The sequence below is a fragment of the Lithobates pipiens genome, unplaced genomic scaffold, assembly GCF_037356315.1.
Source record: "Lithobates pipiens isolate NorthernLeopardFrog02 unplaced genomic scaffold, aLitPip1_a1.2 Scaffold_8, whole genome shotgun sequence".
In the NCBI taxonomy this organism is placed as follows: Eukaryota; Metazoa; Chordata; class Amphibia; order Anura; family Ranidae; genus Lithobates; species Lithobates pipiens.
Genome location: NW_027507903.1, coordinates 555,480,328 through 555,552,416, shown reverse-complemented (window position 1 = coordinate 555,552,416; position 72,089 = coordinate 555,480,328). Strand labels below are relative to the sequence as shown.

At 47.4% G+C, this 72,089-nt stretch overlaps 1 protein-coding gene across 1 annotated transcript; it reads left to right on the top strand.

Annotated features, from left to right (window-relative positions):
- The first annotated feature begins 40,757 nt into the window (after window positions 1–40,757).
- Window positions 40,758–71,159, top strand: LOC143960923 (endonuclease domain-containing 1 protein-like). Its single transcript, XM_077469954.1, has 2 exons — window positions 40,758–41,149; window positions 68,637–71,159. The coding sequence occupies exons 1-2, from the start codon at window positions 40,796–40,798 to the stop codon at window positions 69,303–69,305; spliced, it is 1,023 nt and encodes a 340-aa protein (XP_077326080.1). The 5' UTR covers window positions 40,758–40,795; the 3' UTR covers window positions 69,306–71,159.
- Window positions 71,160–72,089: the final 930 nt, after the last annotated feature.

Sequence of the window (72,089 nt, the reverse complement as noted above, 5' to 3'; positions counted from 1 at the left end):
TTGCCGGGATCCACCAAGAGTTGCTCTGTCTGGATGTTATTACTTCCCCCCTCTTCCCTATCATTCTCGGCATGCCCTGGCTAAAGGCACATAACCCCCTTATTGACTGGTCCACCGGGGAGTTAAGATTCCTCTCACCTTACTGTCTCCAGCACTGCTTGTCGGGAACCGACCAGGCTTCCTCTTCGTTGCTCTGCCTGGAAGTTGACGCGGAAACCCGCCAAGCTGTACCACCTGCCTACCATGATTACCTGGATGTGTTTAGCAAAAAGGGTGCGGAGACCTTACCCCCTCACAGGCCATACGACTGTCCTATTGAATTACTTCTAGGGGCAGAAATTCCTTTTGGGAGAATTTTCCCACTATCAGAGACTGAGTTGGTGACCTTGAAGTCCTACCTGGATGATAATCTCAGGAAGGGATTTATACATCCCTCTACTTCACCGGCGGGAGCGGGAATCTTTTTCGTGGAGAAGAAGGACCAGACTCTGCGCCCCTGCGTTGACTACCGGGCCCTTAACAAGATAACTATAAAGAATCGTTATCCCCTACCACTTGTGCCGGAACTCTTCCAGAGACTGGGGTCAGCAGCAGTGTTTTCGAAGCTGGATCTCCGCGGGGCCTACAACCTGGTCCGCATCCGTGATGGCGACGAGTGGAAGACTGCTTTCCGTACTCGCTTCGGGCATTTTGAGTACCTGGTCATGCCCTTTGGTTTATGTAACGCTCCCGCCACTTTCCAGCACTTCATCAACGACATCTTCAGAGACTACCTAGACCTGTTCGTCATTACCTATCTGGACGACATCCTGATCTTCTCCTCCTCCCTGGCAGAACACCGGGAACATGTCAGGAAAGTACTATCCCGACTCCGACTCCACGGGCTATATGCCAAACCGGAGAAATGTACCTTCGAACAACAAAGTATTCAATTCCTGGGGCTGGTAATTTCTGTAGATGGCATCGAGATGGACCCTCAGAAGATCTCCGCTATCCGTGATTGGCCTGCTCCCACTGACAGAAAAGGGGTCCAGCGTTTCGTTGGATTTGCGAATTTCTATAGGAAATTTATTAGAGGATTTTCCACTATTATAGCCCCCATCACAAGACTGACCAGGCAGGGTCTGAAGTTTAAATGGTCCCCAGAGGCTCAGGAAGCCTTCTCTACTCTGAAAAGCTTGTTTGTATCGGCCTCTATTCTCAAGCATCCTGACCCGACCCGGCCTTATATCCTAGAGGTCGATGCCTCTGAGATTGCGGTTGGGGCGATTCTATCCCAGAGACATGGGCTTAGGGCCCGTCTGCACCCAGTCGCATTCTTTTCCCGCAAGCTATCCGAAGCAGAGGCGAATTATGACGTCGGAGATCGGGAGCTATTAGCCATTAAAGTGGCCCTTGAGGAATGGCGCTACCTGCTGGAGGGGGCCACACATCCAATCCTTATTTACACAGATCACAAAAATCTGGAGTATTTGAAGTCCGCCAAGAGGTTGAAGCCACGTCAGGCCAGATGGGCTCTTTTCTTTTCCCGGTTTTCATTTCATATAACTTATCGCCCGGGATCCAAGAATACCAAACCGGACGCCCTGTCCCGAATGTTCAACGAGCCAGAGACTTCCCCACATCCAGATACCATCCTGACCTCAGGGAACTTTCTTCTTCTTCAAACAGATTTGCTGTCTCTGATCAAGCAAGCCTCCGCTGGTGCCACTCCTCCACCTAACGTCACACTTCTGGCCCAAGACGAACTTCTCTGGTATGAAGGCAAAATTTTTGTTCCCCAGGAGACTCGGGTGCCAGTCCTCAGTGCATGCCATGATTACCCGCTGGCCGGCCATTTCGGTGCCCTCAAGACCACCGAGTTAGTCCAGCGCACCTTTTGGTGGCCCCAGTTGAGATCTGACTGTAAGAAGTACGTGGAGGCATGTGTCATTTGCATCCGGAACAAAAGCAACAAGTCCAGGGCCTGGGGTCTGATGAAACCATTACCTGTTCCAGAGAGGCCTTGGCGGATGATATCAATGGATTTTATCGTAGAGCTTCCACCATCCGAAGGCTATTCCACAATCTTTGTGGTAGTGGACAGGCTAACCAAGATGGCCCACTTCTTGCCGATGAAGGGCACCCCTTCCGCTGCAGAAACCGCTGAGGTATTTATTAAAGAAATTGTGAGGCTACATGGCGTTCCCGCAAACATTACTTCTGATCGGGGTGTGCAATTCACGTCTAAATTCTGGAGAGCACTTTGCAGGGCCTTGAAAATTGATCTTTGTCTCTCGTCTGCTTACCACCCACAGACCAATGGGCAAACGGAACGGACGAACCAGACGCTGGAACAGTACCTGCGCTGCTTCTCGTCTTTTTCTCAGGACAACTGGGCTCCCTTGCTCCCGTTAGCAGAATTTGCTTATAATAACTCCATCCACTCTGCCACAAGTCAGTCCCCGTTCTTCGCCAACTATGGCTTCCATCCCTCATTTTTGTCCCAAGACCTGCCTGAAAGCCCGGTACCAGCGGTCCAGGAGAGTATCGACTTCTTCAGCTCCAACAACAGACTGCTGCAGGAGACCATGGCAAGGACCCAAAGACATAATAAGGAAGTCTTTGACAGGAGGAGAAGGGGGGAACTTGAACTCAAAGTTGGGGACCAGGTTTGGCTCTCCACGTTGAACCTAAAGATGGCCTGTCCTACTAAGAAATTGGGACCAAGGTTTGTGGGTCCTTTCCCAATTGTGAAAAAGATAAACGACGTAGCATTTGAGCTAAAACTGCCAGAATCGTTCCGGATTCACCCCGTATTTCATGTAGCTTTACTCAAACCAGCCATCCCGGATCCCTTTGACAGCCGGAGGATTGCCCCACCTGAACCTGTAATCATCGACGGTGAAGTCGAGTACGAGGTGGAATCTATCTTGGACTGTAGGTGTAGACGGAATCAAGTTCAATTCCTGGTGAAGTGGAAAGGGTACGGACCTGAAGAAAATTCTTGGGAACCTGAATCCAACATTCATGCCAGGAGACTGATTCTTGCCTTTAAAAGGGCCCATCCTAGTAAAATGGCTCAATTGGGCATCCGGAGGCTGCCCGTTGGGGGGGGCAATGTCATGGTCGTTCCCGAGTTCCAGCGGCCCATGGAAGACCTATCCACAGAATTGGTCCGTTGAGCGCTAATAGGTCTTCCCGGGCGCGCGTTAGCGCGAACGGACGCACGCGGGTGCGAGCAGGTACGATCGGGCGCACGCGGGTGTGCGAGGTTGCGAACGTGGGTGCGCGGGGTCACGAACGGTTGCACGGCTTCACGTGGGCGCGTGCGGGCACGCCGTGCGACCGTTCTTGGCGCCCAGAGGGCTTCTTAAGAGATCCGTTCTAGTGGCCCGGTGCTGTTCTGTCTACAGCGTTCCTGTGAGTTACCTCTGCTAAACCTGATTGTTCCTGTCTCTGATCTACCCGACTTGTTCCTGATTACCCCTGCCTGCTGCCAGCCTTGACCCTCGGACTCCCTGACCACGCTTCTGCCTTCTCCTTCGGTACTTCTGCTGCCTGCCCGTTGACGACCCGGCCTGTGTTTGACCCTGCTGTTGCCTGCTGATCCAGTTTGTCTTCTGTGACCGCTGCTGCCTGTTGCCCGCCTGCCAGCCGTTCCTGTGTAACCTCCTGCACCTGCTGCCAGCCGCTGACTGCTCTCCAGCTGTTCCAGAACCACCTGCCTGCATCCGCTGCTGTCTGACACCAGCTCCAGGACCAAGCCTACCTACACGGACTTGGCACTTGTGCCCTCTGACCTCTAGAGTCCCTGTTCCCACTCTCAGGGGATCTCGAGCCAGAGGCTTACGAGAGGCCGCTCCCTGCACTCCGGGCTCCTTCCACCAGGTACGTGACAGTGTGTCTTAAGACATGGTCCTTAGGTGGTAGGTTGGGGGACATTGTCATGATTCTGGATTCCATTCTCAGTTCCGATCTCTTGTCTGGGAGGTTTCTTGGAGTGCTGCTCAGGGACATCAGTCAAGTCATCTTTTCTGATCCCCGGTCTGGTCCAGGTGGGGGGGGGGGAATCATGCCATGGGACTTATTTCCCTGGGTTGGAGTCTGTTTCTAGTTCTTCGGTGCAGGACTCGGTCTCGGTTGATAGGTCTCAGGCAGTAGCATGACCTGTTCGCATCCGGTGGGACCAATCTGTCTTGGCGTCTCCATGTTGATGAGGCTCATTGCCATGGCACCTACTCCATCGCATCAATCGGGCAGCCAGCTTTTCCTCTCCTATCACTGGTATTTTTTGGCACTCACCCTCTCACTTCCACTTGCCAGGTATGGGTGTTCCATGGTGCTTCTTCTGGTGTCCGTTGTGGGTTTTCAGTCTGCTCTGCCATCTTCTTGCAGGGGATCCTCGGGTCAGCCCTCGTTCCCTTTTCCCATGTATCCTCTCATTCACAAGCAGTTCATTCTCATGTCTGGGTTACCTTGGGCATCAGGCTCATCCTATCCTTCACAGGACATTCATTTGGGTTTGCATAGCTTGCAGGCTTTAAAGGGGTTCCTTCTCATTTCCAGGTCAGGAGTCAGGGGGGTTCTACTCTCACAGCGGTTACTTATCGGTTACTTACAGTTGGCGTTTGGGCATACGTCATTTTATGGCTGGGATCTTTACCTTCCCTTCTCCACCTAAACTTGTGTCTTTTTGCCCTCTTTTCAGGCATACTGACCAGCCAGGCCATGGCACACCTCAGGCCTTGTTTCTTAAGTAATATCGCATTTCCCACTTGAAGACTCCGATTACAAGTGGGAAGGCTGGCCGCAGGCCAGCCTGTATTTGTGGGAGGAGTCTGAGGGACTATATAACCCTCCTCCTCTGTCAGGGCCTGGGTTGGGGATTTCTAGGTGCCCACCCACCCGTTTCCCCCAGCTTTGTCACTCATACTCATAGTATTTTTTCTTGTTCTTACATTCAGGGTATGCCCTCTTTTCAGGCATACTGACCAGCCAGGCCATGGCACACCTCAGGCCTTGTTTCTTAAGTAATATCGCATTTCCCACTTGAAGACTCCGATTACAAATAGAGATGTGGCGAACTTTGCTCGTTTTAAGGACTGGTATAGGTGTACAGTATATAGGGTTGTACACGTATAATATACTTTCTTTCAAATATAGAAAGCATATTATACTTGACTGCTGTGCTGCTGAGCTGAGTGCTGACCGATTCTGAAGCTGTCTTTTATCAGTGTAGGGACTGAGGGACAGTTTGGTGTTTGGAGCAGGGACAGTCTGCAAATCACTAGCTACTAGGTCCACAAAGGTCCTTTTAAGGACTGGTATAGGTGTACAGTATATAGGGTTGTAATACACGTATAATATACTTTATTTCAAATATAGAAAGCATATTATAGTGCACTGCATGCAGTGCTGCTGACCGATTCTGCAGCTGTCGTTTCTCAGTGTAGGGAGGGACAGTTTGTTTTTTGAAGCAGGGACAGTCTGCAATTTACTAGCTACTAGCTAGCTACTATTAGGTCCACAAAGGTCCTTTTAAGGACTGATATAGGTGTACTATTTGGTGTGCAGTATATAGGGGTGTAATACACATATAAAATACTTATAGAAAGCATAGTATAGTGCATTTCCACTGTGCAGCATTGTGACTGCTGAGCGGTTCTGCAGCGATACTACAAAGAGTGACAAACGCAATTAGAAAAAAGTATTATAGCTGGTGTGATAGACCAGTGGCCCCCCAAAACAACAGATTGAAGAGGGGTGTTATATACCTTCCTCCACATATACTTCACTTCTCTAGAGACTTTTGTCACGGTCATTTAAAAAAATGACAGGCAGAGGAAGAGGCAGGCCCTTCCGCAGGGGTGGTAGGGGTAGGGCAGGAGCAACAGGCTTGAGCCAAAGTGGCAAATTGCAGAAGGTGCGCCACTCAGCAGTCTGACGACAGTACCCAGATCAGCCCAAGGAGGAGGTTGATCCCCGGTGTTGCTGCCTACTTACGAGATCTCTAATTATAGCGGTGGGGAAGGTGACGTTGATGATGATGTGTCTAGTGATGTCATGTGGGTGCCCACAAGAGAGGGAGAGGAGAGGAGTTCAGAGGGAGATATGGACCAGCAGATAGGGAGGAGAAGCAGGCGGAACTTAGATTGCACAGGAGGGACAAAGCAGACTGCTAATGTATCAGGGGCGAGGCATCAACCATGTACGGTCACATCTGGCGCTCCCATGATGCCGTCACATGGCTCTGCCATGTGGGCTTTTTTTAACGTGTCCGCTGCAGACAATAGTGTTGCCATCTGCAGCCTTTGTAGTCAACGCATAAGTGGCGGTAAGCTCAACACTCACCTAGGGACGACCGCCTTAAGAAGGCACATGAGCTGCCATCGCCGAGCCCAGTGGGAGCAACGGAACCCACAAAGCCACACTCCAGGCTCTCACTGTCCAGCCTCGTCTTCTACTCCTCCTTCTCCTCTCTCCTCACAATTGTGAATGTATCTCTGGCACACAGTGTCGGTGCCAAGATACATCTGACCACAGACACTTGGTCTAACAAACACAGGCAGGGAAGGTATATAACTTTTACTGCCCACTGGGTGAACCTTCTGATGGCTGTCAAGCTTGTAACCCATGGCACCCGTGTAGATTTGATTTTATCACCACGGATTGCATGCAGGCCTGGCTCTTCTCTTCCTCCTCCTACTCCATCCTCCCTCTCCTCCTTGGCTGACTGCTCCTTTTCCACCCAAGATCTCCAGAACCTATTCAACATGCCAGGTGAGACTTTGTCATGCTGCGTCTGTTCCTGGAAGCCAAGAGCCACACTGGCCCTGCACTCCTTTCAGCTTTGTGTTCACAGGCAGATCAGTGGCTAACACTGCTCAATTTGACAGTTGGTAAAGTGGTGTGTGACAAAATTACACACGTGCCATGCATGGCACATGTCTTAAACTTGGTCGTGCAGCGATTCGTTGTGAAATACCCTGGGGTCCAGGACATCTTGCGGCAGGCAAGGAAAATCTCGGCCCATTTCAGAAGATCTTACACGGCCATGGCTCGCCTTGCTGACATTCAGTGGCGACACAATCTGCTGGTCAGACGTGTTTTTTGCAATTACCAGACGCGATGGAACTCAACCTTCTATATGCTTGATAGGCTGCTCCAGCAGAAACGTGCAGTTAACGACTACCTGTACAAACTCTGCGGCAGAACAGGTTCTGGGGAGCTTGGTTTTTTTCACCGCGCCAGTGGCTGCTCATGCGCGACGCATGCAGACTTCTGCGGCCATTTGATGAGATCACCAAAATGGTCAGTCGCAGCCATGGCACCATCAGTGACATCGTACCTTATGCCTTCTTTATGGAGCGTGCATTGCGCGTGTCATTGATCAAGCCATGGAGGAGCAGGAGCAGGAAGATGAGGAAGTCACAATGCTGGATGAATTTCCAGGGGGGCTTCTCTATCTATGACAAGTAAACAACAGGAGTCTGAAGAGGTGTCAGAGGAGGATGGTGCCGGGGCGGATGAGGAGGAGCAAGAAGCGCATGCTTTGAACCTTTCTGGGATCCCTGTTGTTGTCCATGGATGGGGAGAGGAGAACGAGGAGGACGACATTATCCTGGATGATGAGCAGGAGTCAGGCCAGTTTAGTGCAAATGGGGGCCTTCATGCTCCAGTGTTTTAACAGGGAGCCCCGTATAAAAAGCATAAAGGTCAAGGACCAGTACTGGGTGGCAATGTACTTAGACCCCCGGTACAAACACAAAATGTGGGAAATGTTACCACCATCACAGAGCATGGAGCACTTACAGACCTTGCTTCGAGAAGGGTATCAATCCAACAGCGCCTGTAAGAAGAGGGCGGTTTGAAGATGTGTTTGTGACTTCTGATATGAGATCATTCTTTCAGCCGACCCATCGACAGGTCTCATCCGGATCCAGCATCAGTGAACGCCTAGACCGACAGGTGTCCGACTACATCCGGTTAACGGCCGATGTGGACGCTCTGAGAAGTGATGAACCACTGGACTACTGGGTGGGCAGGCTTGACCTCTGGGCAGAGCTTGCCCAATTTGCAATGGAACTGTTGGCTTGCCCCTCTTCCAGTGTCCTGTCCGAAAAGACGTTCTGCACAGCAGGGGGAATCATGACCAATAAGCGCACTCGCCTAGCTTACGACAGTGTTGACTACCTCACATTTATAAAAATGAATGAGGCATGGATCTCGGAGGAATTCAACACATGTGACCAGTAGACCATGTATATGCATAACTCTATAAACGATTTATTTCATCTAGCACACGGACCTTTTTTCTACCTTTGGCTCACTTCCTTGTACAAAAAAAAGCACACTGTACTATATGCCCGTACCCTCCTGTTTGAAGAGGTTGAGCGGTGTCATATTTTTGGGTCCTGCAATGAGTTTCCGGTATCAGTGCTGGTGCCAGTGCTCTCTATCTCGGTGCTGGTGTGGTGTCAGTGCTCTCTCTATCATGGTGCTGGTGTGGTGTCAGTGCTCTCTATCACGGTGCTGGTGTCAGTGCTCTCTCTCTATCTCGGTGTTGGTGTCAGTGCTCTCTATCATGGTGCTGGTGTCAGTGCTCTCTATCTCGGTGCTGGTGTCCGTGCTCTCTATCTCGGTGCTGGTGTCAGTGCTCTCTATCTTGTGCTGGTGTCAGTGCTCTCTATCACGGTGCTGGTCTCAGTGCTCTCTATCATGGTGCTGGTGTCAGTGCTCTCTATCTTGGTGCTGGAGTCAGTGCTCTCTATCTCGGTGCTGGTGTCAGTGCTCTCTATCTCGGTGCTGGTGTCAGTGCTCTCTAGCTCAGTGCTGGTGTCAGTGCTCTCTATCACGGTGCTGGTGTCAGTGTTCTCTATCTTGGTGCTGGTGTCAGTGCTCTCTATCACGGTGCTGTGTCAGTGCTCAGTCTCTATCGTGGTGCTGGTTTCAGACAGTGAGGGAGATAGCAGTGGAGAAGCCAATCAGCAGGCAGTGCCAACACCATGGCTGAGGATCAGCACTGGACTGGCACCTCCGGACCACCGCATTGGAGCCCTGCAAAGGTGGAGGTAAGGGCCGGGCAGAGGGAGGGGCTCAAGCACAAGTTGGCACACTGGGACACTGGCATAGGACTGCGCTGCCCTGACTGTGGCACTGATCATCTCCTGCACCCCCTTCATAGCCTAGCCTGACCTTGCCTCTCCTCCATGGCCTTAATGCGCTCCTGAATTGTCAAAATTTCACAGATTAAAAAAAGAATGCTTCTCGTTGTCGATCCCAGATTCACGTAATACTTTTGTTATGTCAGTGTCCATGTTGTGGGACTATGTGTGCACAGCTAGTAAGTATTTTGTGGCTGAAAATATGACCTGGAGGTTTTCATGGTTCGTCTGCCAGTCAATGGGGTCCGCGTTTGCGGTTTGCATTCGCGTAAACGTCCCGTCGGAAGTTCGCCCATTACTACTCTGTAGTACACAAACTCAATTGAAACATGGAATATCTAAAGTATATGGAATATTGTCGGACTTGGAAGAACAAGAGACACCCCCCTATATAGGGGAATGGGAAAAAGAAATAGGTATGAAGTTTGGAGATCAACAAATTAAGAGAATGATAGGAGCAGTATACAATTACACAGTGGATGTAAATACAATAGAAATGAACTCTAAGCTCCTGGTAAGATGGTACCTGACACCGGATAAAATCCACAAATGTAAACAGAAGGCTTCAATGACACATATCTGGTGGGAGTGCCGAAAAATGTAAGAATATTGGAAGGAAATTATGGAAAGTATAGAAGAGATAACTGGAGAAAAGATAACTAATTCCCTTCAGGCGTGTTTATTTTATGATTCAAATGTTCCAAATAAGCAATATGGGAAAACATTATCTCCAATATTGTGGAATTCTGCAAAGGGACTAATTCCGAAAAAATGGTTAAGTAAAGAAAAACCAGATGTGAGGGAATGATTTGAACGAATGAATATTATAGTAGAATGGAATATTTATGCAGTAGAGAAAAAGGATTACTCAGAAAAATACAATAATATCTGGAGAGGATGGAGAGCTTTTAAAACTTTGGATAAATACCTAGGAAAGATGATGGAAGGTGGCAGGACTTAAAAAGACCCGGAAATAAGAAAGGGGGTCGAGAACAAACTGAATAGGGTGGGAGGGTGGGAAACTGGGGGGGATGAGGGATGAATAAAATAAAGTGGGTAATATATAAGATTTTATACTAATTTGTTAAAAAAATTGTCCCACATACTCCCGTAAAAGAATGAGAATAAACTGAATAATTAATAAAGATTAGAGAAAAAACAAAATGATGTGAAACCGAGAAGGAGACAGTAAATTAACGTAAAATTAGTTCTCTAGACAGAGTTTCCTGATGTGGTTAAAAAAAAAGAAACGAAACTCGACATGTTTGGTGGAGGAGGAATGCTGCCTATGACCCCAAGAACACCATCCCCACTGTCAAACATGGAGGTGGAAACATGCTTTGGGGGTGTTTTTCTGCTTATGGGACAGGACAACTTCACTGCATCAAAGGGACGATGGAAGGACCATGTACCGTTAAAACTTGGGGGAGAACCTCCTTCCCTCAGCCAGGGCATTGAAAATGGGTTGTGGATGGGTATTCCAGCATGACAATGACCCAAAAAACACAGCCAAGGCAACAAAGGAGTGGCACAAGAAGAAGAACATTAAGGTCCTAAAGTGACCAAACATCAGTCTCAAAATCTTAATGACTTGGAGAGGATCTGCAAAGAGGAGTGGGACAAAATCCCTCCTGAGATGTGTGCAAACTTGGTGGCCAACTACAAGAAACATCTGACCTCTATGATTGCCAACAAGGGTCTTGACACCAAGTACTAAGTCATGTTTTACAAAGGGGTCAAATACTTATTTCACTCATTAAAATGCATTTGAATTTATAACTTTTTTGAAATGCGTTTTTCTGAATTCTGTTGTTGTTATTCTGTCTCACTGTTAAAATAAACCTACCATTAAAATTATAGACTGATCATTTCTTTAACTGTGGGCAAACATACAAAATCAGCAGGGGATCAAATACTTTTTTCCCTCACTATATTTATTTACAAAAAACTAAGAAAAACTTTTTTTTATTTGTGTAGCCAAAAATAAAAAAAACCCAGTGGTGATTAAATACCACCAAAATAAAGGTCTATTTGTGTGAACAAAATGATAAAAATGTCATATGGGTACAGGTTGCACGACTGCGCAATTGTCATTAAGCCACATTGGAGCGATTTGTCATGCCATGTGACAGCCTATTGGCAGCAATGGCACCGTTGCAATCGGTGCAACGTCGACTTTGCAGCGCCGCACCCATTTGCCAAAGTAGTTTCTGCACTACTTTTGCCGAGTTCAGATGCAATTTCAATAGACATCTGTGCATGAAGCCGCACAGGAGTCTCTCAAGTAGCACCTGAAATCGAGTTGACCTGCTACTCTGAAATCATGCTACTTCAAGTGAACTAGGGCTCAAAGTGCGATAGCATAGTTCATACACTTGTACTCATTTGGAATGTTTCTGCATGTGCTACATTGATCTACCATTATAAGGGGAGTCTTATCTCATCTATTGCAGGAATAACAATGTGTATGTGGATATCAATTTTATGAATTGTTTTTATGATTTCTATTTTTGATAAAGTCCAAAAATCCATTTCAAAGAGCAGGCTGTGTTAGCCGCACTAGCCAGTTTAAAATGGTGTCAATAAATACAGCTGCGCCCTCTGCGCCATCTCTGGGAACACCCTCAGAGCATAGCACAATGTAGATGTGCCACTGGGTATGCGCCGCCCCACCACTGTACACTATCTGCTGGTGGTCCCTAAAGGGTTGGGGGGGGGGGTTCCCTATGCCCAGTGGCGTAACTAGAACCTTCAGGGCCCCGATGCAAGAAACCATTAAGGGCCCCCCTGAACCCCAGCCAGGGCCCTTCCCTCCGAGTCCGGTGGTGAAACTCCAGGGCGTGGTCACGGGTATGACCTTTGTGAGCCCTGTAGTTCCACCACTGGTATCAGTCGTTTTTTTTTTTTTTTTTTTTTAGGTGCCCCATTGGGGGACTGTCCCTAGGGAGGATGGGGTCCCTGTCTCCAGAAGAGATGAGGTCCTTTTCTCCAGGGCAGATGAAGTTACTGCCCCCAGGTGAGAAGGGGTCCCTGTCCCCAGGGGAGGTGGTTGTCCCTGTCCCCACGTGAGAAGGGGTCCCTGTCCCCAGGGGGAGATGGAGGGGGTATGTAATGGTGTGTGGGGGATGGAGTCCTCTCACTCACCATGAACAAGCTGTAGACCACGCACTCATCCATGTTGGCCTGGGCTCCAGCCAGTGTGCTGGACGGGCGATCAGCATATCTCCTAGAAAGACCTTTAATCATCTGTATATGACGGGGGAGGAGGGGGACTGGTAGACAAGCCTGCAGTGTCCTCCGGGGAGCCAGCTCTCATAGGGCTGCACTGCATCTGTGTGCTTAACGTTTGTTTACCCGGGAGAAGTATGCAGTGCAGTGTGGGTCGGACTCAGGGGGGGGCGGGACTCTGGCTGGGGAGAACAGACATCGGACCTAGCGGCAATGCATGGAGCAGGAGAGGGGTACTCTGAGGAGCCGGCCGAGGACACAGGTCATGCTGGGAATGCACAACTAAAGAGCAGCCAGTGCGATAGTCGAGCATGGAGCTCTGCTAGTCACCCTCCACCTCCAGCCACCTGTGTGCATGGTGCACTGGTAACCCTAGCTGCCTATGCTGCTGCCGGCCATATGTAGAGGGGGCTGCATGGGCCCCCTGCATCACAGGGCCCAGTTGCGGTCGCAACTGCTGCACCCCCTATAGTTACGCCCCTGCCTATGCCCCTTTACAGAATATAGAGCTCTTATAACATCGGAAAGCACTACAGCTATCATTGTTTTGTAAGCTATTGCTACTTTTTCCTCTGTGTTGGTGTTTCACCTCAGCAATTAGGTCACATGTTATCATGTTCAAATGAATATATATTAATTATTATACTCTATATATTATCAGCACCCTACTCCTGATGAAGAATGTTGAGTGAGGGAATACCAAGCATCTTCTGATCAATAGCAAATTTCTACTAGTCGTGGATAATTGAACTTGAAATGTAATCTGTATGGCGATCGTGTAAATTGATACTTGGGGGTGTGGACTAGTGATGGCCGAACGGTTCGCCCGGCGGTCGTTTCGCGGCGAATTTCCGACATTCGCGGTCCGCACGTTCGAACGCCTTTTTCCGTCGTTCGCCGCGGCGGACTTACGTGTTTAATGTATACAAGAACTTTAACCTTTGGTGACACGTTTATCATGTGATACAGGACAGCCAATTGAGACATGACAGCACATGGACACTTGTACATTCCCCCTAACCTATAAATACACCCGATCCGGTGGCCATTTTACATTCTTTCTTCTGTTAAGATAGGGACAGGTTCCTGTGTGGAGTAGGGAGAGATAAACCACTAGCTATTTGGTACACAAAAGTTCTTTTCAGGACTGGTATAGGTGTTAGGTGTTGATAGGTTTGCTGTGCTGCTGATTCTTGCAGCAGCCTGAGTGTCTTTTGTTAGTTTAGAGAAAGGGAAAGGACGGTGTATGCTACAGGGACAGCCAGATTAGTCTTTCATCATCATCATCATCATCATCATCATTAGCTGTTACTATCAAGGTCCACAAAAGAGCTGTTCCAGTAACCACTAATCGTTCTCTTTTTTTGCCAATTTGTATAGGGACAGGAAGGAAGCAGTGTTGTCAGGCAGTGAGGGTAATTTTAAAGACTTGCTGTTATTATTAGTTCCACAAAGGTTCTTTTCAGGACTGGTATCAGTGGTACAGTAATAGGCTTGTACATGTATAATATTCTTTCTTCCAAATATAGAAAGGATATTATACTTGACTGCTGCCCTTCTGCTGCAGTCTGCTAAACATTCACAACTCACTTGTTCCACAAAAGTTCTTATAAGGACTGGTAACTTGGTATAGGGTGCTACGGTACATAGGCTTGAGTGCGGTACAGTCTGCTGTTCTGTAAGGACCGCTATCGGTCCACAATAGATAGGGTTGACGTGCACCACTGCTGACCGCTGCCCTATACTGCAGCAGTCCTTCAGCGGTATAGGGACTGACGTACAGTCTGCTAATCACTAACACACAACCTGCTTGTTCCACAAAAGTTCTTATAAGGACTGGTAACTTGGTATAGGGTGCTACGGTACATAGGCTTGAGTGCGGTACAGTCTGCTGTTCTGTAAGGACCGCTATCGGTCCACAATAGATAGGGTTGACGTGCACCACTGCTGACCGCTGCCCTATACTGCAGCAGTCCTTCAGCGGTATAGGGACTGACGTACAGTCTGCTAAACACTAATACACAACCTGCTTGGTCCACAAAAGTTCTTATAAGGACTGGTAACTTGGTATAGGGTGCTACGGTACATAGGCTTGAGTGCGGTACAGTCTGCTGTTCTGTAAGGACCGCTATCGGTCCACAATAGATAGGGTTGACGTGCACCACTGCTGACCGCTGCCCTATACTGCAGCAGTCCTTCAGCGGTATAGGGACTGACGTACAGTCTGCTAAACACTAATACACAACCTGCTTGGTCCACAAAAGTTCTTATAAGGACTGGTAACTTGGTATAGGGTGCTACGGTACATAGGCTTGAGTGCGGTACAGTCTGCTGTTCTGTAAGGACCGCTATCGGTCCACAATAGATAGGGTTGACGTGCACCACTGCTGACCGCTCACCTATACTGCAGCAGTCCTTCAGCGGTATAGGGACTGACGTACAGTCTGCTAATCACTAACACACAACCTGCTTGTTCCACAAAAGTTCTTATAAGGACTGGTAACTTGGTATAGGGTGCTACGGTACATAGGCTTGAGTGCGGTACAGTCTGCTGTTCTGTAAGGACCGCTATCGGTCCACAATAGATAGGGTTGACGTGCACCACTGCTGACCGCTGCCCTATACTGCAGCAGTCCTTCAGCGGTATAGGGACTGACGTACAGTCTGCTAATCACTAACACACAACCTGCTTGTTCCACAAAAGTTCTTATAAGGACTGGTAACTTGGTATAGGGTGCTACGGTACATAGGCTTGAGTGCGGTACAGTCTGCTGTTCTGTAAGGACCGCTATCGGTCCACAATAGATAGGGTTGACGTGCACCACTGCTGACCGCTGCCCTATACTGCAGCAGTCCTTCAGCGGTATAGGGACTGACGTACAGTCTGCTAAACACTAATACACAACCTGCTTGGTCCACAAAAGTTCTTATAAGGACTGGTAACTTGGTATAGGGTGCTACGGTACATAGGCTTGAGTGCGGTACAGTCTGCTGTTCTGTAAGGACCGCTATCGGTCCACAATAGATAGGGTTGACGTGCACCACTGCTGACCGCTGCCCTATACTGCAGCAGTCCTTCAGCGGTATAGGGACTGACGTACAGTCTGCTAATCACTAACACACAACCTGCTTGTTCCACAAAAGTTCTTATAAGGACTGGTAACTTGGTATAGGGTGCTACGGTACATAGGCTTGAGTGCGGTACAGTCTGCTGTTCTGTAAGGACCGCTATCGGTCCACAATAGATAGGGTTGACGTGCACCACTGCTGACCGCTGCCCTATACTGCAGCAGTCCTTCAGCGGTATAGGGACTGACGTACAGTCTGCTAAACACTAATACACAACCTGCTTGGTCCACAAAAGTTCTTATAAGGACTGGTAACTTGGTATAGGGTGCTACGGTACATAGGCTTGAGTGCGGTACAGTCTGCTGTTCTGTAAGGACCGCTATCGGTCCACAATAGATAGGGTTGACGTGCACCACTGCTGACCGCTGCCCTATACTGCAGCAGTCCTTCAGCGGTATAGGGACTGACGTACAGTCTGCTAAACACTAATACACAACCTGCTTGGTCCACAAAAGTTCTTATAAGGACTGGTAACTTGGTATAGGGTGCTACGGTACATAGGCTTGAGTGCGGTACAGTCTGCTGTTCTGTAAGGACCGCTATCGGTCCACAATAGATAGGGTTGACGTGCACCACTGCTGACCGCTGCCCTATACTGCAGCAGTCCTTCAGCGGTATAGGGACTGACGTACAGTCTGCTAATCACTAACACACAACCTGCTTGTTCCACAAAAGTTCTTATAAGGACTGGTAACTTGGTATAGGGTGCTACGGTACATAGGCTTGAGTGCGGTACAGTCTGCTGTTCTGTAAGGACCGCTATCGGTCCACAATAGATAGGGTTGACGTGCACCACTGCTGACCGCTGCCCTATACTGCAGCAGTCCTTCAGCGGTATAGGGACTGACGTACAGTCTGCTAAACACTAATACACAACCTGCTTGGTCCACAAAAGTTCTTATAAGGACTGGTAACTTGGTATAGGGTGCTACGGTACATAGGCTTGAGTGCGGTACAGTCTGCTGTTCTGTAAGGACCGCTATCGGTCCACAATAGATAGGGTTGACGTGCACCACTGCTGACCGCTCACCTATACTGCAGCAGTCCTTCAGCGGTATAGGGACTGACGTACAGTCTGCTAAACACTAATACACAACCTGCTTGTTCCACAAAAGTTCTTATAAGGACTGGTAACTTGGTATAGGGTGCTACGGTACATAGGCTTGAGTGCGGTACAGTCTGCTGTTCTGTAAGGACCGCTATCGGTCCACAATAGATAGGGTTGACGTGCACCACTGCTGACCGCTGCCCTATACTGCAGCAGTCCTTCAGCGGTATAGGGACTGACGTACAGTCTGCTAAACACTAATACACAACCTGCTTGGTCCACAAAAGTTCTTATAAGGACTGGTAACTTGGTATAGGGTGCTACGGTACATAGGCTTGAGTGCGGTACAGTCTGCTGTTCTGTAAGGACCGCTATCGGTCCACAATAGATAGGGTTGACGTGCACCACTGCTGACCGCTCACCTATACTGCAGCAGTCCTTCAGCGGTATAGGGACTGACGTACAGTCTGCTAATCACTAACACACAACCTGCTTGTTCCACAAAAGTTCTTATAAGGACTGGTAACTTGGTATAGGGTGCTACGGTACATAGGCTTGAGTGCGGTACAGTCTGCTGTTCTGTAAGGACCGCTATCGGTCCACAATAGATAGGGTTGACGTGCACCACTGCTGACCGCTCACCTATACTGCAGCAGTCCTTCAGCGGTATAGGGACTGACGTACAGTCTGCTAAACACTAATACACAACCTGCTTGGTCCACAAAAGTTCTTATAAGGACTGGTAACTTGGTATAGGGTGCTACGGTACATAGGCTTGAGTGCGGTACAGTCTGCTGTTCTGTAAGGACCGCTATAGGTCCACAATAGATAGGGTTGACGTGCACCACTGCTGACCGCTCACCTATACTGCAGCAGTCCTTCAGCGGTATAGGGACTAAGAGTTTTGTCACAGGGTCATTTAAAAAATGACATGCAGAGGAAGAGGCAGGCCCTTCCGCAGGGGTGGTAGGGGTAGGGCAGGAGCAACAGGCTTGAGCCAAAGTGGGAAGTTGCAGAAGGTGCGTTCAATTACTTTAAAGGATGCACCAGACTTGGTTGAGTGGCTCGCTCAGCCTTACTCTTCTGCACCCTCCTCATCCTCTCGATCTGCACCCTCTTCTTCACTCTCTGCTATGTGCACCCCCAAAGACACTACCACCAACAACACGACCACCACCACCACCACCACATACCTTCCGCTTGAGTCACTGGAATTATTTTCCGATCCATATCAAGAGGACATTTCTGATGCGCAGCCACTCTTGGTATTGGATCAGGAAGAGGAGGTAGCAACAAGCGCTACTCAGCAGTCTGACGCCAGTACCCAGATCAGCCCAAGGAGGAGGTTGGTCCCCGGTGTTGCTGCCTACTCCGAGATCTCTACTTATAGCGGTGGGGAAGGTGACGTTGATGATGACGTGTCTAGTGATGTCACGTGGGTGCCCACAAGAGAGGAAGAGGAGGGGAGTTCAGAGGGAGATATGGACCAGCAGATAGGGAGGAGAAGCAGCAATGACTTACATTGCACAGCAGGGACAAAGCAGACTGCAAATGTATCAGGAGCGAGTCATCGACCATGTACGGTCACATCTGGCGCTCCCAGGACACCGGCACATGGCTCCGCAGTGTGGGCTTTTTTTAACGTGTCCGCTGCTGACAATAGCGTTGCCATCTGCAATCTTTGCAGTCAACGCGTTAGTCGCGGTAAGCCCAATACTCACCTAGGGACGACCGCCTTAAGAAGGCACATGAGCAGCCATCACCGAGCCCAGTGGGAGCAACGGAACACACAAAGCCACACTGCAGGCTCTCACCGTCCAGCCTCGTCTTCTACTTCTCCTTCTCCTCTCTCCTCACAATTGTCCTCCACTCCACCTTCCATCACGCCAAGCTCACATTTTTCTGCAAAAAGGCAGGCTTCCGTGGGCCTAATGTTTGAGCGTAAAAAAATGATGATGCCGGATAACCCTCTTGCCCAACGGTTGGCGGCTGGCTTGTCAGAACTCATAGCCCGCCAACTACTGCCATATAAACTGGTGGACTCGGAGGCCTTTCGCAAATTTGTGGCCATTGGAACACCACAATGGAAGGTCCCAGGAAGGAAGTATTTCTCAGAGAAGGGCATCCCAGAGCTATATGGCCATGTTCAGCGGCAAGTGAATGTATCTCTGGCACACAGTGTCGGTGCCAAGATACATCTGACCACAGACACGTGGTCTAGCAAACACGGGCAGGGAAGGTATATCAGTTTTACTGCCCACTGGGTGAACCTTCTGACGGCCGTCAAGCATGTAACCCGTGGCACCCGTGTAGATTTGGTTTTACCGCCACGGATTGCATGCAGGCCTGACTCTTCTTCTCCTCCTCCTACTCCATCCTCCTCCCTCTCCTCCTCAGCTGCCTCCTCCTTTTCCGCTGCTAGCGTCTCTTCCACTGCACCGCCCAAGCTCCCCAGAACCTATTCCACATGCCAGGTGAGACGTTGCCATGCCGTGCTGCGTCTGTTGTGCCTGGAAGCAAAGAGCCACACTGGCCCGGCACTCCTTTCAGCTTTGCGTTCACAGGCAGATGAGTGGCTAACACCGCTCAATTTGACAGTTGGTAAAGTGGTGTGTGACAACGGTGCCAATCTGCTTAGCGCATTGAAACAGGGCAAAATCACGCACGTGCCGTGCATGGCACACGTCTTAAACTTGGTCGTGCAGCGATTCCTTGTCAAATACCCTGGGGTCCAGGACATCTTGCGGCAGGCAAGGAAAATCTCGGCCCATTTCAGAAGATCTTACACGGCCATGGCTCGCCTTGCTGACATTCAGCGGCGACACCATCTGCCGGTCAGACGTCTTATTTGCGATTGCCCGACGCGATGGAACTCAACCTTCTATATGCTTGATAGGCTGCTCCAGCAGAAACGTGCAGTTAACGTCTACCTGTATGAACTCTGCGAAAGAAACGGTTCTGGGGAGCTGGGTTTTTTTTCACCGCGCCAGTGGCTGCTCATGCGCGACACATGCAGACTTCTGCGGCCATTTGAGGAGATCACCAAACTGGTCAGTCGCAGCCATGGCGCCATCAGTGACATGGTACCTTATGCCTTCTTTCTGGAGCGTGCATTGCGTCGTGTCATTGATCAGGCTGTGGAGGAGCAGGAGCGGGAAGATGAGGAAGTCGCAATGCTGGATGAATTCCCAGGGGGGGCTACTCTATCTGAGACAAGTCAACAACAGGAGTCTGATGAGGAGTCAGAGGAGGATGGTGCCGGGGCGGATGAGCAGGAGCAAGAAGAGCATGCTTTAAACCTTTCTGGGATCCCTGTTGTGCGAGGATGGGGAGAGGAGAATGAAGAGGACGACATTATCCTGGATGATGAGCAGGAGCCAGGCCACCACACCGCTTCCACTTTAGTGCAAATGGGGGCCTTCATGCTCCAGTGTTTTAATAGGGACCCCCGTATAAAAAGCATGAGGGTCAAGGACCAGTACTGGGTGGCAACGTACTTAGACCCCCGGTACAAACACAAAATGGCGGAAATGTTACCGCCGTCGCAGAGGGCTGTCAGAATGCAGCACTTCCAGGCCTTGCTTCGAGAAATGCTGCATTCTGCTTTTGCGTGCGCTGGCAGAGGAGCAATTCCCACTCCCAGAGAAGGATTTGCGGGTACCAATCCAACAGCGCCTGCAAGAAGAGGCCGGTTTGAAGATGTGTTGGTGACTTCGGATATGAGGTCATTCTTTCAGCCGACCCATCGACAGGTGTCATCCGGATCCAGCATCAGGGAACGCCTAGACCGTCAGGTGTCCGACTACATTGGGTTAACGGCCGATGTGGACGCTCTGAGGAGTGATGAACCCCTAGACTACTGGGTGGGCAGGCTTGACCTCTGGCCAGAGCTTGCCCAATTTGCAATCGAACTGTTGGCTTGCCCCTCATCCAGTGTCCTGTCCGAAAGGACGTTCAGCGCAGCAGGGGGGATTGTGACCGATAAGCGTACTCGCCTAGCTCACCACAGTGTTAACTACCTCACATTTCTAAAAATGAATGAGGCATGGATCTCGGAGGAATTCAACACATGTGACCAGTAGACCATGTATATGTCTATAAACTATTTTTTTAATCAAGCACACAGACCTTCTTAATTCATTTGGCTCACTTCCTTGACCCAAAAAAGCACACCGTACTATATGCCCCTACCCTCCTCTTTGAAGAGGTTGAGCGGTGTCATATTTCTACTGGGGCTGCTTATGATATCCCTGTGCTGTGCTGACTTCCTCCTGGGGGTTCTTATTATGAAGGGATCACACTATCCCTGTGCTGTGCTGACTTCCTCCTGGGGGTTCTTATTATGAGGGGATCACACCATCCCTGTGCTGTGCTGACTTCCTCCTGGGGCTGCTTACGGTGCTGCTGTCAGTGCTGTATGTCACGGTGCTGCTGTCAGCGCTGTATGTCACGGTGCTGCTGTCAGCGCTGTATGTCACGGTGCTGCTGTCAGCGCTGTATGTCACGGTGCTGCTGTCAGCGCTGTATGTCACGGTGCTGCTGTCAGCGCTGTATGTCACGGTGCTGCTGTCAGCGCTGTATGTCACGGTGCTGCTGTCAGCGCTGTATGTCACGGTGCTGCTGTCAGCGCTGTATGTCACGGTGCTGCTGTCAGCGCTGTATGTCACGGTGCTGCTGTCAGCGCTGTATGTCACGGTGCTGCTGTCAGCGCTGTATGTCACGGTGCTGCTGTCAGCGCTGTATGTCACGGTGCTGCTGTCAGCGCTGTATGTCACGGTGCTGCTGTCAGTGCTCTGTATTACGGTGCTGCTGTCAGATGCCTCTATCACGGTGCATGTGTCATTCCGGTATGTCACGCTGCTGGTGATCATCTCCTGCACCCTCTTCTTTGCCTACCCTGGTCCCTGACCTTCCCTCTCCTCCATTGCCTTCATTAGCTCCATAGTCCTGAATTGTTAGAACAATTTCCCAAATAAAATAAAAATGCTTGTAGTTATCGATCCCAAATTCACCTCATACATGTATTATGTCATTGTCCAGATGGTGGGACTACGTTTTACCCCCTAATAATTACCACGTGGCCGCAAATTCGACATGAAGGTTTGCAAAGTTCGCCTCCCATTGAAGTCAATGGGGCCCGCGGCGAACGGTCGGTTTCGCGAACGTTTGGGTCCGTTCGCATTTCGCGTTCGCGAAACGTCCCGTCGGAAGTTCGTCCATCACTAGTGTGGACTCTATTAGGGTGTACTGATTAATTTTAATTGGTGCTATATATCATTGTTCTTAAGACACAAATGTGAATCATGCTGTTCTTAGACTCTTATTAATAATGAAACCTTACTTTCTGTGGTGTGATATGTCGAGAAGTGATACCTAGAAAAATACTATAATATACTCTGTTTTTTGATATATCTACTCTGGGATGTGGTTTAAGTTTTGATTCTCTGGCTGATATCTATATTTTGCATTTGAATTCCTCTTAAAAATATGAGAATGAGCTCATCAAAGACACCACTGCCTCTGGCCATTAGTCTAACCAGATTTGAATTGAGATGTGTTGAGCTCACCAAGGTGCTGTTCACTCTGTACCTGACCTGCAAACAAGCATCTCCCTGCTGCTGCCTAAATAATTCTGTGGATCTGTGCTTTCTACCCATTTCCTGCCTATTCTAGATCTTTATTCCACCAGTTATCAGGGGTGCAGCTTTGACATAAGGAGGGAAAGCTCTGATCCTTTACCAAGATGGCCGTCTCTACTCAGAGACACAATGCAGAACAATGCATGGTAAGTCAATAACAGGGAAAAAAGATTAGCTGTAGCAAAGCATACAGATAATACTGATGGCTACCCAGCTCTTTCCTTTGCCTTTTTTTAGGTACAGCTCCCACTGTTCCGATCTTCTTTAAAGAGACAATTTAAATCAGGAACAATAGGTCTAATCAATGTATGCCCAACTTTTAATTTTACTATGGGGATAGGGAATATTGTGAATATGACTGACAGAATAGAGGTCTTTTAGATGCAAACTGTTTTTGCACATAGCTTATTCCAAGAACGGATGCTCATTGACATATGAATGATGTTACACCAAACTAAATAAAATAAAACCCATAAGAAATGTAAAATCCAATAAATCAATCCTGAAACAAGGGATGACTTGTAAAACATAAAGTGGCTTAACCTGGAACAAAAAAAAAAAGCAACATACAATAAAAGAACAATATACCCCCTAAAATAAATGGAAAAAATCACCAAAAAATCACCAAAAAATCCCCTCTGTGCAAAAGCCCATTTTTTTAAGGGAAGCCTTGGTCCAAAAAAATTTTTTGACCTAAAATAAAAGTCCCATCAACATAAAATAAAAACTGATACACCCTCAAAATAAATTAAAAATCCATAAAACTACCCCTTAACCACTTGCTTACTGGGCACTTAAACCCCCCTCAGTCCCAGACCAATTTTCAGCTTTCAGCGCTGATGCACTTTGAGTGACAATTACGCGGTCATACAACACTGTACCCAAATGAATTTTTTATCATTTTTTTCCCACAAATAGAGCTTTCTTTTGGTGGTATTTAATTACAGCTCGGAGTTTTATTTTTTGCTAAACAAACAAAAAAAGATGCAAAAAAAAAAAAAAAAAAAATCATGTTTTAATAGTTTGTTATAAAATTTTGCAAACGGGTCATTTTTCTCCTTCATTGAAGTGCGCTGATTAGGCGGCACTGATAGGCTGCATTGGTGGGCACTGATGGGCTGCATTGGTGGGCACTGATGGGCTGCATTGGTGGGCACTGATAGGCTGCACTGGTGGGCACTGATAGGCATAGTTAAGGCGGCACTAATAGGCACAGATAAGGCGGCACCGATGGGCACAGATAAGGCGGCACTGATGGGCAAAGATGGGCACAGATAAGATGGCACGGATGGGTGGCACGGATAAGTGGCACGGATGGGTGGCACGGATGGGCACTGATAGGTACCACAGATAGATGGGACTGATGGGCACTGATAGGTGGCACTGATAGGTGGCTCTGATAGGTGGCACTGCTGGGCACTGATGGGCGGCACTGCTGGGCACTGATGGGCGGCACTGCTGGGCACTGATGGGCGGCACTGGGGTGCAGCACCTGAGGCAGATTTTGGGTGGCACTGTGGGTGGCACTGCTGGGTGGCACTGTGGGTGGCACTGTGGGCACTGCTGGGTGGCACTGTGGGCACTGCTGGGTGGCACTGTGGGCACTATGGGCACTGCTGGGTGGCACTGACAGGGGGGCACTTACTTTATTTCAGGATGGCACTGCGGGTGGCAGGTGGGCACTGGCAGGGGGCAGGTGTCCTTTTAAATTGCTGGCCGTGATCGGGACTGATGTCCCGAACACGGCCGCCGGCGATCGGCTTTTTTTTTTTCTCCTCGCGCTGTCAGCGCGAGGAGGAATACTAGCCGATTACCGGCTCCGTTTTATCACATGATCAGCTGTCATTGGCTGACAGCTGATCACGTGATAAGGGGTCGGGATCGACCCCTTACACGGATCGGTGATCAGGCGAGTCTCACGGACTCGCCGATCACAGAGCGCGCCGCGCGCGCCCCTCAGGGGGCGCGCAGGCCGCTCGTAACCGGGACTACGTCAATAGACGTAGTCCCGAAAATGTGGGTCCGCGCTATTGCCGTCATTTTGCAATAGCGCGGATCCCAAGTGGTTAAACAAAAAACATTATGTGTTGTAGACGTGACAGCAGCAAGAGATGACAACAAACATTATACACCAAATTAGGAACGTCTAATTTTTATTTTTATTTTTTTTCATTCCCCTTTCTTCTGAAGTAACTTCTGCTATTTCAACATTTACGTAACCTTGTGTTTTTTTAGATTTTCTTTAGAAAAGAACACTTACTTTTTTTTTTTATGTAAACCCCCTTCCCTCATTAAAATACACACTATAAATTTAACTCAGACATGTCGCTCTTGCAGAAGTGAACTGATCATTTCAGTGATTTCACTTCCTCTGAGAAATCATAAATATGTATCTGTCAAGGCTACACTGACAAATCTGTAAATGACAATGACAAGGCTGCAGATGGACACTGATAAGGCTGAATTGATGGGCATTTAAATGTAATTTTTTTCCTTAAACTTCCCTCCTAAATGTTTTTTTCCTTAAAATTCCCTCCTAAACTTGGGGTGCGTGTGTTATACGCTGGCACGTGTTATACGTTGATAAATATGGTATATCTAGTAAGCAAATGCTAATAGGTGCCGTGCTTGTTATGTCAGCTATTGGTTTATGATATCCCTATTGTCCTCTAAACAAGCCAGTTCGACGGTGGGAGCAGCTGCATTCGCTGATGAAATGAAAAGAGATAGGAAGAGAATGAGTGACCATCTACCATTCTTTTAAATGTATACCCCTTATGGACCACAGCAGTCTTTGCATTTCCACTATTGGCTTTTATTTGGTGATACTTTGTCATTATGAAGTCATAGATAGAAAAAAGACAAAAGACATAAAAAAAACCCTGTAAAAAATGTAGTTTTTTCTTTTTTTTGGTATTTTTTTTTTTTAATTGAAGTTGTGCAACATAGACAGAAAATAATAAAGTACAACATTCCAAAAAATGAGAATAAGGTAGCATATGCACCAGGAAAACAATCTTTTTTTCTATTTGACCAATTAGATTTAAAAAAAAGTGTTACTTTAAGGTATTAAGCTATAAGACTGGTTAAATAGAAACTGTAATTTAATAATAATAACAAACTGTAATATATTTTATATAGACTATAATAAAGGAAGCATTTCAGGGCAGGAGTCAACTCCTGGGCTTCTGATCCTGACTGCAGCCAGCAAAAGGTCACTATTGTAAGTGATCTGTTCACCTGATCCAGAACAAAAAAAAATTCCAGAAAACAATTACGTATTCACTGTGTGTGTGTGTGTGTGTGTGTGTGTGTGTATGTGTGCAGGGCCGCTGATAAAGCAGTACAGGCAGCCCTCCTGTACTGGGTCCCATCAGTTCAAGGGGGGGGGGGGGGGGGGGGCAGGTACCTGCTGAGCTGGAGGGCTGGCTGTACTGCCTTATTGCTGACACTTGTGGATCCAGTGCAGTTGAGGCTGCAGAGAAAGGGACTGATGAATCTCTGTCATCAGCAGAGGCAGTTGGTGTTTCTTTGTTTGGGGGGGCGGCAAGCAACCACCCCCCACGGCACCTCAACCGCCCCCAACCCTCCCCCCCCCCATTTGCAAGTCCACCAGAAGGTGTCCCTCTGGGATCATGGAGCCTTCTGGCATGCACCTCCTCCTAGGTGTCCAATAGGATCGCCTAACCTTTCAGCCAATCGGGTAACATGTAAAAGACCCACACTTCCTGATTGGCAGAGAGGCGATTCAGTGTTAGGTGTTAGAAAAGCAAATTAATATATAATTAATATTTTCTAACACATCTGGGTGGAAATTAAAAGGAAAGGGGGGTATGGCTGGAGGAACCTCACAATTTACGGCATCCCTATTATTTAAACAAAAATAAGTAGACAGGGATAAAGAAGGAGGGGGGGGGGGGATTATAACGGTGCCAAAGAGTACCAAACTGCAATTATATAAAAATTTTAACAATATACTTTATTATAAATACACAGTACAAGAGGACTGACAAAAAACTTCAAAGATTGACATAGAATAGTGTAGACGGGTACATTACAAATGGATTTATATTGATAAACATAGGGGAAAACACAGGCCTAGATCATATGCAGGCCCATGGTTCAGGATATCAACTCCTACATGTTTCGCCAAACCTTTGGCTTCCTCAGGGAAATGATATATGCCTGTACTAGAAATGAAAAACACAAAAAGACAACATAAGGTTACAATGCATTGTACAGGTTTGTATATGATTAATTAATGTCTAATCAGGTGCTTAAAAAAACACTCCCGCCGCTGTAATTCAGGTGCCCGGTATCTGAAAAGGGACCGGACGCCTGAATAGGGGGTGGCAGCGGCAGCCATGGATAGATTTATGCAATGCGCCCATGCGCCCTTAATGCATGGGCTGCCCCTGGTGCTCAGTCCCTTTCTCCGTCTCAAATTTGTGATATTAGGGGTATGTGTAGACCCCTGATATTTCACCAAAGCCCCCTCCCAACAGGGCTGTTAAAAAAATTTAAAAATAAAATAAGTAAATAATAAAATTACCTCACTGCCTGTTTTAACTGCACACTAGCACACCACAACAGCTTTGCACGTGGTTGCAGGGCACTTACAGAGCAGTGCTATTCAATTAAAAAAATTGTATTTGTCAACGAGGGTATAGTTTCTGCCATGGCTGTGAAGCATAGCATCGCAGCGATGACGTTTTAGCTAAAATATAATTTGATAATTTCAGGGATCCTGTGATTTCTAACAGCACCCTTGTGTTTGTGTATGTACAGTGGAGAGAACAAGTATTTGATATACTGCCGATTTTGCAGGTTTTCCTAGGCCGCGTACACACGGGCGGACTGTTCGCCCAACTTAGTCCGCTGAACAGTGTTTCAGCGGACAGTCCGCTCGTGTGTGGGCTTCAGCGGACTGTTTCAGCGGACAGTCTGACGAACAAAGTCTTACGGAATTTCCGTAAGACAGTCCGTTCAAACTTGGTTTTGTCCGTCCAAACTTGGTTTCAGCGGACAGTCCGCTCGTGTGTAGGCAAGTTGGACGGACTAAGTATCGCGCATGCTCAGAAAGGGTTTACACGGCTGAAGGTTGCATTGCAGTGTATAGGACGTCGTTTTTCTAGTCCCGTCGTACGTGCTGTACACGTCATCACGCACGTTTTCAGCGGACTGTTCGTTCATCGTGTGTGGTCAAGTCCGTTCATGCTAATTTTGAACGGACTGTTTGTCGGATCGTTTGACGAACTTAGTTGGGCGAACAGTCCGCCCGTGTGTACGCGGCCTACTTACAAAGCATGTAGAGGTCTGTCATTTTTATTATAGGAACTGCTCAACTGTCAAAGATGGAACAGAGTTTACAGAGATCATACGTTTCCTCTAGTTCTTGATCAGGTTTGCACACACTGCAGCAGGGATTTTGGCCCACTCCTCCATCACTGGGCAATACGGACTTTCAGCTCCCTCCAAAGAGTATTTAACTGGTTCCCGACCAGCGCACACTGATGTACGTCGGCAGAATGGCACGGGCAGGCATATTGGCATACAGGTACGTCCAATCTTCAATGCTGCCCTGCCATCGCGAGCGCGCTGCCGCGGGCACGCTCGCGTGCCGGTCGGGACACCCGTGAGTCCGGTCGCGGGTCCCGCGGATTCAATCGCCGCGATCGTCTCACGGGACGGCTGAATGGAGAAGTGCCGTTGTAAACAGCATTTCTCCATTCTGCCTAGCAACTAGTAACGCTGATCTCTGCTCCATGTGAAAGCCCAACCCCCCCACAGTTAGTAACACACCCATAGGAACACTTAACCCCTACACTGCCATCCACTGGTTAACCCCTTCACTGCCAGTGTCCTTTACACAGGAATCACTGCATTTATATAGCAGTGATTGCTGTATAACTGACAATGGTCCCAAAAATGTGTCAAAAATGTCCGATGTGTCCGCCATAATGTCGCAGTCACAATAAAAATTGCTGATCGCCGCCATTACTAGTAAAAAAAAAAAAAATTTTAATGCCATAAACCTATCCCTATTTTGTAAACGTTATAACTTTTGCGCAAACCAATCAATAATCGCTTATTGCGCTTTTTTTTACCAAAAATATGTAGAAAAATACATATCGGCCTAAACTGAGGGCAAAATTTTTTTTAAATATATTTTTGGGGGATATTTATTATAACAAAAAGTAAAAAATAATGCGTTTTTTTTCAAAATTGTCGCTCTATTTTTGTTTATAGCGCAAAAAATAAAAACCGCAAGGGTGATCAAATACCACCAAAAGAAAGCTCTATTTGTGGGAAAAAAAGGACGACTACGCAATTGTCAGTTAAAGCAACGCAGTGCCGAATTGCAAAAAGTGGTCTGGTCTTTGACCAGCAAAATGGTCCGGTCTGTAAGTGGTTAAGACATCCTTCCCCATAGGCGGTCAGTGGCAATATGAAGGGGTTAATTATCACTGCCACTAATGTCGCATTAGGGGAATAATAAATACTGCCAATAGCAGGGCCGCTGATAGAAATCATGGGGCCCCGTACAGCCTACCTGATGGGGCCCCCTTCAGCTCCACCCCTGGTCCCTCCTTCAGCCCCACCCCAGACTCCAACCCCTGGCCCCTCCCCAGACCCCGCCTTGAAACGGTCACTGCAGCACATTACGCCATTGGCAGCATGGGTGGCACTGTCTCTGCAGGCAGCACATGCGCATGTGCTACCTGCAGACAGTGGCACCCATGCCTCCAATGCCATATAGTGCTGCAGACAGTGCCACCCATGCTGTAATGTGCTGCAGACAGTGCCACCCATGACACTAATGCCATAACGCTTGTGCTGCCTGACAAAAGTGTCACCCATGCTGCCAATGCCATATTGTGCTGCAGACAGTGCCACCCATGCTGCCAATAATGCTATTGGCGGCATGGGGGCACTGTCTCTGCAGGCAGCACATGTGTTATGGCATTAGCGTCAAGGGTGGCACTGTCTGCAGCACATTATGGCATTGGCGGCATGGGTGGCACTGTCTGCAAGCAGCACATGCTTTATGGCCATAACGCATGTACTACCTGCAGACAGTGCCACCCAAGCCGCCAATGCCATAATGTATAGATGCTGCTACAGTAGTAATGGATCTTGAATCCTACCCCCCCAAGCAAGCACATACCCGTGTTAGCTGAGCCCCAGGAGTCACTTCCTCCCTGATCCTGCTGCTGCCTGGACTGAAGTGCGAGTGCCCACAAACTATTCCAGTCAGGTGCCTTTTTTTTTTCTTCTCCCGCCGGCGCCGCCACTCGCCTCACTGCTTCTTCTCTCAGGCCAAGTGCGGAACAGAGCAGAGGGGGAGGAATCACTCCGTGGCGCCAGGGAAGGCACTATAGAGGACGCGGGCACGGAAGAGACATTCTGACATTCTTCCGCACCCGATATAGGAGAAATAGTCCCTCCCCCTGCTGCCACCTACATAAACACATTGCGTTATTGCAATAAAAAAAATGTAAAAATTTGGTGGGGTGGGGGCGGTTTGTTGTTGGTGGGGACGATGTTTGGTCATGGTGGCTGGAGGATTTTTTTTTTTTTACATTAATTAGTTCTCTGTTCAGGTTGCCCGGGCCCCCCTGCTGGTCGGGCCCAGTACAACAGGGTCAGTTGTACTGGCCTATCAGCGGCCCTGACCAATAGTCACTAATGCAGCTTTGAACAAAGAAATAGTTAACCCCTGGGGGAGTGAAGGGGTTAATTAACATTGCCAGTAATAGAAGGGGTAATAAACATTGCCACTGGCCATTAATACAGCCAGTGGCGGAATTATAGGGGTCACCAAGATTGCCATGGCGACCGGGCCCCTTGCTGCAGGGGGCCCTTGAGGGCCCCCTGTACTCTTCCATAGGAGGGGAGGCTGAGAGGAGCTCCCCGATCATCAGCCGAACTGAAATCGGCTCTATGCAGAGAGCTCCTCACATTAAAGTGTGCTGTGCTCTTTGTCTCCCCCTACAGTGCAGTACCCGACAGGAAGAGCCAAGGTAAATGTCTGCCGTTTTTTTTTTTTTATAAGACTAGCTACTGTACGTGTTTATATGTGTGTGTGTGTGTGAGTATGCATGTATGTGCTTGTGTGTGTGTGTGTGTGTGAGCATGCTTGTATGTGCTTGTGTGTGTGTGAGCATACTTGTATGTGTGTGTGTGTGTGTGAGCATGCTTGTATGTGCTTGTGTGTGTGAGCATGCTTGTATGTGTGTGTGAGCATGCTTGTATGTGTGTGTATGTGAGCATGCTTGTATGTGCTTGTGTGTGTGTGTGAGCATGCTTGTATGTGCTTGTGTGTGTGTGAGCATGCTTGTATGTGTGTGTGTGAGCATGCTTGTATGTGTGTGTGTGTGAGCATGCTTGTATGTGTGTGTGTGTGTGTGAGCATGCTTGTATGTGCGTGTGTGTGTGAGCATGCTTGTATGTGCGTGTGTGTGAGCATGCTTGTATGTGCGTGTGTGTGAGCATGCTTGTATGTGTGTGTGAGCATGCTTGTATGTGCGTGTGTGAGAGCATGTATGTATGTGTGTGTGTGAGCATGCTTGTATGTGTGTGTGTGTGTGTGTGTGTGAGCATGTGTGTGTGTGTGTATGTGTGTGTGAGCATGTGTGTGTGTGTGTGTGTGTGTGTGAGCATGTGTGTGTGTGTGTGTGTGTGTGTGTGAACATGCATGCATGTGTGTGGGTGACCGTGTGTGTGTGTGTGTGTGTGTGTGTGTGTGTGTGTGTGTGTGAGCATGCATGTATGTGTGTGCGTGTGAGCATGCTTGTATGTGTTCATATATGTATGTGTATGTATACATATGTGTGTGTGCATGTATGTGAGTGTGCATGTATGCATATGTATGTATGTGAAAAAAAAAAAAAGTGATGATGCCGGATAACTCTCTAGCCAAACGGTTGATGGCTGGCTTGTCAGAACTGATAGCCCGCCAACTACTGCCATATAAACTGGTGGACTCGGAGGCCTTTTGAAAATTTGTGGCCATTGGAGCACCACAATGGAAGGTCCCAGGAAGGAAGTATTTCTCAGAGAAGGGCATCCCAGAGCTATATGGTCATGTTCAGCGGCAAGTGAATGTATCTCTGGCACACAGTGTCGGTGCCAAGATACATCTGACCACAGACACGTCTACCAAACACGGGCAGGGAAGGTATATAACTTTTACTGCCCACTGGGTGAACCTTCTGATGGCCGTCAAGCATGTAACTGATGGCACCCGTGTAGATTCGGTTTTACCACCACGGATTGCATGCAGGCCTGGCTCTTCTTCTCCTCCTCCTACTCCATCCTCCCTCTCCTCCTCAGCTGACTGCTCCTTTTCCACCCAAGATCCCCAGAACCTATTCAACATGCCAGGTGAGACTTTGCCATGCTGCGTCTGTTGTTCCTGGAAGTCAAGAGCCACACTGGCCCTGCACTCCTTTCAGCTTTGTGTTCACAGGCAGATCAGTGGCTAACACTGCTCAATTTGACCGTTGGTAAAGTGGTGTGTGACAATGGTGCCAATCTGCTTAGTGCATTGAAACAGGACAAAATGGCACACGTCTTAAACTTGGTCGTGCAGCGATTCGTTGTCAAATACCCTGGGGTCCAGGACATCTTGCAGCAGGCAAGGAAAATCTCGGCCCATTTCAGAAGATCTTACACGGCCATGGCTCGCCTTGCTGACATTCAGTGGCGACACAATCTGCCGGTCAGACGTCTTATTTGCGATTGCCCGATGCGATGGAACTCAACCTTCTATATGCTTGATAGGCTACTCCAGCAGAAATGTGCAGTTAACGGCTACCTGTACGAACTCTGTGGCAGAACAGGTTCTGGGGAGCTTGGTTTTTTTTCACCGCGCCAATGGCTGCTCATGCGCGACGCATGCAGACTTCTGCAGCCATTTGATGAGATCACCAAACTGGTCAGTCGCAGCCATGGCGCCATGAGTGACATCGTACCTTATGCCTTCTTTATGGAGCGTGCATTGCGTCGTGTCATTGATCAAGCCATGGAGGAGCAGGAAGATGAGGAAGTCGCAATGCTGGATGAATTCCCAGGGGGGGGCTTCTCTATCTGAGAGTCAACAACAGGAGTCTGAAGAGGTGTCAGTGGAGGATGGTGCCGGGGCGGATGAGGAGGAGCAAGAAGAGCATGCTTTAAACTTTTCTGGGATCCCTGTTGTTGTCTGTGGATGGGGAGAGGAGAACGAGGAGGACGACATTCTGGATAATGAGCAGGAGCCAGGCCACCACACCGCTTCCAGTTTAGTGCAAATGGGGGCCTTCATGCTCCAGTGTTTTAACAGGGACCCCCATATAAAAAGCATAAAGGTCAAGGACCAATACTGGGTGGCAATGTACTTAGACCCCGGTACAAACACAAAATGGCGTAAATGTTACCACCATCACAGAGCAAGGACCGCTTACAGACCTTGCTTCGAGAAGGGTATCAATCCAACAGCGCCTGCAAGAAGGAGGGCGGTTTGAAGATGTGTTGGTGACTTCTGATATGAGATCATTCTTTAAGCCGACCCATCGACAGATCTCATCCGGATCCAGCATCAGGGAACGCCTAGACCGACAGGTGTCCTACTACATCAGGTTAACGGCCAATGTGGACGCTCTGAGAAGTGATGAACCACTGGACTACTGGGTGGGCAGGCTTGACCTCTGGGCAGAGCTCATGACAGTGTTGACTACCTCACATTTATAAAAATGAATGAGGCATGGATCTCGGGGGAATTCAACACATGTGACCAGTAGACCATGTATATGCATAACTCTATAAACTATTTATTTCAACTAGCACACGGACCTTTTTTCTACTTTTGGCTCACTTCCTTGTACAAAAAAAGCACACCGTACTATATGCCCGTACCCTCCTGTTTGAAGAGGTTGAGCGGTGTCATATTTTTGGGTCCCACAGCGGGTTGCTGGTATCAGTGCTGGTGCCAGTGCTCTCTATCTTGGTGCTGGTGTGGTGTCAGTGCTCTCTATCATGGTGCTGGTGTCAGTGCTCTCTCTCTATCTCGGTGCTGGTGTCAGTGCTCTCTATCTCGGTGCTGGTGTCAGTGCTCTCTATCACGGTGTTGGTGTCAGTGCTCTCTATCTCGGTACTGGTGTGATGTCAGTGCTCTCTATCTCGGTGCTGGTGTCAGTGCTCTCTATCTCGGTGCTGGTGTCAGTGCTCTCTATCTCGGTGCTGGTGTCAGTGCTCTCTATCTTGGTGCTGGTGTCAGTGCTCTCTATCTTGGTGCTGGTGTCAGTGCTCTCTATCATGGTGCTGGTGTCAGTGCTCAGTCTCTATCACGGTGCTGGTTTCAGACAGTGAGGGAGATAGCAGCGGAGAAGCCAATCAGCAGGCAGTGCCAGCACCATGGCTGAGGATCAGCACTGGACTGGCACCTCTGGACCACCGCAGTCGAGCCCTGCATAGGTGGGGGTAAGGGCCAGGCAGAGGGAGGGGCTCAAGCACAGGTTGGCACACTGGGACACTGGCATAGGACTGCGCTGCCCTGACTGTGGCACTGATCATCTCCTGCACCCCCTTCATAGCCTGGCCTGACCTTGCCTCTCCTCCATGGCCTTCATGCACTCCTGAATTGTCAAAATTTCACAGATAAAAAAAGAATGCTTGTCGTTGTCGATCCCAGATTCACTTAATACTTTTGTTATGTCAGTGTCCATGTTGTGGGACTATGTGTGCACAGCTAGTAAGTATTTTGTGGCTGAAAATATGACCTGGAGGTTTTTAAGGTTCGCCTGTCATTAAAGTCAATGGGGTCCGCGTTTGCGGTTCGCGTTCGCGAAACGTCCCGTCGGAAGTTCACCCATCACTACTCTGTAGTACACAAACTCCATTGAAACATGAAATATCTAAAGTATACGGAATATTGTCGGACTTGGAAGGACAAGAGACACCCCCCTATATAGGGGAATGGGAAAAAGAAATAGGTATGAAGTTTGAAGATCAACAAATTAAGAGAATGATAGGAGCAGTATACAATTACACAGTGGATGTAAATACAATAGAAATGAACTCTAAGCTCCTGGTAAGATGGTACCCGACACCGGATAAAATCCACAAATGTAAACAGAAGGCTTCAATGACACATATCTGGTGGGAGTGCCGAAAAATTTAAGAATATTGGAAGGAAATTATGGAAAGTATAGAAGAGATAACTGGAGAAAAGATAACTAATTCCCTTCAGGCGTGTTTATTTTATGATTCAAATGTTCCAAATAAGCAATATGGGAAAACATTATCTCCAATATTGTTGAATGCTGCAAAAGAACTAATTCCGAAAAAATGGTTAAGCAAAGAAAAACCAGATGTGAGGGAATGGTTCAAACGAATAGAATATTATAGTAGAATGGAATATTTATGCAGTAGAGAAAAAGGATACTCAGAAAAATACAATAATATCTGGAGAGGATGGAGCGCTTTTAAAACTTCGTAGAAATACCTAGGAAAGATGATGGAAGGTGGCAGGACTTAAAAAGACCCGGAATTAAGAAAGGGGGTCGAGAACAAACCGAATAGGGTGGGAGGGCAGTAAACTGGGGGGATGAGGGATGAATAAAAAAAAGTGGGTAATATATAAGATTTTATACTAATTTGTTAAAAAAATTGTCTCACATACTCCCGTAAAAGAATGAGAAGAAACTGAATAATGAATAAAGATTAGAGAAAAACCACAATGATGTGAAACCGAGAAGGAGACAGTAAATTTACGTAAAATTCGAATGGTTCTCTAGACAGAGTTTACTGATGTGGTTAAAAAAAATAAACTAAACTCGCTGTGTTTGGTGGAGGAGGAATGCTGCCTATAACCCCAAGAACACCATCCCCACTGTCAAACATGGAGGTGGAAACATGTTTCGGGGGTGTTTTTCTGCTTATGGGACAGGACAACTTCACTGCATCAAAGGGACGATGGAAGGACCATGTACCGTTAAAACTTGGGGGAGAACCTCCTTCACACAGCCAAGGCAACAAAGCAGTGGCTCAAGAAGAAGAACATTAAGGTCCTAAAGTGACCAAACATCGGTCTCAAAATCTTAATGACTTGGAGAGGATCTGCAAAGTGAAGTGGGACAAAATCCCTCCTGAGATGTGTGCAAACTTGGTGGTCAACTACAAGAAACATCTGACCTCTATGATTGCCAACAAGGGTCTTGCCACCAAGTACTAAGTCATGTTTTGCAAAGGGGTCAAATACTTATTTCACTCATTAAAATGCATATGAATTTATAACTTTTTTGAAATGCGTTTTTATGAATTTTGTTGTTGTTATTCTGTCTCACTGTTAAAATAAACCTACCATTAAAATTATAGACTGATCATTTCTTTGACTGTGGGCAAACATACAAAGCCCTTGTACACACGATCGGAGAATCCGTCGGAATGTGTCCTATCGGACCGTGTTGTCAGATAATCCGATCAGATAATGTGTGTGGTATGCATCGGACTGTTTCCATCGGAATATCCGACGGACCAAATTTTACAACATGTTGGAAATATTTTCCGACCAACTGGTCCGATAGGACATACTCCGATCATGTGTAGAGAATTTCGATCGGACAAAGTGCCACGCATGCTCAGATCAAATTCCTACATCAAAGCTATTGGCTACTAGCCTGAACGTAGTCCCATCGTAACGAAATTACGTCATCACGTTCTGAAAGATCAGATTTTTCGACAACTTTGTCCGACCGTGTGTATGCAACAGTTTCGGACAAGATCCGACGGACAGAATCCGACGGACAAAATCCGACGGATTTGGTTGTCGAAATGTCCGACCGTGTGTACAAGGGCAAAATCAGCAGGGGATCAAATACCTTTTTCCCTCACTATATTTATTTACAAAAAACTAAGAAAAACTTTTTTTATTTGTGTAGCCAAAAATAAAAAAACCCAGTGGTGATTAAATACCACCAAAATAAAGGTCTATTTGTGTGAACAAAATGATAAAAATGTCATATGGGTACAGGGTTGCACGACTGCGCAATTGTCATTAAGGCACATTGGAGCGATGTGACAGCCTATTGGCAGCAATGGCACCGTTGCAATCTGTGCAACGTCGACTTTGCAGCACCGCACCAATTTGCTAAAGTAGTTCCTGCACTACTTTTGCCAAGTTCAGATGCAATTTCAATAGACATCTGTGCATGAAGCCGCACAGGAGTCTCTCAAGTAGCACCTGAAATCACGTTGACCTGCTACTCTGAAATCATGCTACTTCAAGTGAAGTAGCAGGATTTCAAAGTAGCATCAATGTGAACTAGGGCTCAAAGTGCAATAGCATAGTTCATACCAGGGGCGGACTGACCAGTCGGTCACTCGGGCACCGCCCGAGGGGCCGAGGTCATTAGGGGCCCGGTCTCAGGCCACATGAGAGGCCACTTGAAGCGGCTGTGCCCGTATCACATGCCGCGATCATGCCGATTACAATACGGCGCGCTGCTCCCCGCCGGCCCCTCCTTCCCTCCCGTCCGTCCCAGGTGATGTCACAACGCATACAGTACAAGCACCTGGGACGGACGGGAGGGAAGGAGGGGCCGGCGGGGAGCAGCGCGGAGTTAGCCGTATTGTAATCAGCATGAGATACGGGCACAGCAGAAGAGTGCAGGGGCCGGCGGGGAGCTGCGCCCTTAAAAGTATTATCGGCATCCGCCGGTAAGTGAAGCCTGGGCTTGCCACAAGTGATGGGGGGTGGCGGTACAGATGCATGGGGCCCGGATCCCCCCAACCCAGTGTCCCCCCTGTGTGTGTCCCCCCCGTGTGTGTCCCCCCCGTGTGTGTGTCCTCCCCTGTGTGTGTGTCCTCCCCTGTGTGTGTGTCCTCCCGTGTGTGTGTGTCCTCCCCTGTGTGTGTCCCCCTGTGCCCTCCAGTGTGTGTGTGTCCCCGTATGTGTGTGTGTGTGTGTGATGGTCCCCGTATGTGTGTGTGAGTGTCCCCGTATGTGTGTGTGTGTGTGAGTGTCCCCGTATGTGTGTGTGTGTGAGTGTCCCCGTATGTGTGTGTGTGTGTGTGAGTGTCCCCGTATGTGTGTGTGTGTGTGTGAGTGTCCCCGTATGTGTGTGTGTGTGAGTGTCCCCGTATGTGTATGTGTGTGAGTGTCCCCGTATGTGTGTGTGTCCCCGTATGTGTGTGAGTGTCCCCGTATGTGTGTGTGTCCCCGTATGTGTGTGTGTGTGTGAGTGTCCCCGTATGTGTGTGAGTGTTCCCGTATGTGTGTGAGTATTCCCGTATGTGTGTGTGTGAGTGTCCCCGTATGTGTGTGTGTGTGAGTGTTCCCGTGTGTGTGTGAGTGTTCGCGTATGTGTGCGAGTGTCCCCGTATGTGTGTGAGTGTGTGTGTGTGTCCCTGTGTGATGTGTATGTGTGTGTGTGTGAGAGTGTATCCCCCTGTGTGTTTTTGTGTGTGAGAGAGTGTATCCCTGTGTGTGTGTGTGTGTGTGAGAGTGAGAGTGTATCCCCCTGTGTGTTTTTGTGTGTGAGAGAGTGTATCCCTGTGTGTGTGTGTGTGTGTATCCCCCTGTATGTGTGAGTGTGTGTGTGTGTGTGTGTGAGTGTGAGTGTATCCCCCTGTGTGTGTGTGTGTGTGAGTGTATCCCCCTGTGTGTGTGTGAGTGTGTGTGTGTGTGTGTCCCTGTGTGTGTGTGTGTTGAGAGAGTGTGCCCTCCTGTGTGTGGTGTGTGAGTGTGTGTCCCCCCCTGTGTGTGTGTGAGTGTATCCCCCTGTGTGTGTGTGTGAGTGTGTCCCCGTGTGTGTGTGTGTGTGTGTGTGAGTGTGTCCCCCTGTGTGTGTGTGTGAGTGTGTGTCCCTGTGTGTGTGTGTGTGTGAGTGTGTGAGTGTGTCCCCCTGTGTGTGTGTGTGTCCCCCTGTGTGTGTGTGTGTGTGTGTGTGTGAGTGTGTCCCCCTGTGTGTGTGTGTGTGAGAGTGTGTCCCCCTGTGTGTGTGTGTGAGAGTGTGTCCCCCTGTGTGTGTGTGAGAGAGTGTGTCCCCCCCCCCCTGTGTGAGTGTGCGTGTCCCCCTATGTGTGTGTGCGTGAGTGTATCCCCCTGTGTGTGTCGTCCCCCCCGTGTGTGGTGTGTGTGTGTGAGTGTCCCCGTGTGTGTGTCTCCCTGTGTGAGAGTGTGTCCCCCTGTGTGTGGTGTGTGAGTGTCCACCTGTGTGTGTGTGTGTATGTCTCCCTGTGTTTGTGTGAGTGTGTGTGCGTGTGCGTTCTCCCTCCAGTTTCCCCCTGTGTGCTCCCCCCCCCTTGTCTCCCTGGCAAGGTGTGGCGCCCAAGGGGGCCCCATGAGCTTCTATTGCCCGGGGGCCCCATTAGTTGTCAGTCCGCCCCTGGTTCATACACCTGTACTCATTTGGAATGTTTCTGCATGTGCTACATTGATCTACCATTATAAGGGGAGTCTTATCTCATCTATTGCAGGAATAACAATGTGTATGTGGATATCAATTTAATGATTATTTTTATGATTCCTATTTTTGATAAAGTCCAAAAATCCATTTCAAAGAGCAGGCTGTGTTAGCCGCACTAGCCAGTTTAAAATGGTGTCAATAAACACAGCTGCACCTTCTGCGCCATTTCCGGGAACACCCTCAGAGCACAGCACAGTGTAGATGTGCCACTGGGTATGCGCCGCCGCACCACCAAGATGGTGGCTATTCCTTGTTTTTTTTTTAATGTGGTAGCTTTACCATAATTGATGGCTGCCCTTTGTACACTATCTGCTGGTGGTCCCTAGAGGCTTAGGGGGGGTTCCCTATGCCCCTTTACAGAATATGGAGCTCTTATAACATCGGAAAGCACTACAGCTATCATTGTTTTGTAAGCTATTGCTACTTTTTCCTCTGTGTTGGTGTTTCACCTCAGCAATTAGGTCACATGTTATCATGTTCAAATGAATATATATTAATTATTATACTCTATATATTATCAGCACCCTACTCCTGATGAAGAATGTTGAGTGAGGGAATACCAAGCATCTTCTGATCAATAGCAAATTTCTACTAGTCGTGGATAATTGGACTTGAAATGTAATCTGTATGGCGATCGTGTAAAATGATACTTGGGGGGTGTGGACTCTACTAGGGTGTACTGATTTATTTTAATTGGTGCTATATATCATTGTTCTTACGACAAAAATGTGAATTAAGTTGTTCTTAGTCTCTGTGTATTAATAATGAAACCTTACTTTCTGTGGTGTGATATGTCGAGAAGTGACACCTAGAAAAATACCATAATATACTCTGTTTTTTGATATATCTACTCTGGGATGTGGTTTAAGTTTTGATTCTCTGGCTGATATCTATATTTTGCATTTTAATTCCTCTTAAAAATATGAGAATGAGCTAATCAAAGACACCACTGCCTCTGGCCATTAGTCTAACCAGATTTGAATTGAGATGTGTTGAGCTCACCAAGGTGCTGTTCACTCTGTACCTGACCTGCAAACAAGCATCTCCCTGCTGCTGCCTAAATAATTCTGTGGATCTGTGCTTTCTACCCATTTCCTGCCTATTCTAGATCTTTATCCCACCAGTGACCAAGCGTGCAGCTTTGACATAAGGAGGGAAAGCTCTGATCCTTTACCAAGATGGCCGTCTCCACTCAGAGACACAATGCAGAACAATGCATGGTAAGTCAATAACAGGGAAAAAAGATTAGCTGTAGCAAAGCATACAGATAATACTGATGGCTACCCAGCTCTTTCTTTTGCCTTTTTTTAGGTACAGCTCCCACTGTTCCGATCTTCTTTAAAGAGACAATTTAAATCAGGAACAATAGGTCTAATCAATGTATGCCCAACTTTTAATTTTACTATGGGGATAGGGAATATTGTGAATGTGACTAACAGAATAGAGGTCTTTTAGATGCAAACTGTTTTTGCACATAGCTTATTCCAAGAACGGATGCTCATTGACATATGAATGATGTTACACCAAACTAAATAAAATAAAACCCATAAGAAATTAAAAATTCAATAAATCAATCCTGAAACAAGGGATGACTTGTAAAACATAAAGTGGTTTAACCTGGAACAAAAACAACAGCAACATACAATAAAAGAACAATATACCCCCTAAAATAAATGGAAAAAATCACCAAAAAATTCCCTCTGTGCGAAAGCCCATTTTTTTTAAGGGAAGCCTTGGTCCAAAAAAAATTTTTGACCTAAAATAAAAGCCCCATCAACATAAAATAAAAACTGATACACCCTCAAAATAAATTAAAAATCCATAAAACTACCCCTTAAACAAAAACAAAAAACATTGTGTGTTGTAGACGTAACAGCAGCAAGTGATGACAACAAACATTATACACCAAATTAGGAGCGTCTAATTTTTATTTTATTTTTTTCATTCCCCTTTCTTCTGAAGTAACTTCTGCTATTTCAACATTTACGTAACTATGTGTTTTTTTAGATTTTCTTTAGAAAAGAACACTTACTTTTTTTTAATGTAAACCCCCTTCCCCCATTAAAATACACACTATAAATTGAACTCAGACATGTCGCTCTTGCAGATGATCACTGATCATTTCAGTGATTTCACTTCCTCAGAGAAACCATAAATATGTATCTGAGCCTCTGTTGGCTGCTTGTAGCCATTGCCTATGAGGCAGAAGGCCTGGTTGCTAATAACTTTACAAAGTGCTCTGAGGTCTTCTACCAAACAAAAATGCCTGTTGGCTTTGAAGGCATAGCCATGCCTCATGATTTTAAGGAGATTCCGGATGGAATAAAAACAATAAGTGATCTGGCATCTCCAGCCTATATTTGTCAGACTTTTGAAAATAAAAGTTACTATGCCAGTTTATATGACAGAGGAAGGCGTATTCCCCTGTATTCTGCCTACATCCTAGACAGGAAAGAAGCAAAGGAACAACCCGATTGTAAACGACCCGGATCTTTTCAGTTAGAGCCGCAGGTATGTGCATCCTTTTGGTATGTATATGCTATTTAATAGGAAAATATGTTTATCCATATTCATTTGTATTTACCATATTTATCGGCAAATAACATGCACCTTTTTCCCCTTAAAATCAGGGGGAAATCGTGGGTGCGTGTTATATGCTGATCCCCACCGATTGTGAGCCTCTCGGTCGTTGCGGCCAAAAGCCACCGAGAATGCCCGAATGCCGACGAGAATGGCAGAGAGCTACAGAGTGCCACCGAGATACACAGGACATCCGCTCTGTATCTCGGCAGCGCCATTTTTAAACAGCAAGGCTACACTGACAAATCTGCAAATGACAATGACAAGGCTGCAGATGGACACTGATAAGGCTGAATTGATGGGCATTTAAATGTAATTTTTTTTCCTTAAACTTCCCTCCTAAATGTTTTTTTCCTTAAAATTCCCTCCTAAACTTGGGGTGCGTGTGTTATACGCTGGCACGTGTTATACGTTGATAAATATGGTATATCTAGTAAGCAAATGCTAATAGGTGCCGTGCTTGTATGTCAGCTATTGGTTTATGATATCCCTATTGTCCTCTACACAAGCCAGTTCGACGGTGGGAGCAGCTGCATTCGCTGATGAAATGAAAAGAGACAGGAAGAGAATGAGTGACCATCTACCATTCTTTTAAATGTATACCCCTTATGGACCACAGCAGTCTTTGCATTTCCACTATTGGCTTTTATTTGGTGATAGTTTGTCATTATGAAGTCATAGATAGATTTTTTTTTTTTAGGACAGACAAGACTTTCCTTTGGTGATATTGCAAAAATCATTTTCTTTCTATAGAAAAAAGACATTAAAAAAACCCCTGTAAAAATGTACTTTTTTATTTTTTTTGGTATTTTTTTTTAATTGAAGTTGTGCAACATAGACAGAAAATAATAAAGTACAACGTTCCAAAAAATGAGAATAAGGTAGCATATGCACCAGGAAAACAATATTTTTTTCTATTTGACCAATTAGATAAAATAAAAAAGTGTTACTTTAAGGTATTAAGGTATAAGACTGGTTAAATGGAAACTGTAATTTAATAATAACAAACTGTAATATATTTTATATAGACTATAATAAAGGAAGCATTTCAGGGCAGGAGTCAACTCCTGGGCTTCTGATCCTGACTGCAGCCAGCAAAAGGTCACTATTGTAAGTGATCTGTTCACCTGATCCAGAACAAAAAAAAAATTCCAGAAAACAATTATGTATTCACTGTGTGTGTGTGTGTGTGTTTGTATGTGTATGTGTGCAGGGCCGCTGATAAAGCAGTACAGGCAGCCCTCCTGTACTGGGTCCCATCAGTTCAGGGGGGGGCCCAAGTACCTGCTGAGCTGGAGGGCTGGCTGTACTGCCTTATTGCTGACACTTGTGGATCCAGTGCAGTTGAGGCTGCAGAGAAATGGACTGATGAATCTCTGTCATCAGCAGTGGCAGTTGGTGTTTTTTTGTTTGGCGGGGGCGGCAAGCAACCACCCCCCCACGGCACCTCAACCACCCCCAACCCTCCCCCCCATTTGCCGGTCCACCAGAAGGTGTCCCTCTGGGATCATGGAGCCTTCTGGCGTGCACCTCCTCCCCTCCGCCTGAATAGGGGGTGGCAGCGGCAGCCATGGATAGATTTATGCAATGCGCCCGTGCGTCCTTAACCACTTCAGCCCCGGACCAATTGTCAGCCTAAGGACCAGAGGTCTTTTTACAATTTCGCACACTGCACTGTTTTAACTGGTAATTGCGCGGTCATGCAATGTTGTAGCCAAACGAAATTTGCATCCTTTTCTTCCCACAAATAGAGCTTTCTTTTTATGGTATTTGATTGTCTCTGCGATTTTTTTTTTTTGCGATATAAATGGAAAAAGACTGAAAATTTTGAGAAAAAAAATATATTTTCTACTTTTTGTTATAAGAATAATCGAATAAACTCAATTTTAGTCATACATTTAGGGCAAAATTTATTCAGCCACATGTCTTTAGTAAAACAAAATGTCAATAAGCGTATATTTATTGTTTTTGCGCAAAAGTTATAGCATCTACAAACTAGAGTACATTTTCTGGAATTTACACAGCTTTTAATTTATGATTGCCTATCTCATTTCTTGCAGGGCAGTACAAACCCCCCCCCCCCCCCCCAAATGACCCCATTTTGGAAAGTAGACACCCCAAGGAAATTTCTGAGGGGCATGTTGACCCCTTGAATATTTTTTTTTGTCCCAAGTGATTGAATAATGACACAAAAAAAAAAAAAAAGAAAGTTTACAAAAAGTTGTCACTAAATGATATATTGCTCACACATGCCATAGTTATATGTGGAATTGCACCCCAAAATATATTCTGCTGCTTCTCCTGAGTACAGGGATACCACATATGTGGGACTTTTTGGGAGTCTAGCCGCGTACGGCACCCCGAAATCCAATCACTGCCTTCAGGATTTCTAAGGGTGCAAATTTTTGATTTCACTCCTCACTACCTATCACAGTTTCGTAGGCCATAAAATGCCAAAATAACACAAAACCCCTCCAAATAACCCCATTTTGGAAAGTAGACACCCCAAGGAAATTGCTGAGGGGCACGTTGAGCCCATTGAATATTTTTTTTTTGTCCCAAGTGATTGAATAATGACACAAAAAAAATAAAAAGTTTACAAAAAGTTGTCACTAAATGATATATTGCTCACACATGCCATAGTTATATGTGGAATTGCACCCCAAAATATATTCTGCTGCTTCTCCTGAGTACGGGGATACCACATATGTGGGACTTTTTGGGAGTCTAGCCACGTACAGCACCCCGAAAACCAATCACTGCCTTCAGGGTTTCTAAGGGTGCAAATTTTTGATTTCACTCCTCACTACCTATCACAGTTTCGAAGGCCATAAAATGCCAAAATAGCACAAAACCCCCCCAAATGACCCCATTTTGGAAAGTAGACACACCATGCTATTTACTGAGAGGCATGTTGAGTCCATGAAATATTTTATATTTTGCCACAAGTTGCAGGAATATTACAATTTTTTTTTTTTTTTTGCACAAAGTTGTCACTAAATGATATATTGCTCATACAGCCTAGCCACGTACGGGACCCCGAACACCAAGCACTGCCTTCCGGATTCAAATATAAAACGCTACCAAAAAAAACTGTTAGCGATCGCAGGGATCAGGCCTGACTCTGCGAACGCTGCAGTTATGTGTTTAGTGTTTTGTAAGTGACAGTGATCGATCGATACTGCACTTGGGTGGGCTGGGTGGAGGGGCAAAACGCAGGTGCTAGCAGGTATCTGGGCTGATCCTGCTAACAATGCATTTTTTTGGAACCCTAAACTGCTGGGGACGCTATTATAGATCTGATCAGATCAGATATTGATCTGTTCAGATTCTATACCACTACGGGAGGTTTATGCTTTGCGCGTGGGTGTTAGCGGTACTGACACTAACCTAGCGCTGCCTGGGGCGACGCAGATCCTGACCCTAAAACCTAATTGATATCACCCGCCGGGTGATCAGGGGGTTAAACCTTTATTGGGTAATAAATGGTGGGTGCCCTGATGCTATAAAAAGCAAACTAACTATCCAGAGTCACCCATAACACTTATACGGTGATCACTGGTGAAAGGGTTAACTAGGAGCAATCAGGGGGTTCAAATTTTTATTAGGTAGTACATGGGGGTCCCTGGCGCTATATAAAAACCTGACGGGGAACCTAAATAACTAACTGGCTAACCAGCGTCACCAGTGACACTTATACGGTGATCGCTGGTGAAAGGGTTAACTAGGGGCAATCAGGGGGTTAAAACCATTATTGGGTAGTATATGGGGGTACCTAGCGCTATAAAAACCTGGCGGTGAACCTAAAAAAATAACTAGCTACCTAACGGCACCAGTGACACTAATGCAGCGATCAGAAAAACAATCGCTTAGTGATAATGGCAAAAGGGGGTGAGAGGGTTAACTAGGGGCAATCAGGGGGTTAAAACCATTATTGGGTAGTATATCGGGGTACCTAGCGCTATAAAAACCTGGCGGTGAACCTAAAAAAATAACTAGCTACCTAACGGCACCAGTGACACTAATGCAGCGATCAGAAAAACAATCGCTTAGTGATAATGGCAAAAGGGGGTGAGAGGGTTAACTAGGGGCAATCAGGGGATTAAAACCGTTATTGGGTAGTATATCGGGGTACCTAGCGCTATAAAAGCCTGGCGGTGAACCTAAAAAAATAACTAGCTACTTAGCGGCACCAGTGACACTAATGCAGCGATCAGAAAAACGATCGCTTAGTGACACTGGCAAAAGGGGGTGAAAGGGTTAACTAGGGGCAATCAGGGGGTTAAAACCATTATTGGGTAGTATATGGGGGTACCTAGCGCTATAAAAACCTGCCGGTGAACCTAAAAAAATAACTAGCTACCTAACGGCACCAGTGACACTAATGCAGCGATCAGAAAAACGATCGCTTAGTGACACTGGCAAAAGGGGGTGAAAGGGTTAACTAGGGGCAATCAGGGGGTTAAAACCATTATTGGGTAGTATATGGGGGTACCTAGCGCTATAAAAACCTGGCGGTGAACCTAAAAAAATAACTAGCTACTTAGCGGCACCAGTGACACTAATGCAGCGATCAGAAAAACGATCGCTTAGTGACACTGGCAAAAGGGGGTGAAAGGGTTAACTAGGGGCAATCAGGGGGTTAAAACCATTATTGGGTAGTATATCGGGGTACCTAGCGCTATAAAAACCTGGCGGTGAACCTAAAAAAATAACTAGCTACCTAGCGACACTAGTGACACTAATGCAGCGATCAGAAAAATGATCGCTTAGTGACACTGGCAAAAGGGGGTGAAAGGGTTAACTAGGGGCAATCAGGGGGTTAAACCTTTATGGGGGGGTAGGGGGCTACCCTGGACCTAACACTAACTGCCCTGACACTTTTTACTGTCACAACTGACACTGAATGCAGTGATCAGTAAATAAATGATCACTGCAATCAGTGACACTGTGACTGGGAGGGGGGGGGGCGATCGGGGGGGATTTGTGTGCCTATGTGTGCCTACATGTTAGTGTAGTGTTTGGTGCACTTACTTTCAGTGTTCTCCTCGTAGTCCGGTCAAAAAGACCGCCCCGAGGAGAATGACATCACTTCCTCCCTGCCTGTGTTTACTATACACAACGGGAGGAAGCTTCTCATTCGCCAGGAGCGATCGAGAGGGGATGGCCAGAAACCAACGGCCATCTCCTCATCCCGGATCACTCCTGCAGCGAAATGGACCGCCGCATCCAGCGGGAGGGGGTCCTATTGGACCCCCCACCCGCTGGAAGGCAAGCACGTACATGTACGTGCTTGTGCCTGTACATGCCATTCTGATGACGTACATTGCCATGCGGCGGTCCTTAGGTGGTTAATGCATGGGCTGCCCCTGGTGCTCAGTCCCTTTCTCCGGCTCAAATTTGTGATATTAGAGGTATGTGTAGACCCCTGATATTTCGCCAAAGCCCCCTCCCAACAGGGCTGTTAAAAAAATGTAAAAATAAAATATAAAATAAGTAAATAAAATTACCTCATTACCTGTTTTAACTGCACACTAGCACACCACAGCAGCTTTGCACGTGGTTGCAGGGCACTTACAGAGCAGTGCTATTCAATTAAAAAAATTATATTTGTCAATGAGGGTATAGTTTCTGCCATGGCTGTGAAGCATAGCATCGCAGCGATGACGTTTTAGCTAAAGGATGGGGACCCATTTGGAAAAGCTGTATGGGATCCTGTGATTTCTAACAGCACCCTTGTGTTTGTGTATGTACAGTGGAGAGAACAAGTATTTGATATACTGCCGATTTTGCAGGTTTTCCTACTTACAAAGCATGTAGAGGTCTGTCAAAGATAGAACAGAGTTTACAGAGATCATACGTTTCCTGTAGTTCTTGATCAGGTTTGCACACACAGCAGCAGGGATTTTGGCCCACTCCTCCATCACTGGGCAATACGGACTTTCAGCTCCCTCCAAAGAGTATGTAAGACATCCTTCCCCATAGGCGGTCAGTGGCAATATGAAGTGGTTAATTATCACTGTCACTAATGTAGCATTAGGAGGATAATAAATACTGCCAATAGTCACTAATGCAGCTTTGTACAAAGAAATAGTTAACCCCTGGGGGAGTGAAGGGGTTAATTAACATTTGCAGTAATGCAAGGGGTAATAAACATTGCCACTGGCCATTAATGCAGCACTGGGCAGTGGGAGTGTTAATTAACCCCTTGCATTACTGGCTAGTGGCAATGCTAATTAACCCTTCCACTCCCCAAAGGGGTTGAGCATTTGTCTGTACAAAGTTGCAATTATCCTCAACTGCTGCACTCATGTTTGTGATAGACTGACTACCCCCATCTCACTTCTGCACAGCGCCACTCAATTCCAAGCCTAGAAATAATGTCATTCTGCAGAGTAGCAGGCCAGGACCATCCTTCCCCTGATGGATGGAAATCACTCCGCCTGAAAGTAGTGAAGGAACTTAGGGAGCGATTTCAGCACTCAACACCCCACTGCCACCTGCCACTCTGCAAAGTGAGGTGCTGCTAAGGGTTGCCCTGATGATGTATTGGGCCTGGGTATCAGGGCAAACTTTAGCAGCAGTTTGATAGTAGCTGCCCTGGTCACACTGCACCCCTGTCCCCCTATTCAACTTTGGCGCCCAGGATACCTGCCCGCTCTGCCCCTCCATCCCCCCTTGCTAAGAGACTCCCAGCTGTTACTGTTCACCTCCACCATCCCCAGTTTTCTTTCTTCAGGGCTTAGATTTTGGTAGATTGGAGATATTGCATAATATATATGTACATATATCTTAAGTTACTAACACATTTATGTGTGCATTCTCTCTATTAATAAGGGGTCCTACATATACAATGTAGCTGCTTGTAGTGTGTTCTATACTGATGTGACTTCATCCTAAAAGTAATTATTTTTAAACATCATTACCTACAGTATATTTAGTGAAACCTGTGTAGGCATAGCATTATTATTATTATTATTATACAGGTTTTATATAGCGCCAACAGTTTACTCAGTGCTTTACAACATGACGGCAGACATTACAGTTACGTTACAATTTGGTACAAGAGGAATCAGAGGGCCCTGCTCGTTAGAGCTTACAATCTAAAAAGGAAGGGGCAATTGATACAAAAGGTAATAGCTGTGGGGGGATGAGCTGATGGAGGAAGTAAAACAATGTTAGTTAGAAGCAGGATAGGCTTCTTTGAAGAGAAGGGTTCGTCTAAAGATGGATAGATTAGGGGACAGTCGGACAGATTGGGGTAGGGAGTTCCAAAGGATGGGAGAGACTCTGGAGAAATCCTGGAGGCGAGCATGGGAGGAGGTGACAAGGGAGCTAGAGAGCAGGAGGTCTTGGGATGACCGAAGAGAGCGGCTTGGTTGGTATTTTGGGACTAGGTTAGTGATGTAACTAGGGGCAGAGTTATGGATGGCTTTGTAAATTATTGTTAGTACTTTGAATTTTATTCGTTGGGTGAGTGGAATCCAGTGCAGGGATTGGCAGAGAGGGGTGGAGGACACTGAATGGCTGGTAAGGTGGATGAGTCTGGCAGCGGCATTCATTATGGACTGAAGGGGGGATAGTCTATGTAAAGGTAATCCAACGAGGAGGGAGTTGCAGTCCAAGAAGCTTGGTGGTGTCATTAGTTAAAAAGGGGTGTATTCTGGAAATGTTGCGGAGGCTAAGGCGGCATGATTTGGACAGGGCTTGTATGTGGGCCTGAAAGGACAGTTCGGAGTCTAAGGTTACCCCAAGCACCCTGGCATGTGGGGATGGACTAATAGATGTGCCATTGATCTTGACAGAGAAGTCAAGGGAAGGGGCACGTGGGGGAGGAAATATTAAGAGCTCGGTTTTAGATAGATTAAGTTTGAGGAAGCGGTGTGACATCCAGGGTGATATGTCTGTTAGTAGATCAGTGATGCACGAGGAGATTGATGGGGTGAGCTGAGGGGCAGAGAGATAGATTTGGGTGTCATCAGCATATAAATGGTAGTGAAAGCCATGGGAGGCTATCAGCTGACCCAGGGAGGACGTGTAGTTTAAGAATAGTAGAGGTCCAAGGACAGAACCTTGGGGGACCCCAACGGAAAGGGGAGTTGGAGAAGAGGAAGTGGAGTTGTAAGTGACACCGAAGGTGCGATGAGATAGGTAAGATTCAAACCAAAGGAGAGTGCAGCCATGGAGACCAAGCAAATTGAGTTTTTTGAGGAGGAGGGGGTGGTCAACTGTATCAAAGGCAGCAGAAAGGTCCAAGAGTAAGAGTATGGAATAATGACCGTTGGTTTTGGCTGTTAGTAAGTCGTTAGTGAGTTTTAGGAGGGCAGTTTCTGTGGAGTGCTGTGGGCGAAATCCAGACTGAATAGGATCGAGAAGGTTATTTTCAAGGAGGTGGTTGCTCAGTCGGTTGTAGACTAAACGTTCAAGGAGTTTGGAGGCAAAAGGGAGTAAAGAGATGGGTCTTAAGTTGTTAAGATTGGTGGGGTCTGAGGCCTTTTTTGGTATGGGAGTGACTAGTGCATGTTTTAGAGGGGTGAGGAAGATGCCAGTAGAGAGTGAGAGGTTGAAGATGTGTATAGTATTTGAGAAGGAACAGGGTCCAGGGGGCAGGAGGTTAGCTGGGCATTAGAAAAAAGTTTAGTGACTTCCTCTATAGTAGCTGGGTCAAAAGAGGAAAGTATTGATTGCGCAGGAGGACAGGGAGTGTAAGGTGAGGGAGATATCTGTAGAGCGGAGATCTCAAGAAGAATCGTCTCAGTCTTATTTTTTAAGTGATAAGCAATCTCTTGGATAGTGAGTAAGTTAGTGGGTGGGGGTAGTAGAGGACGAAGTAGAGTGGTAAAGGTAGAAAAGAGTTGACGGGACTGCGTGAGAGGGTGTTAATGAGAGTGATAAAGTAGGTCTGTTTGGCAGCGTGCAGGCAGGAATGGTATTTTTGGAGGGCAGATTTATATTGGCTGAAGTCTTGCTGTGACTTAGTTTTACGCCACAGACGCTCAAGAGCACGGCTACGTTTTTTGAGGCTTCTGGTATTGTCTGTCTGCCAGGGTTGTAGGGGTCAGGGCCTGATTCTGTGTGTAGTGAGGGGGGCAAAGGTATCCAGGGTGGATGACAGCGAACTGTTGTAGACAGAAGTAGCCAAGTTGGGGCAGGACAAGGATGATATTTTGTCGTAGAGACAATCTGTAGCAGAGAAAAGAAGAGAAGGGTTAAGATGGCGAAGGTTTCTACGTGCAATAGTTTGGTAGTTGGAAGGCAAGGAGGAGGCAGACAAGGAGAGATTGAAACGAATAAGGTGGTGATCAGATAGAGGCAAAGGAATATTGGAAAGGGTGTGCGGAGTGCATAGGTAGGAGAAGATGAGGTCAAGGCAGTTGCCAACAGAGTGAGTGGAAGCACTTGTCCATTGTTTTAGATCAAAGGAGGAGGTTAGGCTCAGCAGCTTAGAAGTAGCAGGAGTGTTAAGATTAACAGGGATGTTGAAGTCACCAAGAATGAGTGTTGGAATTTCAGAGGAGAGAAAGTAGGGTAGCCAGGCGGAGAAGTCATCAAGGAAGTTTGATACCGGTCAAGGGGGCCGATAGATCACAGCAATTCTCAATGAAACCGGAGAAAATAAGCGGATACAGTGAGTTTCAAATGAAGAGAGGGACAGAGAGGGGGGTGGATGAAGAACCTGAAAAGTGCTTTGAGGGGATAGGAGGATTCCAACACTACCTCCTTTCCGTCCACTAGGCTTGGGAGAGTGAGTCCACAGGAGGCCACCATAGGAGAGAGAAGAAGAAGAAGGAAGGTCAGATTCTTGAATCCAGGTCTCAGTAATTGCAAGTAAGTTCAGGGAGTTAGTGATAAATAGGTCATGGACGGTGGTGAGTTTGTTACAAACAGAACGGGCATTCCAAAGGGCACAGGAGAAGGGGAGGCTGGCTCTAGGCTTAAGAGGAACAGAAATGAGATTGTGTGGATTGCGGCTGCTAGCAGAGGATGGGTTGTGCCGGGTATGTTGGCCGAAGGTAAATGATTGTGGTCCAGGATTTGGGGAAATATCTCCAGAAGTTAGGAGAAGAAGAAGGGTGAGAGAAGTGATATGGGAGTGTGACTCATGTGGGGGGACACGTCCCAGTTGCCTGCAGGCTTTATTGGTAAATGGATTTAGCGTTAGCAGGAGCTGATGAGTGCAGTAATAAGGTGAAGACAGGAGTGAGGGTGATATATATAAGCTGTGGGGTGGAGAAGGTGGGTGAAGGAGTGAGAATTTAAGCAGAGAGGATGCAACTAGGGATGAGCCGAACACCCCCCGGTTCGGTTCGCACCAGAACTTGCGAACGACCCCCGCGTTCGGTACGAACGTTAGAACCCCATTGAAGTCTATGGGACTCGAACGTTCGAATTGGAAAGTGCTAATTTTAACGGCTAATATGCAAGATAGTGTCCTAAAAAGGGTTTGGGGACCTGCCTCCTGCCTCAGGGGACATGGGTCACTGCAAAAAAAAGTTTTAAAAACTGCTGTTTTGGCGGGAGCACTGATTTTAATGACGATTAAAGTGAAAAAAAAAAGTGAAATATTCCTTTAAATATGGTGCCTGGGGGGTGTCTGTAGTATGCCTGTGAAGTGCCACGTGTTTCCCGTGTTTAGAACAGTCCCTGCACAAAATGACATTAAACGGAAATAACACCATTTAAAACTGCTTGCGGTTTTAATGTTATATCTGGTTCCTGCAATATGGTTGAAAATCATTGAGAAACATGGCATGGGTAGCCCTCCCTGCCCATTACCAGCCTATTTGGGTCTTGTACGCATATTAAGGGGAACCCCGTACCCATATTAAAAAAAGGAAATGCGTGTGGCCCCCAGGCCCTATATACTCAGAACAGCAGTATACAGGCGGTGCAAACAAGACAGGGACTGTGTAGGTTTGTTGTGTTAAGTTGAATCTGTTTGTCATTTTCAACCGGTACATTTTTAAAGTGTAGCTCCAGTCAAAAAAACTATCTTTAAGCTTTTTGGAAAACATAGGGAAGGGTTATCACCCCTGTATAATTTGTTTTGTCGTCCATCTTTTTTCATCTCACTTGCTGCTGTCTCCTTGCGTTTGCAAGTAGGAGATGTTTGTAAGTTGGATGTTTGAAAGTAGGGGCCTGCCCTATATTATAGCGGTATGTACTGGGTACAGAGCACGCAGACAGCACGCACTATCTCCTAACACTACTGACTGCAAGCTCTATTATTAACCACTTGTTAGCCCAATGTTTGCATAAAGTGAAAGATGAAGTTATGCTGAGTAAATAGATATCAAACATGTCACTCTTCAAAATTGCACATGCCCGTGGAATGGCGCCAAACGTCGCTACTTAAAAAATCCCCATAGGCGACACTTAAATTTTTTTTTTTACTGGTTACATGTTTTGAGTTGCAGAGGAGGTCTAGGACTAGAATTATTGCTCTCGCTCTAACATTCTCGGCGATACCTCACATGTGTGGCACATGCGAGCACATGGGGACATGGGCGCTTTAATTTTTATTTTATTTTTTTATTGTTCATTTTACTTTATTTATGTTAGTTTGACATTTTTTTCCCCAAAAATATATTTTTGATCACTTTTATTCCTATTACAAGAAATGTAAACATCCCTTGTAATAGGAATATGGGGTGACAGGTCCTCTTTACAGTGAAATCTGGGGGGTCAATATGACCCCACATCTCACCTCTAGGCTGGGAAGCCTGAAATAAAAAATAAAAAAAAGATTCTGGCTTTGATCGTACTGGCGAGTTGGTAGAAGCACCGGAGGGCGGTGAGGGGTGGGGGGCGTCTATGGCTGGGTATTTCAGGGTATCACCGAGTATGGCTGGGTATCTCTGAGTATGGCTGGGTATGGCAATTTATGGCAGGGTATTACAGAGTATTGGCGGGGTATTGGCGGGGTACTACAGAGTAATAGCAGGGTACTGCAGAGAATTGGGGGGTACTACAGAGTAATGGCAGGGTACTGCAGAGTATTGGGGGTACTGCAGAGTAATGGCGGGTACTGCAGAGTAATGGCGGGTACTGCAGAGTATTGGGGGGTACTGCAGAGTAATGGGGGTTACTGCAGAGTAATGGGGGTTACTGCAGAGTAATGGCGGGTACTGCAGAGTATTGGGGGGTACTGCAGAGTAATGGGGGTTACTGCAGAGTAATGGGGGTACTGCAGAGTAATAGCGGGTACTGCAGAGTATTGGGGGGTACTGCAGATTAATGGGGGTTACTGCAGAGTAATGGGGGGTACTGCAGAGTAATGGCAGGGTACTGCACTGCAGAGTAATGGCAGGGTACTGCACTGCAGAGTAATGGCGGGGTACTGCAGAGTAATGGCAGGGTACTGCAGAGTATGCACTGGTATTGCAGAGTATTGGCAGGGAATTGAGGGGTTAAATTCGGTGAGCAGCGATGTGGGCACTGCAGATGCAGCCCACATCGCTGCTGACATGACGCCGGTTTGTTTCCAAGTGATTCCAAGTGATCACTCCGTCATTTGACGGAGCAATCACGTGGTAAACGGCCGCTATGAGCGGCCGTTTACCGTGATCCGTGATGCGACCCGGCGGTCACGGATGCTCTCGAGTGCGCACACCTCGGGGCACGCGAGAGCAGAATTCTGGGAGGCCGTTAATTAACGGCCTCTCAGAGTTAAACAACCGCCCTGAAGCCGTTAATCGGCAATGGGCAGTTGTTAAGTGGTTAAAGCTAGATCACTAGCTATATAGGTGAGGTGAATATAGTGGTGTATACTGCAGTCAGGGCACAGACAATAACCACTACACAGCAGCAAGATAGGAAATCAGCCAAAAACGATTGGTGTGTACTGTGTTGAAGGTACACAGAACACCCACTGCTTCAGATGCTAAGTAACACACTACACGAGGCCGCCTCAAAGGCGGCCTTATATAGTGTGGGGCGTGCACTACACAGCCTGAGCTATGATTGGCCACAGGCAGGATGCCTGTGGCCAATCATGGCTCTCCTCGCTGCCGGCGCTGCGATTGGCCAAGCATGCGGGGTCACAGTGCATGCTTGGCCAATCATGGGGCAGCAATGCACTGCGCCACCGCAGTGCATTGTGGTCCGCGCGCGCGTCACTCGAATTTTGACGCGAACGGCCCAAACATTCGGAATTCGCCGAATGGCCGAACAGCCAATGTTCGAGTCGAACGTACGTACGACTCGAACACGAAGCTCATCCCTAGATGCAACTGTGAGAAGGAAAAATAGAGAGTGCATGATACAGAGTGGTGAGATTGAGAGGAAGCATGAATGAGAGAAGAAAAAGTTTGGAGAATCAGGTCACCTGTAGTCTGTTTAATGTTCTGCAGAAGTCTGTTGTGTATTTTCGCTTTGTGCATTCGTTGAAGTGCTGAGCGGAAGTGCAATACTTAATCCAATATGAATACTTTATCCAAGATGTTAGTGGCCAATGCAACCCCTGCCTGTGCATCCCCTATGTAAGGCCTGAATTTATACTAAATTTGGGTGGGGTTATTGACAATTAATTAGTCAGGATTGCATAGGAGGAACACATGGCTAACAGAATGAACTTCTCACACCAAGGCTAACTACAAGACACAGCAAGAGAGCAGAAAAGGTCAGTGCCATAAAGATAAGAACAGCTCCTAAATTTTAGCTATAGTGAGACAATAAGAAAGTTAAATAAACATCATTCTGATATGGACAGAGGTAAAGAATTTGACAGCAGCATAGATCACCAAAAACATACACAGAACTAGCAGGATGATCCTAGATGATCATAGCATTACTCAGACTGGGAAAGGGGAGGGGAACATCAGGGCCAGCCCAGGTGTACTGCAGCACATATGCTGACAAGAGGGGAGAGAAGAATCTATTGGCCTGTTTCTGCTCCTCCACCAGTCATAGGGTGAGGAAAGGGTGGTGGTTATTTTGTATTGCTTAACTGCAGTGAGTCCACCAATTTGACCCTGTTGTCTGCCAGGGCTGTTTAAAGCGGGAGTCCACCGGGACTCCGCGTTTTTTTTTTTTTTTTTTAACCACTTGCTTACAGGGCACTTAAACACCTTCCTGCCCAGACCAATTTTCAGCTTTCGGTGCTCTCACAATTTGAATGACAATTACTCAGTCATGCAACACTGTACCCAAATGAATTTTTTGTCCTTTTTTTCCCACAAATAGAGCTTTCTTTTGGTGGTATTTGATCACCTCTGGGGTTTTTATTTTTTGCGCTATAAATGAAAAAAGACCGAAAATTTTGAAAAAAAACGCATATTTCTTTGTTTCTGTGACAGAATTATGCAAATTATTAATTTTTCTTCATAAATTTTGGTCACAATTTATACTGCTACATGTCTTTGGTAAAAATAACCCAAATTAGTGGATATTATTTGGTCTTTGTGAAAGTTAGAGAGTCTACAAGCTGTGGTGCGAATCGCACAAAATTGATCACATCTGATGTACTGGTGGCTAGTGATGGACGAACTTCCGACGGGACGTTTCGCGAACGCGAAACGCGAACGGACACAAACGTTCGCGAAAACGACCGTTCGCCGCGGGCTCCATTGACTTCAATGGGAGGCGAATTTCGCAAACCTTTAGGTCGAATTTGCGGCCACGGGGTAATTATTAGGGGGTAGCACGTAGTCCCACCACCTGGACAATAGCATAATACATGTATGAGGTGAATTTGGGATCGATAACTACAAGCATTTTTTTTTTATTTGGGAAATTGTTCTGACAATTCAGGACTATGGAGCTAATGAAGGCAATGGAGGAGAGGGAAGGTCAGGGACCAGGGTAGGCAAACAAGAGGGTGCAGGAGATACAGAGCACTGACAGCAGCACCGTAATACAGAGCACTGACATCAGCACCGTGACATACAGCGCTGACAGCAGCTCCGTGACATACAGCGCTGACAGCAGCTCCGTGACATACAGCGCTGACAGCAGCTCCGTGACATACAGCGCTGACAGCAGCTCCGTGACATACAGCGCTGACAGCAGCTCCGTGACATACAGCGCTGACAGCAGCACCGTGACATACAGCGCTGACAGCAGCTCCGTGACATACAGCGCTGACAGCAGCTCCGTGACATACAGCGCTGACAGCAGCTCCGTGACATACAGCACTGACAGCAGCTCCGTGACATACAGCGCTGACAGCAGCTCCGTGACATACAGCGCTGACAGCAGCACCGTGACATACAGCGCTGACAGCAGCTCCGTGACATACAGCGCTGACAGCAGCTCCGTGACATACAGCGCTGACAGCAGCTCCGTGACATACAGCGCTGACAGCAGCTCCGTGACATACAGCGCTGACAGCAGCACCGTGACATACAGCGCTGACAGCAGCTCCGTGACATACAGCGCTGACAGCAGCTCCGTGACATACAGCGCTGACAGCAGCTCCGTGACATACAGCGCTGACAGCAGCTCCGTGACATACAGCGCTGACAGCAGCTCCGTGACATACAGCGCTGACAGCAGCTCCGTGACATACAGCGCTGACAGCAGCACCGTGACATACAGCGCTGACAGCAGCTCCGTGACATACAGCGCTGACAGCAGCTCCGTGACATACAGCGCTGACAGCAGCTCCGTGACATACAGCACTGACAGCAGCTCCGTGACATACAGCGCTGACAGCAGCTCCGTGACATACAGCGCTGACAGCAGCACCGTGACATACAGCGCTGACAGCAGCTCCGTGACATACAGCGCTGACAGCAGCTCCGTGACATACAGCGCTGACAGCAGCTCCGTGACATACAGCGCTGACAGCAGCTCCGTGACATACAGCGCTGACAGCAGCTCCGTGACATACAGCGCTGACAGCAGCTCCGTGACATACAGCGCTGACAGCAGCTCCGTGACATACAGCGCTGACAGCAGCTCCGTGACATACAGCGCTGACAGCAGCTCCGTGACATACAGCGCTGACAGCAGCTCCGTGACATACAGCGCTGACAGCAGCACCGTAAGCAGCCCCAGGAGGAAGTCAGCACAGCACAGGGATGGTGTGATCCCCTCATAATAAGAACCCCCAGGAGGAAGTCAGCACAGCACAGGGATGGTGGGAGCCCCTCATAATAAGAACACCCAGGAGGAAGTCAGCACAGCACAGGGATGGTGGGAACCCCTCATAATAAGCAGCCCCAGTAGAAATATGACACCGCTCAACCTCTTCAAAGAGGAGGGTAGGGGCATATAGTACGGTGTGCTTTTTTGGGTCAGGGAAGTGAGCCAAATGAATTAAGAAGGTCTGTGTGCTTGATTCCAAAAATTGTTTATAGACATATACATGGTCTACTGATCACATGTGTTGAATTCCTCCGAGATCCATGCCTCATTCATTTTTAGAAATGTGAGGTAGTTAACACTGTGGTGAGCTAGGCGAGTACGCTTATCGGTCACAATCCCCCCTGCTGCGCTGAACGTCCTTTCGGACAGGACACTGGATGAGGGGCAAGCCAACAGTTCGATTGCAAATTGGGCAAGCTCTGGCCAGAGGTCAAGCCTGCCCACCCAGTAGTCTAGGGGTTCATCACTCCTCAGAGCGTCCACATCGGCCGTTAACCCAATGTAGTCGGACACCTGACGGTCTAGGCGTTCCCTGATGCTGGATCCGGATGACACCTGTCGATGGGTCGGCTGAAAGAATGACCTCATATCCGAAGTCACCAACACATCTTCAAACCGGCCTCTTCTTGCAGGCGCTGTTGGATTGGTACCCGCAAATCCTTCTCTGGGAGTGGGAATTGCTCCTCTGCCAGCGCACGCAAAAGCAGAATGCAGCATTTCTCGAAGCAAGGCCTGGAAGTGCTGCATTCTGACAGCCCTCTGCGACGGCGGTAACATTTCCGCCATTTTGTGTTTGTACCGGGGGTCTAAGTACGTTGCCACCCAGTACTGGTCCTTGACCCTCATGCTTTTTATACGGGGGTCCCTATTAAAACACTGGAGCATGAAGGCCCCCATTTGCACTAAAGTGGAAGCGGTGTGGTGGCCTGGCTCCTGCTCATCATCCAGGATAATGTCGTCCTCTTCATTCTCCTCTCCCCATCCTCGCACAACAGGGATCCCAGAAAGGTTTAAAGCATGCTCTTCTTGCTCCTGCTCATCCGCCCCGGCACCATCCTCCTCTGACTCCTCATCAGACTCCTGTTGTTGACTTGTCTCAGATAGAGTAGCCCCCCCTGGGAATTCATCCAGCATTGCGACTTCCTCATCTTCCCGCTCCTGCTCCTCCACAGCCTGATCAATGACACGACGCAATGCACGCTCCAGAAAGAAGGCATAAGGTACCATGTCACTGATGGCGCCATGGCTGCGACTGACCAGTTTGGTGATCTCCTCAAATGGCCGCAGAAGTCTGCATGTGTCGCGCATGAGCAGCCACTGGCGCGGTGAAAAAAAACCCAGCTCCCCAGAACCGTTTCTTTCGCAGAGTTCATACAGGTAGACGTTAACTGCACGTTTCTGCTGGAGCAGCCTATCAAGCATATAGAAGGTTGAGTTCCATCGCGTCGGGCAATCGCAAATAAGACGTCTGACCGGCAGATGGTGTCGCCGCTGAATGTCAGCAAGGCGAGCCATGGCCGTGTAAGATCTTCTGAAATGGGCCGAGATTTTCCTTGCCTGCCGCAAGATGTCCTGGACCCCAGGGTATTTGACAAGGAATCGCTGCACGACCAAGTTTAAGACGTGTGCCATGCACGGCACGTGCGTGATTTTGCCCTGTTTCAATGCGCTAAGCAGATTGGCACCGTTGTCACACACCACTTTACCAACTGTCAAATTGAGCGGTGTTAGCCACTCATCTGCCTGTGAACGCAAAGCTGAAAGGAGTGCCGGGCCAGTGTGGCTCTTTGCTTCCAGGCACAACAGACGCAGCACGGCATGGCAACGTCTCACCTGGCATGTGGAATAGGTTCTGGGGAGCTTGGGCGGTGCAGTGGAAGAGACGCTAGCAGCGGAAAAGGAGGAGGCAGCTGAGGAGGAGAGGGAGGAGGATGGAGTAGGAGGAGGAGAAGAAGAGTCAGGCCTGCATGCAATCCGTGGCGGTAAAACCAAATCTACACGGGTGCCACGGGTTACATGCTTGACGGCCGTCAGAAGGTTCACCCAGTGGGCAGTAAAACTGATATACCTTCCCTGCCCGTGTTTGCTAGACCACGTGTCTGTGGTCAGATGTATCTTGGCACCGACACTGTGTGCCAGAGATACATTCACTTGCCGCTGAACATGGCCATATAGCTCTGGGATGCCCTTCTCTGAGAAATACTTCCTTCCTGGGACCTTCCATTGTGGTGTTCCAATGGCCACAAATTTGCGAAAGGCCTCCGAGTCCACCAGTTTATATGGCAGTAGTTGGCGGGCTATGAGTTCTGACAAGCCAGCCGCCAACCGTTGGGCAAGAGGGTTATCCGGCGTCATCATTTTTTTACGCTCAAACATTAGGCCCACGGAAGCCTGCCTTTTTGCAGAAAAATGTGAGCTTGGCGTGATGGAAGGTGGAGTGGAGGACAATTGTGAGGAGAGAGGAGAAGGAGAAGTAGAAGACGAGGCTGGACGGTGAGAGCCTGCAGTGTGGCTTTGTGTGTTCCGTTGCTCCCACTGGGCTCGGTGATGGCTGCTCATGTGCCTTCTTAAGGCGGTCGTCCCTAGGTGAGTATTGGGCTTACCGCGACTAACGCGTTGACTGCAAAGATTGCAGATGGCAACGCTATTGTCAGCAGCGGACACGTTAAAAAAAGCCCACACTGCGGAGCCATGTGCCGGTGTCCTGGGAGCGCCAGATGTGACCGTACATGGTCGATGACTCGCTCCTGATACATTTGCAGTCTGCTTTGTCCCTGCTGTGCAATGTAAGTCATTGCTGCTTCTCCTCCCTATCTGCTGGTCCATATCTCCCTCTGAACTCCCCTCCTCTTCCTCTCTTGTGGGCACCCACGTGACATCACTAGACACGTCATCATCAACGTCACCTTCCCCACCGCTATAAGTAGAGTAGGCAGCAACACCGGGGACCAACCTCCTCCTTGGGCTGATCTGGGTACTGGCGTCAGACTGCTGAGTAGCGCTTGTTGCTACCTCCTCTTCCTGATCCAATACCAAGAGTGGCTGCGCATCAGAAATGTCCTCTTGATATGGATCGGAAAATAATTCCAGTGACTCAAGCGGAAGGTATGTGGTGGTGGTGGTGGTGGTCGTGTTGTTGGTGGTAGTGTCTTTGGGGGTGCACATAGCAGAGAGTGAAGAAGAGGGTGCAGATCGAGAGGATGAGGAGGGTGCAGAAGAGTAAGGCTGAGCGAGCCACTCAACCAAGTCTGGTGCATCCTTTAAAGTAATTGAACGCACCTTCTGCAACTTCCCACTTTGGCTCAAGCCTGTTGCTCCTGCCCTACCCCTACCACCCCTGCGGAAGGGCCTGCCTCTTCCTCTGCATGTCATTTTTTAAATGACCCTGTGACAAAACTCTTAGTCCCTATACCGCTGAAGGACTGCTGCAGTATAGGTGAGCGGTCAGCAGTGGTGCACGTCAACCCTATCTATTGTGGACCTATAGCGGTCCTTACAGAACAGCAGACTGTACCGCACTCAAGCCTATGTACCGTAGCACCCTATACCAAGTTACCAGTCCTTATAAGAACTTTTGTGGACCAAGCAGGTTGTGTATTAGTGTTTAGCAGACTGTACGTCAGTCCCTATACCGCTGAAGGACTGCTGCAGTATAGGGCAGCGGTCAGCAGTGGTGCACGTCAACCCTATCTATTGTGGACCGATAGCGGTCCTTACAGAACAGCAGACTGTACCGCACTCAAGCCTATGTACCGTAGCACCCTATACCAAGTTACCAGTCCTTATAAGAACTTTTGTGGACCAAGCAGGTTGTGTATTAGTGTTTAGCAGACTGTACGTCAGTCCCTATACCGCTGAAGGACTGCTGCAGTATAGGGCAGCGGTCAGCAGTGGTGCACGTCAACCCTATCTATTGTGGACCGATAGCGGTCCTTACAGAACAGCAGACTGTACCGCACTCAAGCCTATGTACCGTAGCACCCTATACCAAGTTACCAGTCCTTATAAGAACTTTTGTGGAACAAGCAGGTTGTGTGTTAGTGATTAGCAGACTGTACGTCAGTCCCTATACCAATGAAGGACTGCTGCAGTATAGGGCAGCGGTCAGCAGTAGTGCACGGCAACCCTATGTATTGTGGACCGATAGCGGTCCTTACAGAACAGCAGACTGTACTGCACTCAGGCCTATGTACCGTAGCACCCTATACCAAGTTACCAGTCCTTATAAGAACTTTTGTGGACCAAGCAGGTTGTGTGTTAGTGTTTAGCAGACTGTGCGTCAGTCCCTATACCGCTGAAGGACTGCTGCAGTATAGGGCAGCGGTCAGCAGTAGTGCACGGCAACCCTATGTATTGTGGACCGATAGCGGTCCTTACAGAACAGCAGACTGTAACGCACTCAGGCCTATGTACCGTAGCACCCTATACCAAGTTACCAGTCCTTATAAGAACTTTTGTGGACCAAGCAGGTTGTGTGTTAGTGATTAGCAGACTGTACGTCAGTCCCTATACCAATGAAGGACTGCTGCAGTATAGGGCAGCGGTCAGCAGTAGTGCACGGCAACCCTATGTATTGTGGACCGATAGCGGTCCTTACAGAACAGCAGACTGTAACGCACTCAGGCCTATGTACCGTAGCACCCTATACCAAGTTACCAGTCCTTATAAAAACTTTTGTGGACCAAGCAGGTTGTGTGTTAGTGTTTAGCAGACTGTGCGTCAGTCCCTATACCGCTGAAGGACTGCTGCAGTATAGGTGAGCGGTCAGCAGTGGTGCACGTCAACCCTATCTATTGTGGACCGATAGCGGTCCTTACAGAACAGCAGACTGTACCGCACTCAAGCCTATGTACCGTAGCACCCTATACCAAGTTACCAGTCCTTATAAGAACTTTTGTGGACCAAGCAGGTTGTGTATTAGTGTTTAGCAGACTGTACGTCAGTCCCTATACCGCTGAAGGACTGCTGCAGTATAGGGCAGCGGTCAGCAGTGGTGCACGTCAACCCTATCTATTGTGGACCGATAGCGGTCCTTACAGAACAGCAGACTGTACCGCACTCAAGCCTATGTACCGTAGCACCCTATACCAAGTTACCAGTCCTTATAAGAACTTTTGTGGAACAAGCAGGTTGTGTGTTAGTGATTAGCAGACTGTACGTCAGTCCCTATACCAATGAAGGACTGCTGCAGTATAGGGCAGCGGTCAGCAGTAGTGCACGGCAACCCTATGTATTGTGGACCGATAGCGGTCCTTACAGAACAGCAGACTGTACTGCACTCAGGCCTATGTACCGTAGCACCCTATACCAAGTTACCAGTCCTTATAAGAACTTTTGTGGACCAAGCAGGTTGTGTGTTAGTGTTTAGCAGACTGTGCGTCAGTCCCTATACCGCTGAAGGACTGCTGCAGTATAGGGCAGCGGTCAGCAGTAGTGCACGGCAACCCTATGTATTGTGGACCGATAGCGGTCCTTACAGAACAGCAGACTGTAACGCACTCAGGCCTATGTACCGTAGCACCCTATACCAAGTTACCAGTCCTTATAAGAACTTTTGTGGACCAAGCAGGTTGTGTGTTAGTGATTAGCAGACTGTACGTCAGTCCCTATACCAATGAAGGACTGCTGCAGTATAGGGCAGCGGTCAGCAGTAGTGCACGGCAACCCTATGTATTGTGGACCGATAGCGGTCCTTACAGAACAGCAGACTGTAACGCACTCAGGCCTATGTACCGTAGCACCCTATACCAAGTTACCAGTCCTTATAAAAACTTTTGTGGACCAAGCAGGTTGTGTGTTAGTGTTTAGCAGACTGTGCGTCAGTCCCTATACCGCTGAAGGACTGCTGCAGTATAGGGCAGCGGTCAGCAGTGGTGCACGTCAACCCTATCTATTGTGGACCGATAGCGGTCCTTACAGAACAGCAGACTGTACCGCACTCAAGCCTATGTACCGTAGCACCCTATACCAAGTTACCAGTCCTTATAAGAACTTTTGTGGACCAAGCAGGTTGTGTATTAGTGTTTAGCAGACTGTACGTCAGTCCCTATACCGCTGAAGGACTGCTGCAGTATAGGGCAGCGGTCAGCAGTGGTGCACGTCAACCCTATCTATTGTGGACCGATAGCGGTCCTTACAGAACAGCAGACTGTACCGCACTCAAGCCTATGTACCGTAGCACCCTATACCAAGTTACCAGTCCTTATAAGAACTTTTGTGGAACAAGCAGGTTGTGTGTTAGTGATTAGCAGACTGTACGTCAGTCCCTATACCAATGAAGGACTGCTGCAGTATAGGGCAGCGGTCAGCAGTAGTGCACGGCAACCCTATGTATTGTGGACCGATAGCGGTCCTTACAGAACAGCAGACTGTAACGCACTCAGGCCTATGTACCGTAGCACCCTATACCAAGTTACCAGTCCTTATAAGAACTTTTGTGGACCAAGCAGGTTGTGTGTTAGTGATTAGCAGACTGTACGTCAGTCCCTATACCAATGAAGGACTGCTGCAGTATAGGGCAGCGGTCAGCAGTAGTGCACGGCAACCCTATGTATTGTGGACCGATAGCGGTCCTTACAGAACAGCAGACTGTACTGCACTCAGGCCTATGTACCGTAGCACCCTATACCAAGTTACCAGTCCTTATAAAAACTTTTGTGGACCAAGCAGGTTGTGTGTTAGTGTTTAGCAGACTGTGCGTCAGTCCCTATACCGCTGAAGGACTGCTGCAGTATAGGGCAGCGGTCAGCAGTAGTGCACGGCAACCCTATGTATTGTGGACCGATAGCGGTCCTTACAGAACAGCAGACTGTAACGCACTCAGGCCTATGTACCGTAGCACCCTATACCAAGTTACCAGTCCTTATAAGAACTTTTGTGGACCAAGCAGGTTGTGTGTTAGTGATTAGCAGACTGTACGTCAGTCCCTATACCAATGAAGGACTGCTGCAGTATAGGGCAGCGGTCAGCAGTAGTGCACGGCAACCCTATGTATTGTGGACCGATAGCGGTCCTTACAGAACAGCAGACTGTACCGCACCCAAGCCTATGTACCGTAGCACCCTAGACAGACCAAGTTACCAGTCCTGATAAAGAGCTTTGTGGAACAAGTGAGTTGTGAATGATTAGCAGACTGCAGCAGAAGGGCAGCAGTCAAGTATAATATTCTTTCTATATTTGGAAGAAAGAATATTATACGTGTACAAGCCTATTACCGTACCACTGATACCAGTCCTGAAAAGAACCTTTGTGGAACTAATAGTAACAGCAAGTCTTTAAAATTATCCTCACTGCCTGACACACTGCTTCCTGCCTGTCCCTATACAAATTGGCAAAAAAGAGTAGGCTGGAACGATTAGCTGGAACAGCTCTTTTGTGGACCTGATAGTAACAGCTAATGATGATGATGATGATGATGATGAAGAAAGACTAATCTGGCTGAGCTGTCCCTAAAATAGCAGCATACAGCGCTCTGTCCCTTTATCTAAACTGACAAAAGAAACTCAGGCTGCTGACCTAACACCTATACCAGTCCTGAAAAGAACTTTTGTGTACCAAATAGCTAGCGTTTTCTCTGTCCCTACTCCACACAGGATCCTTTCCCTACAGTGACAGAAGAAAGAATGTAAAATGGCCACCGGATCGGGTGTATTTATAGGTTAGGGGGAATGTCCAAGTGTCCATGAGCTGTCATGTCTCAATTGGTTGTCCTGTAACACATGATAAACGTGTCACGAAAGGTTAAAGTTCTTGTATACATTAAACACGTAAGTCCGCCGGGGCGAACGACGGAAAAAGGCGTTCGAACCCGCGGACGGCGAAAGTCGGAAATTCGCCGCGAAACGACCGCCGGGCGAACCGTTCGGCCATCACTACTGGTGGCCTATCTCGCTTCTTGTGACCCGAACAAGTCAGGAAAGTACAAATACCCCCCAAATGACCCCTTTTTGGAAAGTAGACATTCCAAGGTATTTAGTAAGAGGTATAGTGAGCTTTTTGATGTTGTCATTTTTTTCCCACAATTCTTTGCAAAATTAAGATTTTTCATTTTTTTTTTTCTCCACAAAATTGTCATTGTAATAGGTTATTTCTCTCACGTGGCATGTGTATACCACAAATGACACCCCCCAAAAAATTCTGCTACTCCTCCTGAGTATTACAATACCACATGTGTGGGACTTTTTCACAGCCTGGCCACATAGAGAGGCCCAACATGCAGGTAGCGCCATCATGTGTTCTAGGAACATAAGTTACACATCTAACTTGTTGACTATTTATTACACTTTTGAAGCACCAGGACAATGACACGTGACACTGATGACAGATGGCACTGATACGTGGCAATGATGACAGGTGGCACTGATGACAGATGGCACTAATATGTGGCACTGATGACAGATGGCACTAATATGTGGCACTGATGACGCGTGGCACTTATACGTGGCACTGATGACACGTGGCACTAATACGTGGCACTGATGACACGTGGCACTGAAACGTGGCACCGATGACAGATGGCACTAATACGTGGCACTAATATGTGCCACCGATGACAGATGGCACTAATACATGGCACCGATGACGCGTGACACTGATGACAGATGGCACTGATAAGTGGCATTGATGACACATGACACTGACAACAGATGGCACGTGACACTGACAGGTGGCACTGATGACAAATGGCACTGATACGTGGCACTGATGACAGATGGCACTATGTGGCACTGATGACACGTGGCACTGACGGCAGGTGGCACTGACGGCAGGTGGCACTGGGGGCAGGTGGCACTGGGGGCAGGTGGCACTGGGGGCAGGTGGCACTGACGGCAGGTGGCACTGGGGTGGATGGCACTGGGGGCAGGTAGCACTGGGGTGGATGGCACTGGGGGCAGGTAGCACTGGGGTGGATGGCACTGGGGGCAGGTAGCACTGGGGTGGATGGCACTAGGGGCAGGTAGCACTGGGGTGGATGGCACTAGGGGCAGGTAGCACTGGGGTGGATGGCACTGGGGGCAGGTAGCACTGGGGTGGATGGCACTGGGGGCAGGTAGCACTGGGGTGGATGGCACTGGGGCAGATAGCACTGCTGGGGGCGGATGGCACTGCTGGGGGCGGATGGCACTTTTTATTTCATTTTTTTAATTTTTTTTTTTCCAGAATCAGAACGGCTGCCGCTGCAGCCGTTCATCTCTCCCCTCTCGCACTGTCTGTGCGAGGAAGGAGAGCGGCGCTGCGAGATGATCTCATATGTTTACATATGAGATCATCTCCCATTGGACACGCCGATCACGCTGTAAACGGCCGCTGTGATTGGCCGTTTACAGCGATCTGTGTTTGCCTGTCCCCGGGGGACACGGCGAACACAGAACTTCCGCGATGCGCGCCCGCGGCGGCGCGCATTGCGGAAGTAAACATCAGGCCGTCCAGGGACGACCGCCCGAACGAACGCGCCTGCTCTACGGCCGTAATTCGGCTATAGGGCGGGCGCGAGGAGGTTAAAAGCCAGCAGCTACAAATACTGCAGCTGCTGACTTTTAAATAGTGACACTTACCTGTCCAGCGCGCCCGCGATGTCGGCACCCGAAGCCGATCGCTCGCTCGTCTATCGGGTCCTGCCGCCGCCATCTTGGGTATGGGAATCAGGAAATGGAGCCTTTCGGCTTCATTTCCCGGTTCCCTACTGCGCATGCGCGAGCCGCGTGGCGCAATCCGGACGGTCCCCGCTGCCTCTGGGAGCTGTGTGTTTCCCAGCAGGCAGCGGGGCACTTGCTGAAGGGGGCGGGTGCTTGCGGAAAGGGGCGTAACGTACGCCCCTTTCCGCAGAGAGCTAGCCCGGAAGTGGGTGCAGTTACCTGGATTATCCAGGTAACTGCACCCCCCTCCCCCCTGAAAGGTGCCGATTGTGGCGCCGGAGGGGGGGGGGGATTCCGATGAGCGGAGGTCCATTTTAGGGTGGACCTCCGCTTTAAATCTGAGGGCTGAATAGACAGGAATACAAAGCTTTTGGCAGGTAAAAAAAAAACTCCCAAATATGCCTTTCAAATGTATATTTAGTGGCTGGCCTGGAGACTGCTAGCAGCAGGAGATATGCTTGTAATCCAAAGCACTCACATATCAAAGCAAGTTTCCCCATAGAAGTCAATGGAAACGAAGATAATTAGTTCCGCATTGACTTCTATTGCATGCAATACCGCATGTGGCCAAAGGTGGGGGGTGCCGGAGAGCCTCGGAAATACTCGGCTGAACTCGGAAAGGCTCGAAAACACTCGGGAAGGAGTATTTTCGAGTGTTTCCAATTATTTCCAAGTGATTCCAAGTATTTCTGAGTATTTCCGAATGGCTCAGAACCGTTCTGCACCTCTGGCAGAATGTGGTACTGCAAACCCCATTAGCTTGAATTCTGCTCGTTTTGCGAGACAAACCGAGTCAGAATAAAAAAACAAAAAAAGTTGCTCTTCTTTCAAAACGCTCGTTAACCACATTACTCATAAACCAGGGTTTCACTGTACAAGAAATAGAAATATATTCACATTCCCCATCCGACAAAAATCACAACATTTTTATCAATAAATTGCCTTTCCCCTGATGGCCCGGATCTAATTTATAAACCAGAGAACCCATCTTATGTCATAATAGGAAATATCATCTCAGCTAATGAAAAAGGTACACCATAGCTATCAGCTGGTATGATCTAATGATGGAGGACGGATCACGGTTATGTCATCTAATGTCCATTCATGGAGATAGGTGAGAGTAGCCAGCCCTTTCTGCACATTATTCATTGTTGAGTACATCTCGGTACCTGTAGTCTAGTCGACACAATGGTCCTATTTATGGTGAGCTCCTAAGTAGGCTTTATGACACCCAGTAACTATTGGGCTATTTATGTTATTTTTATTTAGGAAGGCTTCATTGCAGCAGCTTTTACTTTCCTTTTTTGCTTAGGGATCATGGATTACGGTTGTCATATTTGGGAATAGTCAGTGGACACTGAATTTGAGAAGTATTCTCAGGCCCTCCCCAGTATAAAGATATCCCTCGTAGGGTAAATGCCCTATGAATGATGCTCCAGCCCACAGCCTTTTCCTCTTCTGCTTACTTACTTTGGTCCTTCCTCAGGGATGGTTGAGGGACCTAGATATAGGACTTAGGTGAGCATCACTGACTTCACAAGGTAAGAAAAATAATATCTTGGTAGAATGGGTTAGAGGGGGTGGGAGGGAGGGGCGTTAGATAATTTGTGCCTGGAGTAGGGCTTTAAAATGTCTATTGCTCAGTGTGATTGAAGCAAAGAACACTTTAAAATAATTTTTTCTTATATTTTCAGCTGATTTATCGAGAACTAACAGAAAATATGCAATTGACAAAGGACACAAAGAAAACGATAAAAGATTATAATCAAAAAAATGGGATTTCAGAAAAATATCCTAAAAACCGGGTAACCAATCTTACAAAATCAAGCCAAGCTATTGACGAGGACTATACTGAAACACCTCCTCCTACTACTACTACCAGGTATAAAAACAAATTTGGCAGGGGACATTTGAATCCTTGTGGCCATCACAATGATCCGCAGAACCACAAGTCTACCTTCACTCTGACCAATGTTGTGCCTATGAAACCAGAGTTGAATAATAATGTATGGAGTCAGTATGAGATAGAGATGATTACTATTTCTGCAGGTTGTGAAAAAATGTACGTAGTGACCGGTTCTGTCCCAGGGAATAATGTTTTGAAAGGTCGAGTGACTGTCCCTACTTATGTGTGGAATGCCTATTGTTGTTTGGATAACCTCGATAAACCTGTCAAATCTGGCGGTGCTATAGCGGCAAATGACAAGCAGCTAGCTCCAAGAAAAACTTTTCAGGTAGAAAAAATGGAACTTAGTGCCCTCCAGCTAAAACTGAAAAATCTTCTGAATCTTTCAAATAACCCTGAAATATTTGCTTGTGATTGCAAAGAAATAAAAGGTAATAAGAGGTGCAATGTGATTTAGCTCAGTTAAAGTGTTACTAAACCCAGGACCCTGCATTCACTATATCTGGTCTTTCACAGTGCAAAGAACATGGAAATGCAATTATTTTAGTAAATATAAACTGCTAAATACCTTTTTCTCATCAGCGGTATGATTTCTTGTGATTTCTATCGGTTCCTGGTGAAGCTTGTAGGAGTTTTCCTACTGCTCTGAGCTGTCCTGTGAGGCTGCAGGGCTCCTTACTCTCTGCCTGGACATGTCTGCACAGTGTTGATTGGCCCTGTGCTGATCACATGCACTCTCCCAAGAAAAAAAAAACCTCTCTAGCATCACGCACCAAACTGAGCATGTGCAGCCTGACTCCAAAGGCTCTGTCGTATACAGACTTGTCCAGTGCAGGGAGGGGAGGATCTGTGCATACAGGATCAAACAGCCTTTTTACACAATGCGGATGATTAACCCCTTAGGTTCCACAGTGAATATAATAAGCATGCTTTACTGCATATTCAGACTGATTTTACTGTTGTGGGTTTAGTAATACTTTAAACATATTTCTTCATATAATCCATGGGATTGATGAATGAATGTGATTATTCCAAATAAAATGCTTAGCGCATCTGTATGCAAATAAGCTTAATTAAGTGAAGAAATTACTCCTGGGTGAATGTTTAAAGCACAATTCCAGCCTCTCCCCCACCACCCCACATCCCCCCCTCCACCCTCCCAACGGGATTCCATACCACACACTCAAGTATTTTTTACTTACGTGCACTGGGCTTTAACGAGTTATTCAAAACCAAAAGAAGTGCACACTTCAAATGATAATCTCATGGTCAGTTGTTGCTTTCTTTGGGATCTCCAAGTGATTAATGTCAATGTTGGTGCATGTTCATAGCGGGGTCACTGGAGGACCACAGAATCACAAGGAAATATTTCCTTTGCTTCCTGTTCTATCTACCAAATGTTAAGTAGACAGGAAGTAAGGGGAAACCTCCCAAATGTTCCAACATCAATTTAAAGCATGCTTGTTCCAGGTCTCTGACTAAAAAGTACCGAAGTCAGACATAACCGGGTATCTTCTTATCAATATTCCTATCGCACACGTTCCTGGCAAGCAAGGCTCATGAAATAGTGGGAGCTGCAGCGATTGCCAGCTGGTTCCTGGAAACATCAAGCAACTGTACATATTCTCCAGCACACCATGGATCAACAATCACCATCCAAAGGTTTCTTTATTGCAGAGATCACATCACAGAGATAAGTGCAACGTTTGGGAGCCGAGCAGGACCCCTTCATCACATCACATGTCTGACAAAGTGGTCCTGCATGGCTCCAAAGCGCTGCACTTATCTCTGTGATGTGATCTCTCTGCAATAAAGAAACCTTCGGATGGTGATTGTTGATCCAAGAATATGTACACATAACCAGGTATCTGACATTTTCAAAAGGAGTCTGTAAAATGGCAGTACTCAATGACCTCTTATGTAAGAGTCAGGAACCATGTATGGAGGCACATTTTAATAATAGACCTCTTACAACAAGGCCAAAGTTAATATGTGGCTTATAAATGGTGGTGGTGGGGAAGGGGGTATTCTTCTTTCTGTGGGGGGAACTGAACAATTGCTAATAAATAGAAAAGGTTTCCAACATGTGAGGATATGGAGTATTATAATTACTATCAGGCAGTCGCTATCATTTGGGTGTACACAGGAGTCACCGCCATGCACTAATTAATTGAATATCAGGTAGCTTTTATTCATGTTTTATCAACCTGTATAATCAGAACTTACATTTACTGTACTGAATGTATAATTCTCTTGGCTTGGACTGTCACTGAACGCTTTATAATAAAACTGTCTTGTTTATGCAATGAAATATTTGGCATCAGATTCTTCATTTTTTCTGTATTTTATACTAATATCTGTTAGCTAAAACTTAGGTCCTGATATGTGAAAAGAGTATTAAAGGTAACATGTGTAATGTCCATAGCAGTTTATGAGCTTTACGTCCAAACCCTGAGTGAAATAATGGGCACTAGCAGCTGGTTGTTGCTGTTGGTAACATTACATTACATTTTAATTTTAGGCTATGTGTCGCCTCTTTGGCACCTGTTTTAGCCCTGTGAATGGCACACCAATAGAACATTGCATGCGATTGCCGCACAGCCCCATTCCCTTGAGTGGGTTTTATTGCACTACTGGCTGCCGAACAGAACAGGGAATCATTTTTGCTGTACCAGTGAAAGAAAGCATCCCAGCTGCGGAATATGAACATCCCAATTTGCTGCCTTTATTACTCAAAGTGGTTGTAAAGACACAAGGTTTTATACCTTTATGCAGTTGCAAGAATGTAAAAAACCTTCTATGTGCAGCAGCCCCCCCAATACTTACCTGAGCCCAGGGCCATCTTTAACCACTTGCTTACTGGGCACTTAAACCCCCCTCAGTCCCAGACCAATTTTCAGCTTTCAGCGCTGATGCACTTTGAATGACAATTGCGCGGGCATACAACACTGTACCCAAATGAAATTTTTATCATTTTTTTCCCACAAATAGAGCTTTCTTTTGGTGGTATTTAGTTACAGCTCGGAGTTTTATTTTTTGCTAAACAAACAAAAAAAGATGCAAAAAAATTTTTTTCTCCTTCATTGAAGTGCGCTGATTAGGCGGCACTGATAGGCTGCATTGGTGGGCACTGATGGGCTGCATTGGTGGGCACTGATAGGCTGCATTGGTGGGCACTGATAGGCTGCACTGGTGGGCACTGATAGGCATAGTTAAGGCGGCACTAATAGGCACAGATAAG

Bases quoted from the DNA above. Each gene is read 5' to 3' on its own strand.
- LOC143960923 (XM_077469954.1), top strand. From the start codon at position 40,796: ATGTATCTGAGCCTCTGTTGGCTGCTTGTAGCCATTGCCTATGAGGCA. The intron at 41,150-68,636 runs GTATGTGCATCC...TTATATTTTCAG, and splicing joins CTTTTCAGTTAGAGCCGCAG to CTGATTTATCGAGAACTAAC.